The sequence below is a fragment of the Anoplophora glabripennis genome, unplaced genomic scaffold, assembly GCF_000390285.2.
Source record: "Anoplophora glabripennis isolate ALB-LARVAE unplaced genomic scaffold, Agla_2.0 scaffold473, whole genome shotgun sequence".
Taxonomy (NCBI): Eukaryota; Metazoa; Arthropoda; class Insecta; order Coleoptera; family Cerambycidae; genus Anoplophora; species Anoplophora glabripennis.
Genome location: NW_019417197.1, coordinates 362,027 through 413,434, shown reverse-complemented (window position 1 = coordinate 413,434; position 51,408 = coordinate 362,027). Strand labels below are relative to the sequence as shown.

The 51,408-nt window shown below is 32.3% G+C and overlaps 1 protein-coding gene and 1 non-coding gene across 2 annotated transcripts; both read right to left on the bottom strand.

Annotated features, from left to right (window-relative positions):
• Positions 1–7,808: 7,808 nt before the first annotated feature.
• On the bottom strand, positions 7,809–14,531 carry LOC108911425 (protein GDAP2 homolog; the record flags this gene model as incomplete). Its single annotated transcript, XM_023456036.1, has 5 exons — positions 14,523–14,531; positions 14,268–14,464; positions 8,366–8,508; positions 8,026–8,158; positions 7,809–7,960 (listed from the first exon to the last, which is right to left on the bottom strand). Coding segments are annotated over exons 1-5 (634 nt in total), but the record flags the coding sequence as incomplete, so codon positions are not given.
• Positions 14,532–49,188: 34,657 nt separating this feature from the next.
• Positions 49,189–49,261, bottom strand: Trnak-cuu. The gene has a single exon. It is a non-coding gene; the product is annotated as a tRNA-Lys (tRNA).
• Positions 49,262–51,408: the final 2,147 nt, after the last annotated feature.

The window sequence follows — 51,408 nt, the reverse complement described above, 5'->3', positions numbered from 1 at the left end:
TGTTAAGGTGTCAACAATTTTTGAAAAAAAATCATTTCATCATCTTGATTGATATCAGATGTAAGTAAAGGATTTTTATATTTTCAATTGTTTTTTGTGATGACAAATGGATTTTCGTAAAAATATTTTTTTTCAATTTTATTTTTGCCTGGATCCACCTGCATACCTATGATATATTTTTCTGTAACTTTCAGTTTTTTGTTGTAACTCGAAATTACATATTTTTTTAATTAAACATTACATGTTTTTCAATTTTTGAGACTGCTTAAAATTTAGTCTCAAGATGTATCAAAAATTATTTTTCTATAATTCTACCGATATATAAAAAAAGTAAGTAGTATAAAAAACGTGAAGAACACATGAATAACCTTGAAAGAAAATTTTGTCCAGATTTTAAGTATTGAAAAATATACAGAGCGTACCATTTACAAAAAAATACCGAAAAATTCCGAAAAACCGAAAAATTCAAAAATTAAGTTTTAGCAAATAAAAGTTATACATCATAAAAAAATTGACAAAAATGAAACGTTCACTATTAAGTCTGTTACACTTAACCATTTTTCGTTTGTTTTCTTGGGAAATACAGAAAACTCCTAAAAGTGTAGAAATGAAGGTAAAAATTGCTGATTTACTTCCCAAAAATGTTTGTGACGACATGACTAATCTCACACATACCCATGAAGTTTATGGAATCAATTATTTTTTGATATTGAAGTTTCAAATTCTCAATTTTTTATAAGACAAACATTTGTGACATCCTTTTTTGTATGATTTCTTTTTTTTAATATAGATTTTATGAAATACAACGCAGATGAGTCCTATCTATATTGATGTACCCCATTATTCAAATTAGTAGATAAAAAAGATATGGAGCATCATCGATGAGTTATTTTTAGAATTAAATCAGTTCTATACGATTGGAACAGATTTTAAAGTTCGTTTATACCATGCGTAATACTTTTATAAATATTTTCAAAGACAAAGATACCACACACTCATCTCTTGAATTACAAGTTTTATCTTTAACAAATGTAAACTACGCATCAGTAATAAACAGTCTAAATACATATTAAGGATTTTGTTTTCACTTTTATTAATTGCGTTATTTTTGCATATATTTTTCCACATTACCTAGTTTTCTGAAGAAAATATTAATTAAAAACGATTCTACAAGAAATAAAAAAAACAAATTTCCAAAAACTTAAAATATAAAAGTAGAATATTTTTATTCCAATATCAAAAAAAAAAAAATTAAACTGAATTGCCACTGGATATATTAGAAACCTATCAAAAATACGATAAAGCAAATTAGATATAGATATGCGTAATAGCTTTGTATTTTTGAAAATATATACTTTTATTACCTAGGTATTAACTCAAAATTCAATTTTTTGTCCCCTAAAAAATCCTGTCATATGAGACCAAACGCTTCTTTGATAGCAAAAGTTTCACTTAGGTTGCTTCTTTAGGTGGACTAGATTAAACTAAAATGAGCTAATTATAAAGTACATATTTTTAAAAAGAAAAAAGTAAAAAGAGCAAATATTGATTACGTAAAAAAAACAATTGATATTAATGTCCGACGCTGTCATTTCAAAATGTTATTTTTCTCCAAAAGTTTTGTGTTTTTCTTTATATAAAATGTTCTATTATTTATTAGTTCCATTTGCAAGGCCACCTTAAGAAGAAATCCTAAATAAAATGTGGAAATAGTAAGATATTTCTATAGTGGTTTTTTTACATGTTGGTCTTTAAAACATCAAAAATACAAAATATTAAACATATCATTTGTGCACTTTAATAAAATCATAATCTAAAAACAAAAAAGATGATTCATTCAATTATAAATGAAGACCACACGGCAAAAACCATGGGTCATTTTTATTTCATTTGCTAGAAAATTAATTTTAAAGTTTAAAACGGAAATCATATAATTATTTAGGTAATTATTTATCGTTGAAAAGGATTTTTTTACTTTTTATACACATTTTTTTTTTTATAATAATATCCTTATTGTACTGTAAAAATTAACTTTCAGCAATTTTGTTATGTAGTCTTCAAATATCTGACAGTATTGGTTTTCAGGCGATTCAAAATTATAGCCAAAAAAAGGGCTAATATCTGAAACAAACCAATATACAGGGTGATTCACAATTTATCCAAAAAAATTTGGGAATAGATGTGCATTAGAAACGGAGTCGATATCTTAAAAAAAATTTTGTAATTTTTAGTTTTCAAGAAAAAATTTATTGAGGTAATACATTCAACCATTACATAGCTGGACAACTGTAGTCTCTAGCGTCATTCGTAATATGTGTGGAGAGCCACGTGGCCTCAGCGACTCCGAATACTGAAAATCATTTTACAATCGTCGTTGCCATAGTGTTCACAGTAGTTTTTTAGTAGTTAGTGTCAAAAATGGCTTGCGTGTATAGCAACTCAGAGTTGATGGATATCGTTTTAATTTATGGTGAAGCAAGGCATTTTGTATTATGGTGAAGCATTTATATTATGTTGAAGCAAGACAACATTTGTGTTAGTAGAAACTGAGCAAGCATATAAATTATATTTTATTATTTAAAACCATAAATCAATTTTATTAATTAATAATAACAACAACGGCAAAAGCAGTTGAATTTGCTGATATAAAATGCCTCTTTTCATTTTTTCTTTACAAAATTGTATTTGTAAGAGTCCCCTGTACATCCAAAATTTTTTTTGGCTAAGTTCTGAATCACCTTGTATATGTAGATTACAAAAAAATAAAATTTTGATTTTTTGAAAATTGACATGCTCGTCTTTCTGTTTCAAATTTCTGTTATTTTCATCTTCGTACTCCTGATAATTGACTATAAAATTTAGTAAACAGTATTTTCTAGTACCATATGACAAATTTGCCAGGTTATGACAACATTAAATCTTTTTGTATGTTACCAGTAGGTATCAAAAAATATCTTCCATCTTTGATTTTTTCTGGCCAACAAGACCAAAATGGAATAATTTAAGAATTAACTAAAAAGGAATCTTGTAAAAATTAACCATGAAACCAAATACATTGTCCTGAGAACGAAATACATAGTAATAGTCTCGACAACAATGAAAATAACATTAAAAATAGTTAATAGCTGAGATATGTGATAATTTAACATAAGAAAAATACTTTTATGGAGAACGAAAAACAAAAATTAATATACAAATGTTACCTATTACCTGACACAAATATCTTGTATTTCTGTGGTTCTAATATCTCTTTTGATAAAAACCAACATGTAAAAGTAGCTACTATAGAACTTACTATTTCCACATTTTATTGGAACCGTTTCATCAGATAAGAAGGCTACCTGAAGAACAATCCTGGTAAAATATGGAAATACTAAGGTCTTTCTCTAGTAGCTATATTTACATGTCTTTGCCAAGGATGATATTAGAATAACAAAAATACTGTATAAATGGTCTTTCATTAATAGTGATACTTTTTAAAATTGCAATTTCCAGTTTTTAATATATTTTTTTGGTGTGCTTCCAGGGGTGAAAATATCCAGTATAATTTGCCGTTTCATCACGTGGGAACTCAAGCTTCCTAATTAACCTTAAGAAATCTTTAAAAATGTTTACCAAAGTGGCAGCTCAGTAGTGGGTTGTGCGGGTGCATATTTGTTCGCCAGAGAATTGGGTCGCCATCACCATTTCTCTATTCAGACTATATGCCGCTCCGTGGCCAAGTTTAAATGGGATTTCACTCTACACGACTAGAAGACAACGTAAAGCGCAAAGTGAGGACAATATCGCAGTAGTAGCGCAGAAGGAGCCGAATGTATCGGTTTCAAGACGTTCTCAACTGTTGCGGCTATCTGAGACGTCAACTTGGAGAATCTTGCGAAAGAATTTGGTCCTGCATCCATACAAAATTGTATTGACCCAACAGTTGAGGCCAAAGGATGATGACAGATTGCATCGTGAGTTCGTTGCTGTGTTGTGAGTTTGTTGATTGGTCCGTACAGCAGTTGGAAGCTGAACCTGATTTCAGTGCAAAAATCATCTCAGACGAGGCGTACTTTTGTCTTAGTTGCTTCGTCAATACGCAAAAGTGTTGTTAATGGAGCAAGAAGAACACCCCAAGTGGTCCATGAAGTGCCATCGCATTCAGAAAAACTCACTGTGTAGTGCGGTTTATGGCGTGGCGGCATCATTGGACCTTACTACTTTTGAGACGATGAGAGAAGAACCGCTACGGTCAATGGCAACCTCTATAGATTCATGTTACGCGAATTTCTGTGGTTCCAGCAGGATAACACTACGTGCCACAGCTGCTGCTACACTCGATTTGCTGAAGGAGAAGTTCGGCGATCACATCATCTCAAGACATGGATGTGTGAATTAGCCGCCACGGTCATGTGATTTAACACCCATGATTTTTTTTCTTTGGGGCTGCATCAAAGCCCAGGTCTATGCTGACAAGCCACAAACTTTGGAACATTTGGAGGTGACCATTCGTCGGGCTATCGCAGACATAACGACGATGATGTTGGACAGAGTGACCTAACAATTGAAGCCATCTTGTGCATCAGTGTGTTCAAAGTCATGGTGGACATTTGAACGATATTTTGTTTAGAACATAACTGCAATGTCTAAGCTTCAAAGTAAAGCACAATTTACTTTGATATGTTGTGGTTTATTTTCTTTTCAAATTTTAAAAAGTGCCACTCTTATTGAAAGATCCTTTATTTGTTTGAAATATTGCATTATTTAATAATTTCACTGTCAGAAATGTGTTTTTATATTAATATAAGTAATTTTTTACTTTTATATTGGAATAATTATTAATTACTAGATATTGCTGGTGTAATTCAATGCCAATTGGCAAGAGTAATAGTTTCCCCACTATCAACAGATAGGAATCTTACCTGAGATTAGACAATTTTTACATATCTAGATTTTTGGTATCAAAGAACACAATAGGATTTTTTTTGGGAAACCTTTTTTTGATTTTTTTTGATTTGGTTTCGGTTTAAACCCTTTTTATTGGGTTAAAAACGGAAGGTTATTTTTTTTTCTGAAATTGTTCATAGTAAAATTAATATTTACAATAATCATATGAAGGGAAATAAAAAATATATATCACTTTTGATTCTCAAGACGATTCTATTGCAAATAGGCAACCAGTAATACATGTTTATAGATTTTACTGCACAGTTTGTCTAAATATAAATTAATGCACAAATAACAGACTTTCTCCCATTTTAACGCAGATTTTCTATAAAATGGACTTACTTTGAAACTCAAATTACTTTTTAGTGTAAAGAAATTTGTAATTTACGATGCTGCTTGTTCAAAAGCGGCAAATTACAAATTTCTTTACAGCAAAAAGTAATTTGAGTTTCAAACCAAATCCATTTTATAGAAAATCTGCATTAAAATGGGAGAGTCCGTTATTTGTGCATTAATTTATATTTAGACAAACTGTGCAGTAAAATCTATAAACATGTATTACTGGTTGCCTATTTGCTATAGAGCCCTTTTAAATTATGAGCATATTTTTTAAATCCTTGTTATTGCTGGCATCAGGAATGAAAAATTGTTAACAATAATAATAATATGTACAATAATCATACATGTAAAGTAATAATTTTGCCTGTGGACGACAGTAGGAATTAATGAAAAAAATATTAGTTTTGATTATTGAATTGGGTCTATATTCTTAAAATCATTATCTATAGAAATCAGGAACTGATTTTCATTTTCTTTTCTGGATGTACAATAAACTTACTTACGAAAACGAAAGCAAAAAAGATGAAAAGAAAAAAATAACTTTGTAACTTAACTTTAATTGTGTGATTTTCATTTTTTTTATAGTAATGTTAATAGTGATTTAAGATTCAAATTTCAGTTTCAGGCAGAATGTTTGAATTAGTTACTGATTTCGTTCTCAGATATGTTGATTACGAGAACGAAAGACAAAGAAAAGACTTTTGAACATGTTTTCTCTATTTTCTAAATTAAAAAATATACAATGTTAAATCCTTTAATTTATACATTTAATTTAACTTCATTAACATTACTAACAATTTTCATCCTTTATAGTAATGTAGTGAAGTTTTTAGTGATTTTCGTTCAAATTTTGATTTCAGAAAGAATGTTAGAATAGTTACGAATTTCGTTTTTCAATTTAATTTTAATCGTTTGCATATGGAGCAACTTTATTAAAAATTTTTGTCGCCATTTTCGTTCTCTAGTGATATTTTTAGTGATTTACATTCAAATTTTGTTCTGTGTCCCACATTTAAATATATTTCGTATTTTATTCGGGAATAAAAGTAGGAACAAAAAGAAATAAAACAAAAATTCCATTTTCAAATATACAAACTATTCTTAAAAAACATATTATGAAATGAATCTCTGATTACGTTTTTTTTTTCATTTCACTCGTTTGGATGTGGAACAACTAATAACAATTTTTATCTCCATTTTCGTTCTTTAGAGGGACGTTTTTACTGATTTATATTCGAATTTATATTTCAGGTAAAATATTTGATCAGTTACCGATTTCGTTCTGAGGAGAAACATTTTAATACCTTTCGTATTTAATTTGAGAACATGGGAATGGAAATAAAATAAAAAATAAGTGTTAAATATATGACATTTGGATTTCTTAAATAGCACGCAGAAGAATGTTTTTACATAATTTTAGTTAATTTCACTCGTTTCACACTAATAATACTTTTCGTTTCCATTTTCGTTCTTCAGAGTGAAGTGACGCTTTTAGTGATTTACATTCAAATTTTGATTTCAGACGGAACGTTTGAATCGTTATGGATTTCGTTCTCTGGAGAGACGCATTTTAATGTATTTCCTATTTTATTTGAGAACAAAGTAGGAACGAAAATAAATAAAATACAAAATCCATATAAAAAAGGTGTAAAAAAAATCTGATTACATTTTTTTTAATTAATTTCAATTGTTTGAGTGCAGCAACTTTACTGATAATTTTCGTTCCCATTTTCGTTCTTCAAAATGTTATTAGCAATTTATGGTTCATATTTCGATCGCAGGTAAAACATTTTTTAGTTATGGATTTTCGTTCTCCGGAGAATCATTTTAGCATATTTCGTTCACGATTTTCAGTTTTTTGGGAACGAAAAACAGAAAAATAGCATTTATGTTCGAAAACCGCTGTTACTTTTGAGTTTTTTAAATATTTACAGTAGAAAAAAAATAACTAGTATTTGCTTTAATTTCAAAAGAATGAAATACTGAAAATAACGAATGCATTTTTAAATTCACTTAATAAAAAAATTAATTTTTCTTTCTGTAATACAAACACCGTTTCCAGTTCTATTTTTAGCTCAGACCTTTACACACAAACAAGTACATACCGTTACACTTTAATCTCACACGACCACCTCCTGTCTACACTAATTAACCGATAATTCATCAAACACCAGAATTACCGTCACCTAATGCTTTTAATTAACTAAAAATTACCGGATCGGTCAAGCAACAAACCACGCAGTACTAATTGCTCTGGAAATAGGCAAGTAATGTACTCCTTTGTGTTTACCCAATCGAACCGATATGCATACATTAGAACCGTAAGTAGAAAAGGTGACGTAAATCTACGCTAACCGGATTATAAGATAATCTCCGCTACCTTCAACGGTTTCAATTATTTACGAAACGTTCATTGAAGGTGAGACCTTTTGACTTTCAGGGAGATTAAAATGCATAAGTTTTATCTGTGAGTCGGGGGAAGGGGCGGTGTACTAGTGTTTTTTGTCTCAGTTCGCGCATTTTTAACTAGAGCAAAATACATCCCAGAACTAGCGCGAGGGATTTTTCTCTGCGAGGCTTACGTAGTGCTATGTGAGCTCCCTCGTCGGGTGGGTAGTTCCTCTTTACGGAGTTGATCACGCATAATGCTATCGTGTGCAGGCCCATCTCTTTCGCTTTCTGCAGCACGTTCCTGCAAAAAAAAAGGTAAAATCCACCTCTATCAGCAATGAATCGGCGACGTTGCCTTTGAAATACCTGTAACATGTGTGAAGAGTATTTTCCGATGCAGACTGGTACTTTATATTGTATTTGGGGCCTACGGTGTGGATGATGTATCGTGCTGGCAGTGCGTGGCCTCGGGTGATCCTTACTTCGCCCGTTTTACATTCTGGAAATCAAAAAACAATTCGGTACCACTCAAAAATCAAAATCTTGTAAAAGGGCCCTACATATGTTCCCTGCGGTACCCTATCTCAAACAATTTGAAATAAATACTTGTATTATGTCTTACCGGAAGTATAACGGGGAATTTTAAGTGGCATAAGGAAGGAATGGTGTATTATTATTATTCTTTAATGGTGTTTAAATGACTTACCTCTTATATCTAGGTTGATTTCTTCTTTTAGTTCGGACCCAGCCCTCTGGAAAATCCTGTCACTGACTGGATTGCTATCACTCATGTACTCGTTTGTAGAATTGACGATGGCATCTACTTGTAACGAAGTAATATCACCAGACCTGAAGAGTAAAAGTTGCTTTAGACTTACTTTACTAATGATTTACTTTGTTTGGCAAGAAAACATCATTTAATTTAAATTGAATAGATTTTTGATATCAGCAACACTTTTTAAAGGATTCTTTTCTATATTTTATGTCTAAAAATTGATGTATCCCTGATTTATTTTATATCGCAAACGGATAATTGATTATTGTTAAGAGAAACTAAGACTAAATACCTCCTCTAATAAACCAGAAAATTAGTCATACAAAGAAAATTGTAATTATTCGTAATAGTTAAGGAATTTTAATTAACCCATTAGCTTATTATCATAAACATGTAAAGTAATTAGTGAGATATTGTATTTCATGAAATACATTTTTGAAGATACTTGTAGAAATGTGTATAGGAAACTAAAAAAATTATGAATGAAAATTTGATTATTTGATTTCATATTTGAAACTGCAAAAGAACATTTTTTGATATTTTACACATTATTTTAGTTCTGAAAAGCAACATAAGATTTTGGGAGTATCCTAACAAGGAACAAGGAAGGTCTACTGGATTCAAATCGGGACATAAAGTTGATCAATTTTCACTTAATTTTCAGTTTGAATAAAAAAATCTAACAATTCAAACCAAGATTTAGTATTTAGAAACTACATTTGATATTAAATCATAAGAATAAGAAATATATATGAAATATTTTGAGTTAAACATTTAAAAATAGATAGGGACTCAACATAAAAATGACAAAATTAATTCAAAAACATGCTGTATCTATTAAATTCGATACGACAATCTGTAAATAAGGTTCCGATTTATAAATATACGTACCGTTAATATAAGTAAAAAAAAAAACAAATGAAGTTCCAATATTTATTATAAAATAGATAAAAACTACTATTATTTAGATTCGAATTTTTGAAATGTAATGACACATTAATTCTATACATAAAATATTTGACCTTCATTTGTTTCTTTATGTATAAAATAACATATATTTCGCTCTTCGTCATAAGATTTTTCTCGTATTTAATTCAACAAATTAACATTATTTTAAACAAGACATATTTCATGTAATGCANTTTCTCGTATTTAATTCAACAAATTAACATTATTTTAAACAAGACATATTTCATGTAATGCACATAAAACACAAGTAGAAGAATAATAAAAATTTTTGAGTTTACTATTCTTTACAATGTGATTGAAAAACTTTTTTATACCTACCCAAACAATCAAGCATTTCACAATGGAGATTAAATATTAACTTTTAAATATCGTTAACAAAAATCAATGTAGGTAGGTATATGTAAATGTTTCTTTTTCATTTTATAAAGCGTCCATTTGTTAAATAGGACTAAAATAGCAAAATGTCAGCAGTCGGCATTATCTTTAATTACTATCAACCCAAATGAGCTTTCCTAAAAAACTAAACTGAAAGCTTCCCTATTGGAGTGATTTTAAATTAACATAATAGATGTCGCACCCTTCGTTGTTCTCGCGAATAAATTACTTTAGGATATCAAATTTGGATCAAAACGCCATCAAAAGAATTTTTATTGAAGTGCCAGACTATCAAATTTTCGTCAAATCAAAATAAAACGTTATTTTGACGTCACAACGAGTTTGATCAACCGATTAAACTAATGGTTCTCTGTTTTTCAATCAAATGAGAGATGGGAGATGGGTAGAAAGCAAAATACTATTTGAAAAAATAAACTGGTAGGTTTTCAGGTAATTCTTAGAATAACTTTTATTTATTATTTCAATATCTGTAATTTGACCAAATCGGTTTGATCAAAACAATTTGATGACATGAATGTTAATTTTGATGGTGTCATCGAAATGTAAAAATTTTTGTTCAAAATTTTTTTCTGTTACATATTTACTGCTGTGGAATAATTCTTAGTTCATTTATAACCCCTTTCTTTCAAAATTTCGAATAGTTACGCCAATATGTTGAATATTGCAATAATTAATTATTGTATATTTATGCTCATTCACAGTGTAAAATTACGCTACCCCCGAGTATATTTGTGCCGTGGGAAGTCCCAAAAAAGTGAAGCTTTCCCTGGAGATCCATTGTTTGAAATTAGCTGTTATACAATTGTGACTAAAGCTGTAAAACCAGCATATTGGACGTTTTCACATCATTTATTCGGTAAAAAGAATGGAATTATGTATGCGGTTACCAGAAGTTTCACACGGAATTTGATATAGTCTGTTTGTTGATGTCACAAATTAACAACATATAGAAAATTTAGCTACTTAAGGAGGTATATCGGATTTACTCAAATGCGTAGATGTACAGTGCTCCCTCTGTGCGTCATATTTTTTTGAAATTTTTTTTGAATCTAGATTTTGAGATATTGTTGTTGAAAGTTGTTCATTTTAACATAGGTTTAAATGGCGAAGATGGACGGTGCGTCTCTTTTTTTGCCCATAACTGAAAAAAAAATGTAGAAATTGTGAAACAAAACTTTTCCATAGATAGAGTATTATCTTATTTTTGATGTAAAACTAATGTAAGGTTTGAACATAGTACAGCTGTATTAATTAGAAACAGAAACCAATAATTGCATTTCTGTCTGACTTGAGGATTAATGTGGCAACGTCGCAATCAGCTGACAGCAAGGAGGGAATACATTTGAAAGACTTGATAAAAACGAAATTGATTTCAAACATATACATTTTTCCTAAATCCCATGTACATTGTTATCAACAATAAATTATTCACAACCGATGATTTTTTGTAATGTTTTTAAAAAACTAGATTAATTAAAAAAGACTAGGAAGCTGTGATATATTTATTGGAATAAAAAATACAGTTGATAAATCCTTTTATAAAAACATCGTAGTCATTACCCAGCAATATTTAGGGTTACATAGTTTTCTTTACTTGATTAATATAATTAGTAATACCTGAGATAAAAGCATTTGCACGGAATAACAAAAGAACATAAATATTTCTCAGCAAATTTTATATCTAAAAAATTAGTTATAGTTGCAAAACTTTTGTAACATTACTAAAGTAGAGATTAAAAACACGAACAGTGCGTAATAATGTAATTTCTATCACAGAACCTTCAAAATTGCATCCAACATTTTCTTTGACTTGGACGAGAGATGGGCGCGAGTGTCATTTCATTTCTTTAGAACTAAATTAACATAATTCTCGTTGTTTTACCAGTTCACATGATTTACGGATTTTAAATAAAGGATACAAATCTTCGCGAGGATAATACGATATATTTGCTATATATAATAATTATATTGTACATAGTTTACACACAATACATTTTTGAACGCGTACGCATCTTTACCCGAATTTGACGCGCAATATCTCCTATGTCCGAGGTCTATAGGTTCGCAGTGTGTACAACTGCTAGTTAATTATTAGCGTTGTTGCCACATCTACATAGTCTTTATGCGTTCATTAAATATAATTTAAAACTACTTAAATATGATATTTTTATGTAGTTAATTAGTCAATATATATGCTATGTGCGTATAATGTTTATCGCAAATAATTTCAATAGAATTTAATTTTTTCAAATTGTCAGAGGGCTTTAGTCCCATAAGAAAAGCATCCTCACTTCCTTCGGACCCCGATATACCACCTTAAATAGGACTTAGGACGATAATGCATTTTAGCCCCGCCGAAATAGGAACGAATGTTGTAAGAAACAGTTTTTTGTTTGTGTTTGTTAGTTTTCATATTCATTTAAAACGTATTATAATGTAACAAATAATGTTCACGAATAAAATAATATTTTCCTTAGGAACACATATTGTAGACCTGAATTAGATATTTACTTTTCTCGATATGAACATATAGTAAAAACTATTTTGCTATTCCTTTAGTATTACTATTACTTGAAAAATAATATTAAAATATTCTTTATAATTAAACAAAGCCATAAAAAAGGAAATAAATATTTAAAAAACTTTGTATTTGATACTCATGTGCCAGTGACATTAAAAAACTATTGAATTTTACAACATATATATTGACTTACAAAAAAAAATGCTTTTGAGCATTTCTGCTAACTTGATCATTACCGAATAAAAAGGTAGTGATGTTAGGAAAATATATATATGTAGTGTATAGAGGAGTATAAACTTACAAAATTTAAAAAATGTTCGGTCACGACCGTTGAGTACAGGAGTGGTTCGATCGGAGTGATTTTAGTGTCGTTGTGTAGGTTGGACCCTTTCTGGTTGAATCGAATAAAAGTGCTGCGGACAGGGGTGACAATAGCTAGGAAAATGGTGAAACTTTTTGGTGATTTTTATATTCAGTTTCTAGTTTCATAAAAGAATAGAACTGTCGTGTACAATACAATAAAAGAACTAATACACAAATTTAATCAAATGTAATTAAGTTACGATATGGACCTAATAATAATAATTATTAAATTTATTAGATACAATATGACAACAAAGCAAATCGTAATGGGCTTATTCATTAATATTTAATTTATAACTTGTTTTTACCATTTTCTTCAAGTACTTAACTCCCTAAATATGTGGCGTAAAAATCGGATCGATAGCTAATATTAACCGTGATAAATAATTTCTAATTCGTAAAATATTCGGTCCAACCCATTCGCAATGTATTTGTTTGTGATATACCACCTATAGTAGGATCATATTCGATGCAAAGTAATAAATCATTGCCTGTCAAGGGAACCAATGAAGTACGCTTTTAAGGGTTTTACAAATTGAATAATTTCTTTATACATTATGAAGGGACGAGGGGATCAGTTCAGGTCTGGCACCCTTGTTCCTACAAAAATTCCTTTATTCTCATAAACTATTTATTTTAAATGTAATTTATTATAAATCCAATTTGTTTCCTAAATTCCACATATGTACTACATTTTACCTCTGTACGCGCCACTGTTGTTTACTTGTTTTTTGGAAGCGCTCTCTAATTGACGGCAAAGCTCGCCAGGTTAGTATTTGACGTATAACCGACCAGTTCGTACACTCGATGCACCTGGGCGACTACAGCTACTACCAGAACACAGTGCGTATGCAGCGGTATTTCAGATTTTACATTGAATTTCATTTTAAATTTGAAATGATTTATCTTACGCCTCCTAAAAATGATGACACGATTTTCCTTTGATAAAAGGCCGACAATTTTTTGCTCTACTTTGCATCGTATACGATCCTACTATAGTTTAAGTTTTTTCCCTTATTTGTGGCACGATTTAAGTTTTATCTGTTTAAATAAAAAATTAATTAAAAAAATCTTTGTGCCAAAGGAATCGATTACGGATTATTTTTATTAAACTATTTTTGCCTAACCAAAAGCAGCACAATAAAAATAGCAGATATTATCACACACATCAATTGAAGACCCTGGTGAGAGTTCAATTTTTTGAAAAATGATATTTGTGGAAATATAAGTTTAAAAATTGTACTTTTCTGGTGCAAATATGGAATTTATTATACGGAAAAACGTTTTGAATATTACTTATTTCTTTCACCCGAGGTAAATTTAAAAACAAAAAAAATTACACATGTAAATTGTTGAAAAAATGTTACTCTGTATAAATATATAAATACAGCAAAAAAAACAAAAATATTGGAAACAAATCTAATTTATCTACATCAAAGGCTACATTTACACTGAGCAGTAAGCTTTGGGCGCATTCTGTTGTCCACAGCTGTACTTCACTGCTATACCTCGACGCGCGTTTCGCTAATAAAACGCGCACCTTCGTGGCGTCGTAATTTATTTACAAAACGTGGGGAAACTCACCATAAGATAATTTTTTGGTTGATCTCGGGATCGTAGGGGAAGGGCGAGGTGTTGTGCTTGGTCTCGCCGATGGCACTGTAGTCAGTCAGGTAGTGGGCGGGATCCACGTCGCTCCATCTCACCAGGTCCTGTGGCAGCACGATATCGGGAGCCACCCCTAGGGGTTCCTGGTTCATTATAACCCGCATTAAGTACACCTAGAAAAAGACCATCGTCAGAAGTGTTTCAAAAATCGTTGGGAGAGTTCAGATTTGCCTTTCCCATATTTAAATTAAAAGTTCAAAACGAGTTTGTAACGGAAAGAGTTCAAATTACTTTACTGGTTTTATACCGTACGGTTTTATGTGGTGGAATAAATTCAGTAAAAATGAAACAAATTTTTTTTGGGGAAAAATCCCCGAACAGGTCGATTTTTAATTTTAAAAAAACATATTTTAGCATAAAATGCGATTTTCAACCGTCATTTGTTTTCGAGTAATGACGTCATCGAGATTTTTTTAAATAGCAACCCCCTATTTTCTTTTGATTCTGAAAGATCGTTTCATTATCGATCCAACAGTATTAAAATGTTGCCAACTTCACAATCACTTTTTATTTAATTTGTTACAAGTAAGTTTTATCAAAACATTTTTTTTTAATTTTTTTCAATAAAGTATTTAATTTTATTTATTGCCACGTTAGCACCGACAAGACTGAAAAAAATATTTTTGCGCGACTTAGAACCCTAAAAACCTCATAACAACTTGAATATATATATGTGTACCGGAAAAACTTTAACAAAAGGAATCGATTTCCCTATTTTTAGCAGGTCTTACTCTATACNCATGGTGGCGTCGTAATTTATTTACAAAACGTGGGGAAACTCACCATAAGATAATTTTTTGGTTGATCTCGGGATCGTAGGGGAAGGGCGAGGTGTTGTGCTTGGTCTCGCCGATGGCACTGTAGTCAGTCAGGTAGTGGGCGGGATCCACGTCGCTCCATCTCACCAGGTCCTGTGGCAGCACGATATCGGGAGCCACCCCTAGGGGTTCCTGGTTCATTATAACCCGCATTAAGTACACCTAGAAAAAGACCATCGTCAGAAGTGTTTCAAAAATCGTTGGGAGAGTTCAGATTTGCTATTCCCATATTTAAATTAAAAGTTCAAAACGAGTTTGTAACGGAAAGAGTTCAAATTACTTTACTGGTTTTATACCGTACGCGCCTGAAGCATGGAATAAATTCAGTAAAAATGAAACAAATTTTTTTTGGGGGAAAAATCCCCGAACAGGTCGATTTTTAATTTAAAAAAAACATATTTTAGCATAAAAGGCGACTTTCAACCGTCATTTGTTTTCGAGTAATGACGTCATCGAAATTTTTTAAAATAGCAACCCCTTATTTTTTTTCTCGATTCTGAAAGATCGTTTCATTATCGATCCAACAGTATTAAAATGTTGCCAACTTACATAGGAAAGTTTTCGAGTAAAGCAAAAACGTTATCAAATTTAGTTTTTCGAAATGCCTGAAATTTTTTACGGATCACGTAGGTGTAAATCTTTACAAAGTGACACTGTCATACCGACTTTCCAAGTATTGTAAGCGATATAAAAAAAAATATTGTTGAATTTAAAGTATTATGGCACATTTAACTGTCGCACAAAGAATTGAAATTTTAATTCTTATCGCATGCGGGGATAAGACTAGAACGCAGCAGGAAGTTTGCGATTTATTTAATGAAAAACATCCAGATTGCCGTATCAGCCAATCAACAGTCAGTAAGATAGAATCTAAATTTAGAGAAACTGGCTATGTTGTAGATATTCCAAAACCTGGACGTCCAGGTGTTAGTGAAGATCACAAACAGAACATTTTGATAAGTATGGTAGATAATCCTCATAATACTTTACGATTGGTTGCATTAAACAATGAAATTAGTCAGACCACAGTGCTACGTGTCCTGAGGTAGGAAAAATATCATCCCTACAAAATTCAACTTGTGCAGGAACTCAATGAAGACGATTCCGACCGCCGCTTACACTTTTGTGAAGTTATGATGGATTTATGTCAAGTAAATAGAGATTTACACCGGCAAATACTTTTTTCAGACGAGGCCACGTTTTGTCTCAATGGTACAGTGATCCGTCAAACTTGCAGGTATTTGAGTCGGGAAAATCCTCATTGGATGGCAGAAACAATCCATAGAAAACAGAAACATCCACAGAAATTAAATGTGTGGGCTGGAATAGTTGACAACACAATAGTAGGGCCTTTCTCCTTTGAAGGAACCCTTACAGGAGAAAGATATTTAGAGTTTTTACAAAATGACCTTGTTCCAGCGCTTGCAGTAATTTTTCCTAACGATAATGACCCTGATATTTCTGATGACACCATATGGTTTCAGCAAGACGGTGCACATCCGCACTATGCGCGCCCTGTTCGAGATTTTCTGGACAATTGTTTTCCTAGGAGGTGGATCAACAGAAGAGGACCGATAGAATGGCCCGCGAGATCCCCAGATTTTACACCCCTGAACTATTTCTTATGGGGCTACTTAAAGTCCAAAGTGTACGTTAATAGACCACATAATTTAGAAGAACTCCAAAATTGTATTATAGATGAAACACACAGAGTTACCCCAGAAATAATTCATAATGTGCAAGAAGAATTTCTACACAGACTTGCGTATTGTCAAGAAGTCGGTGGGTGGCAATTTAGGTAGAAAACTTAATTAATTGTATTTACTTGACATAGGAATTGTTATTTTTTTAATGAATAAAATTTACGTTTTCTAACATTCAATCGTCATTTACTCGAAAACTTTCTATGTAAGATGGCAACATTTTAATACTGTCGAATCCACAATGAAACGATCTTTCAGAATCAAGAAAAAAATAGGGGGTTGCTATTTAAAAAAATGTCGATGACGTCATTACTCGAAAACAAATGACGGTTGAAAATCGCCTTTCATACTAAAATATGTATTTTTAAAATTAAAAATCGACCTGTGCGAGGATTTTTCCCAAAAAAAATTTATTGCGCGTTTACTGAATTTATTCCATACTTTATGCGCGTACGGTATATAAGTACTTACATCACTTTTTATTTAATTTGTTACAAGTAAGTTTTATTAAAACATTTTTTTTAAAATTTTTTTCAATAAAGTATTTAATTTTATTTATTGCGACATTAGCACCGACAAGACTGAAAAAAATATTTTTGCGCGACTTAGAACCCTAAAAACCTCATAACAACTTGAATATATATATGTGTACCGGAAAAACTTTAACAAAAGGAATCGATTTCCCTATTTTTAGCAGGTCTTACTCTATACTCTATACATTGTGGGGACATGACTACGGGGTATTTCTAATGAATAATTTCCTTCAGAAAAAGACGCGACGATGGGGCTGGTTTTGTCCTGGAGTTCTTTGATGTGTGTGCCAAGTTCTTTGTAAGAAAAAATTGAAAGACGATCCTTCAATGAGCGACTTCAAGTTTCGACACGTTTCTAGACACTGTGGTGAAACGAACAAAAAATGATTTTATGGAAGTCTGAATACGTAAAGTAATATGTCACAGTGCTGTCAGACATAGAGTAGACAGATATATAGCATTTATTTCATACATTCATACAAACGTAGTGTCAAATTTCAGTTTGAACTGTAAAATAATTGGTAGTATTAAACAAATAAGTTAAAATATATAAATCCTATACGCAACATTAAAACAGTTCATATTTACATAAATTGAAAATAAAAGTGGTCCTAGTGCGGAGCCCTGAGGTAATCCTTACCGAACCAATTGTATATCAGACTTGATATCATCAACTAAAACAAATTGTTTACGACTTTTTAAATATGATTGCATGCAATAACAAAGCTGGTAGTCCCCTTACCCCAATTAAATAATATTCCAATTTTTTAATGAATATATCATGTGAAACACAGTCGGATGTACTCGTTAAATCACAAGCTGTAATGGCACAATATGAACCTTCCTCAAGCCTTTCAACAATAATTTGTCAATTTAGTGAGAACATGGGTATGTAGTATAAAAACCATTTCTAAAACCAAACTCACATTATGTTTATCAGAAGATTACTTAAATAAAAGAACTGGAGTTTTAACTTCAGAATAATTTCTATTTTTCCAGAAACAGGAAAGGTAGAGATAGGACAATAATTTGCCACTTTATTGCAGGCACCTTTTTTAAACAAAGATGCCACTCGTGCAATTTTAAAAATATCAAAAAAGTGCCAATACGAAAACATAAATTAAAAATATCTGTAATATTAAATAAATTATTTATGTTATATTTATACAATGTTCCAAAACGATGAAACAAAATTAATATTTTTTTTTCAGTTGAAATTAAAAAAAAATCACTGAAACAGGTCAATTAGTAAATAGAAATTGTCACTTTTCTGCAATATTTTCTATTTTTTTGAGCCATGTTTGGCAGACCTATAACATTATTGACATATTTTTTAATAGGACGCTCTATATTTTTTAGTATAAATAGAGCCCTTCTATAGAATTTAGCGATATAAGGTATCTTCTGTCTGTCTTCTGCCCATAGTTCTTGTAAGACGTTAACTTTGTAAGAATACCACTTTTGTCACTTCGGATTTCTGTGAACTGAAGTTGGCTGAGATGTGAGATAGATTTAATGGATGAGTGAGGATTTTCAGTAACGGCGAGCATCACATTATAACGGTTACTTCCTTCGTCCTCCATACCCAGATAAATCTTTTATACTTCCGTTTTTTTTTTCAAACTTTTTGGATACTTTACTTAATATACTCGACTAATACTCTGGTCTGGATATGCTGAATAAGTCACAACATACCTCCTGTTGACTACGGATTTTATCACCGCATCCAATCATAATTCAAATTTCAATTCTCTGTTTTCGCTTAAACGGGTAACCATTTTTCATAATAATTTAACAACGAATGAATTGGAACTAAAACGATTCACGTTATACCTAAGCTACCCTGGTGAATTTTATGTGTTTTTATCGATGTTTTTTTTAGACAAAAAAGCTTTCGAGGTAAGTAGAAAAAGATTAATAAAGAGTAGGTACGTTTTATTTAAAAGTACAGAAGAGACTATGATTGTTTGAAATAGTCGTCAGTACGACATAAAATACAATTTTTTACAACTATTACAAAAAGTAGGTATAACCTTATATCGCTAAATTCTATAGAAGGGCTCTATTTATACTAAAAAATATAGAGCGTCCTATTAAAAAATATGTCAGTAATATTATAGGTCTGTCAAATATGGCTCAAAAATTAGAAAATATTGCAGAAAAGTCACAATTTCTATTTACTATCTGAAAAAAAATATATGAATTTTGGGATACAATGTATATTCGGGCAGTGCCATATTTTAAACATACTAATAGCCTCATTTACTTGAAGAGGAAGATGCAAATAAAAACTATAGAAACAGAAAGAAACACGCTCTGTAAGTATGATACAGGATGTTTAAATAGGTAATCTCTCCACCACCTGGCCACTAAACAAACACAAACATGAGTGGATGTTTACTTTCCAGAATTAGATATATCAACTTTTACGTACGTTAAAATATGCAGTGAGATAGGTATGTGCAAAACTACTTTACCTTTATTTTTTATTTACACAGAGAATGGCGAAATCAAGGCCGAGTCATTAACACAACTTGGATAAGTATTGTACACTGGCGATCATTAAATTCTGTAGATCGTCTCTACTCTAATGAAAACATTCAACTATTTTAAATCGTGGTGAGGAAAAATAGAGTTCTGTTTTCCATATACGACTTGTGGGTTCGATTACGCTTTTAAACGATAACGAATTAATATAGTACACGTGTAAAAATGATTGAACACAAAACAGTTTGTTATTGTATAGTGAATTATTGATAAAATAATGTCTATATTAATACATTTACATGAGGCGGTGGGCGCAAAATGTAATTCAGTACGCCCCCCATTCTCAAGGAAAGGCACAATTATACAACGTAAGTGAACCCTTACATAATTCACTTAAATCAATCGATAGCCGCCTACGCTGACTAACACAAGACAATCCATGTGGAATGAACTAAATACATATGTGGAAAACGCCATAACGGTTAGTATTACATTTTTATGACGGCATTTTCTGTTGTATTAGTTTTAACATTGAATATAGTTGGAACTTGGGGTGTCAGAAAGTATACGGAAATTCGTAAAAACATTTAATTGTCGTTATTTAAAAAAATGGAAATTTCATCTCACTTTCCAAAATCCCGTCTTTTCGCCTAAAACCGCTCCGAGCAACCACAAAACGCCATATCCATGCTAGACGATGTTGACGAGGGGCGATGCCGTCAACCTAGATCCCGCAGGACGACGCGGCGCGAGAGAGGAAAAAATCACCTCACTTTCCAAAGTTCCCGCCGCCGCCATTGCATCCAAAAACCGCCCTAGACAGCAACAAACGCTAAGTTACAACAGCCCGCATTCCCAACAGTCTGAAGTGAGGACCGCGACGTGATTTAGGTCCGAATTTCGGATTTTCGGATATGAAAAAATTCTCCAATAACGAAATTCGGACATCACAAAACATAATAGGTACCAAATATGAAGGATGTTGTATTTTTGAGAGGCCGGAACCCGCAAGACAACCAACTGCGAGAAATCGTTTTGCGAACGAACGTCAACCCTGGCTATCAATAACCAGGAAGGGAATCCTGGCCAGTGTTTGTATACGCCCAAAATTGCTTGCGTTCTCGTAAGCAAATGTAAATATATACCACTATTCTTATATTTTGCACGAAATCATCGACAAACATTTTTTTTTTTAATTTTAAAGTCACTCCAAAAAATCACAAACCTGAATTCGGTTCTGTCCAAAATAATTACTCTTACAAACTTTACAATCCGCCTAGATCCGTTCTACCTACGGCGAAGACCCCGCAACAAAGTAAAACCAGCCCCTAAAGCTGCCAATACTAGCCCTCCTACGAGGAACAGTACAGAAGCTCCTAAAGCTTGTAGGTATTCCAAAGAGATCTAAACAATAACTTTTAGTGTCTAGCCCACACAACAAGCCTAAGATTCAAAGAACTAACAGATTGGCATACATTTGTTGCAAATAGAATATATATTTTGGAACACCTACTTAAATTTATCACAGTGATACGAGGAAAACTTTTTTGAAACCGCTGACCTCACCGATAGCTCTGCCTAAAAATGTACTTTTAACCCAAACGTTATCACCACGTCCATCATTGATAGGCTATTTTAGTATATTTATACGCATTTATTAATATACTCGTACACACAACCGCCCCATTCACGATGACAAACAAAAAAAAACTAATTAAAAGCATCTGGAAAAATAGATTACTGTTAAACATCTGCTCATTAATAGTTCTCACACGAAAATATACATTTTCGCAATGAAAACTATTGTAGAATTGACGGTTACCTAAAAAAAAATTCTGTTTACTACAAAAAACGAGTTAAAAAAGAGGACATGCCATTTATGGCCACAACTATTCACCTCTTTTTATGTAGTACGTAAATCGGGGATGATTCCAGAAGTTCTCAATAAGTTTTAACAATTCAGATTATTATTCATTTTAAGCACAATTCTTCAGTTTCAACGATTACGATTATTGAAAATGCTTATTATTAATTAAAAAAATCCTGTCAAAATTTGTAAACACCCTATATATTTCAATACGTATTTTAATTAAACCTGCTAACAATACACAATACGAATATTTTGCATTTCTATTGAACTGGTCTGTATAAGTATAATTACGTCAAGATAATATCTGCATGATCCTATGGCTAAATTTAGTGGCAAATTAGTCAAAAGTCGGCCAAACCATTTTTTAACGTCGATTGTTCTGTGTAACAAAGCTCTGGCATTACGTCAGAGCTTTCTTTCATGTAAAATACAACAACGAGGCAACTTTAATAACAGTTTTATCGAGTCCGGATCTAGGCGTATGATTTTATGAAAACGCCGAAAAAAAATATTACACGAGACCCTGTAGTTAGTGGCTTAAACAATGGGTTTGAAAATATTATAGAGAATTTAATTTCGCAACAGTACAACAGCGACCCGCGAACATCATATTTTTCCTAAAAAATAGACAGACAAGGGGAAGAACCTAAAATTTATTATTATTATTTTACAATTCTATATGTAGGGTGTTACTAGACTCGATTTTAGAAGGTACATATTAATGACGTCAAAGTTATGGTTGGCTGAAAACGATAATAACACCTGATATTTGTTCATGTTTCACATTAAAACTTCATAATAGTTCATAACATTTCATTAGGTGGGTACCTATTTAGAAATTTTCTGGGAACGTGTCATTTTTTACATAAATCCAGGGCAAAAAACTGATTTTTTATAAGAGAGTAAATTTTATTTATTACTTATTTTTAACACAAATTTCGCAGGTAACTTATAACTTGATGTAGCAGATTTATTGCTTTACTTACACTATATTTTGTTTTCAGTTCAATGTTCTTAAGAAGTGGTTATTGCTCTCGAAATGGTTCATAAAAATATATGAAGAATTTTTTTTCTTATACTTAATTATTTTAAATTAAAAGTCAATTTTAAGGAAGAAAATGTATCTCATTTGTCTTAGATAAGTCCTCATAGTTAAAGAAATCTAAGATGGTTCTCGAGAGTATGAAAACATATTAAAAAAAAAAGTTATTGGTATTTTTTATGCATAAGACTTGCCATGTACTCAAGTATTTTTAATTCTTATTATTTTTTAATATTCCACATTATCAAACAGTTTAAAAAATGTCGGGATTTTTTATTAAAAAAATTAATTTTCTCGTTCCAGCCTAATAATTACTAAAATTTTTAATATAATGTTCAGTATGTTTAACACAGGGTGTTAAAAGTTTGACTTGTTGTAATAAAATAATTCGATAAAATTCATAACAAGCAATGTGACAACGGCGCGGCGGTTTATTAACACGAAATAGTAAGGTGTCCAGCAACCACCAATACGCAATTCAGTTGGTATCTGGATTCGACCGTGTCGGAGTGTTTTTTGCGTACCACTATTCCCATTTCTTGAGGTGTTTTCCAGCAAGTGCCCGAAAATTGGATTCGAAGGAGTCATGTGTGCATCGAAAATAGTAGTGCACATTTTGAGTATATGATGTAGTTTGTTTTGTACTTGTATGTTTCAAAATTAGTGAATTTTGCTTTTTGGTAAGTGCCTAAATTATTTTTATTGATTATTACCTATTTGGACGACGTGGATCTTTGGGTACTTTAATTAGATACATAATTTGATTAAAAGTTAAGTTCCCGTTTTAAGAGATTCATAATTACTAAAATTCTAGCTAAAATTTGACCACAACAGTATCTTCGTACTACAAAATCGATACATTTTATTTCATTTATTTAAAAACTGGAAAACAACTGTCTTGAAATTTACTAAATGTTTCACAATAACAGTTGTTTATATTTTTGTTATTCATCAGCAGGTTAAGCGCTGTTCTCACGTTGTGATAAAACTCCCCAATACTCGCTGTATTTTGAAAATTGGTAATCTTACACCCTTGTAATATACAACTTTTTGTTCATTTATGATTACTCTATCTGATGGTGAAGTAATGGCAGTCAAGCTTTTTACACCCTGTATAATATTCAGTCATATCACTCGAATAATACTAGCCTTCAAAATGACGCACAAAAAAGCCACATAGTTCTCCAAATATTCATAAAAAAATAACCGTTTCACACTAAAATTTTCACGATCGATAAAGCGTAAGTCACACCTCTAAAGTTATATTTTATACTAAAAGAAACTTTTAAAAACTCTCGCTTTGCTGGTATTTTTAATAAATAATGCAATAAAGAATGACTTTTTGCACTACTTATATTTGATTTTAAAACCCTTTCCTCAAAAAAATACAACAGAGTAATTGATGCAAATGATGTATGCGTTTTTCTTTAAAACAATTGAAGGTAAAATTAACGGAAAATGTTATTAGATTTTCAGTGAAGTTCTGGCAATTTTTTTCTAAGAAAAAAATTGTTCTGATCACTAGAAGGAACTGTTACCTGCAAGACATTTTCGTATTTAGGTTGTTTTTTATACATCTATCTGTTTTCATGGTACTAACACTTAAGAACGATTTTATTAGAATATTCGACCTTTAAATAGGTACGAAAAACAGATGGAATTAGAGAAGTGTTTTTTCCCCAAAATTAACTTATCCAAAGTGATTTAACAAAATGAATCAAATTTACATAATGTGACAATATACAAACGTTGACGTTATGCAACCTTTGAGTCACTCCGTAAAAATACCTGTAAATTGTCACATAAATTTGATTTATTCTGCAAATAGTTATTTATAAGGATCATAAACAATGGTCATTATGGTACTAGTTCGTGAATATCAGCGCGGCGTTGTTTATGATCCGAATTACATAATAAAAACATCGATATTAAATTCCAAAATTTTATGCGAAACATTTCAACTTTTTTTATAAATTTCGTCTATGAAAGTGAAGAATTATTCACAAATAAACTATTCATAATAGAACAAAATGTAAAAATACATAGGAATATATTTTATGAAGCAGAATAATGCAGACAACAAAGAATAAAATTTGACAAAAATTCGCTAGAACTATTTTGTAATACTTCAATCTTATGGGAGCAACAAAGTTTCGTGTACCTTATAGTATCAGATGGGTAACCTATCAAATCTAAGATTTCTACTAAATAAAATGTCATAAAGTTTTTGACATAAGCTGAAGATAACAAATTTTTAGTTACAAAATGGATTCACTATCGTATCATAACAAGGAAAAAATCTAACATGTAAACAGTTAAACATGGTGTGCTTCAAGGATCTGTATTGGATCTAACACTCTTCCTGATCCATATAAATGAATTAATTCGTTAAATGATCACGTATATGTACTATTTGCTAATGATGATGATGATAGTTTGCGGAAACATTCTTTTTGAATTTGAATGTTTATTCGCGCTTGTAACGGGTGAGTCGAGTGAACTGTCGTGGTATTTTGGTTCAGTACTGTCTGACATTTCATCATGGAAAGACTTAGCCCGGCACAACGTTTACAAATAATTCAGCTGTACTACGAGAATCAACGTTCTGCCAGGAGTGTATTTCGTGCTCTTAGAGCAACATATGGTCTACATAATCGGCCCACCGAACGCACAATTCGCTACACCGTCGAGAAGTTTGAAACCCAATTTTCATTATTGGATAATACGCGACCAAATAGACCGCATACAGCACGAAGTGCAGAAAATATTGCGGCGGTAGCCGAGAGTGTACGTGATGACCATAATGAATCAATTCGGCGCCGATCTCAACAGCTTGGCTTGTCGTATGCAACAACTTGGCGTATTTTACGTAAGGATCTTGGTTTGAAAGCATACAAAATTCAACTCATTCAAGAATTGAAGCCGGCTGANGAACGCCGAGGCGAGCGAGCCAGCCAAGTGCAACGTTGACAAATCTAAAGGCTTACTACTTTAGTCACTAGCGAATCTACGGAATCTCTCGTTAGACTTTAGATGTACTTCCGTACCGGATAAACCTCCTTAAGGGAGCAACAAAGTTTCGTCTACCTGATATCAGACTGGTAACCTACCAAATCTGAGATTTCTATTAAATAAAATGTTTTTTGTTTTGTTTTTGACATAAGCTGAAGATAACAAATTTTTAGTTACAAAATGGATTCACTATCGTATCATAACAAGGAAAAAATCTAACATGTAAACAGTTAAACATGGTGTGCCTCAAGGATCTGTATTGGATCCAACACTCTTCCTGATCCATATAAATGAATTAATTCGTTAAATGATCACGTATATGTACTGTTTGGTAATGATGATGATGATAGTTTGCGGAAACATTCTTTTTGAATTTGAATGTTTATTCGCGCTTGTAGTTGGCTGTGAAAGACAACGCCCGACAGAGTTGAGAAAGGGAGGCTAGCCTAGTCGACAGCCACGCTGTATTTGATAAATCACTTAAATAAAAAGTTCGTACCATTTTTAACCTCAAAATGTTCGCAGAGTTCTGCTACATATTCAAAATGCCATGACTTTCCCGTGCAAAATACGCGTGAACTTCGCGCCAAGCGCTTCTAAGTACCCCCCTCGGACGGGAGGCTTATCGGACGTTATCTTTGAACTGTAGCATCGCATTAAAAAATGATTCCCGTGAAATTGCCCGCAAAGGCGTCGCCGCCGCCTTGTAAATGTCAAAGCTGGCACAGGCGGCTTTAATGTCCTACCCGGCCCCCTACCTTACCCCACCGGAAACCGTCTGACGGGACGCTTTGACATTTCGAGGGGGGTCGATCTGAGTGTTACGCCGCGGAACATAGCGGCACTAATAGGCGTCGAACGGCTGTTGTATTTGCCTCTCCGTAACTCGATTCGCCTGTTCTAGGAACGTATTATTATAACATTTTTTTTATGTCGCTTTTAATGGTACTAATTTGATGTACGTAATTTTAGACGCACGTAAATGTTATTTAATTGATGGAAAAATGTGTCGTTAAATGCGTATGTTGGTGTCGTGATGGCAATATAACGACTTACAAATATTTTATCCCTATGCTGAAGTTATTTGTAAACGTAAACACTATTAGAAAGTTTTCTCGAAATGCGTGTACTATTAGGCTATTGAATAGAGGATTTTAAAAGGACGTTCAAGATATTTTATTACATGAATCGTTTAAATGGTCATTTTAGATGAAAAAACCGCGGAGTGATATTAAATTAGAGGGTAGAAATTGGAGATAGGGGTGAAAATGCACTTTTGCAGTTTTTTAAATATAGCACGAACACGAAGCAAAATTTCGGTATAGTTCATAGGAAAAATTTTGTAGAGAATTGAATTTCTCATCGAAATGGCTTGTTTAAAAAATATAAAAGGAAAATATTTTATGCAAAAAATCGTTAATAAACAATTTTAATGAAAGCAAAAAATAAGATTTTTTGATTTTTTTACTTTTTTAATAAAATAATTTAGTAAAACCTTGAGAATTTAAGTACAATAAAGTTTATTAATAATGTATATACAGTGAGGAGAAACTCTTTTGTTTTGAGTTTTTCGAAAAATGTTATTCTTTATACAAAATTCTGCTCCTCGAAAAAATGAGACTGCCATCTTAGATTAGATATACAAGGTGCTCATAAATTAAAAAAACACGAAAATACTCGAGAGAGAAGTACCATTATTTATTATTTTACACATTTTTATCCTCCTCCTTTGTTTATAACCTCAAATAATGTCCTAATGTAAATTTTAAAATCAAAACTTCAATTCTGACTTTTACTCTTATGTATAGCTACTTCCCATCTCAAAAATTGAATTTTCTTAAAGTAAAAAAGTTAAGACGCCCCTAAACTTTCGCTACTTTTCCCGTTTTTTTTATGATGACTCATGAAGTAGGCCATGGATCTCAAATTTGTTTTTGCCAGCATCAAGGCCTCAAAAAATGCAACAAAAAAACATATAAAGATTTTTGACATGCATCCTGTATTACTAACACGCCACCTGCAAAATAAGGGTTGTCTGGATCTGGACTTAAAACCGAGGTGTGAATATACAATGTGGTGTGAATACGCTTATATAGTGACGTCATTTGAGAGAAAAACTAACGAAATCATGGCATATATTGGCATGAAAATGCAACTTTCGGTTGTTTTACTAAAAATCTGGAGCTGTTATGACTTGAACATCTTCACTTCATTCATTTTCGTATGCAAAGAAGGTACGTTTCTTTGAACATGACAAAATATTGAAGGTAAGTACACACTTCAACTGACTGGGGGGGGGGGGGTATCCTCGTATAAATCTATCAAAAAATCGATTTTTTTTATTACACAAATCAAAAGTATAACATTTCAGGAATACACTGTTAATATTTTAAAGCGAAATTCGAAACGATTTAGCTGCTAGAGCTACTTTCATAAACGTCCTTCGGAGCACAATAGAAAATTTTAGCGATTTGCGAAAAAAACTGAGAGCTGCGGCCGAATCACAACAATTTGGACAGGAAGAAGATCTCCTTTATGGTGCAGGCATTGCTGATTAGGCGAACAATGGATAAATAGCCGTATCAAAAAAAACGCAATTTCCGTTGACCGCAAAATCGACTCATTTTTCTCGAAATGAATATTTTTCAATTTTCCGAGTTTATGCCGACGATTACTCAACGAATTTTTAACTTATCGAAAAAAAATACCATTTTAAAGGAAATTTAATTAGCTAATCTACTAACAGAACGGATTTTGTTAAAAATAAAAAAACTTTTTTAAATTTTGTTTCAAATGTCCGCTATTTTGTACATAATTTTTTTTTATACTTTTAAATTAGGTTCGTGGACGAGGTATAAGTGTTATAATAACAAAAAACTTCGATTGGTATGTTTCAGAATGATAAAGCGGTTGTGAAACTTTTTTAGGGGCGCCTATGAAAGTCACATTTTATTGCCAGCCGTTGTTTTACATGTTCAACTGACTTCGGAAAGACTATACGTCTTGAATATCAGGATTCACTTAATTTGTTCGTTTATAAATTGCCGTGACAATATAAAAAATATTTGCATGAAATAATCAAAACAAAGACTTGTAAAGGACTGAAATGAAAACTGGGAGAATTCTTATTCTTGGCAACCAGCAGCGTGCAGGATTTTAGTTACCTTCCACGTGGACAGGGGTTCTCAAAATGTACATGTTAATGAAGCATATCTCCATAAATATTGTACTTTTAAAAAATGACTTCCAATTGACATTGCGAATGTACTCTCAATTAAAGTATCTGTTCACATTTAAAAATTATTATTTAATTAAAAACAAACAACAAAATGAACGTTTTGATAACATAATATTCACAGCATCAAAGTAATCTATATTCAAAGATTTCAAAGACCAGGTGTTAATAAATGACGTGCTCGTACATTTTATGGGTTCATAAAATTAAATGATGAGACGCAAAATTAACATAGATTAGACAAAATAAGTAGACAAATATACATGTATTAGCTATAATCTTTCCCAGACCAAAAATGTACGAACATCACTAAGTGTGTTGTATTTATAACTCATTGTTCTTATTATTTCAAGGGATACCGAAAGCATATGAAAGTCACAGTTAAATTTAGTAATTTATATTCGTGCGATGTAGAACTACATAAAGTTACCGTGAGATAAGAACAGGCCCACTTAAGGGTTTTTTCAACGAGCTGAATAATAGTTCATTCACCTGCGTAACACAAAAACTCAATAAATCTCAGTACAATGGCCACCGCACCGGTCCAAAACAGTAAAGCGGCGCGTCGTTACAGAAATAATAAATCAGGGCAGGGATTTTTTTGTTTTCTACAACACTTGCAAGTCAGTCAACAGTTACGAACCGTATACATTGCAAATGCACTTGATATGAAGTTGAAAAATTAGAAGGGAACCCTTTGTTTATTTTGGGAGAGCCAAACTATCAATGAAAATACTGGATAATGAGTTTAGAAGAAACCTCAGGACTGAAACCACCAATTTTCTTGAAAAGGTAAGCGTCCCAAATTTCCAGATATTATATAAAGTTAGCCGTGACAATATTAAAAAAAAAAAAATAGGAGTGACTCGCTAATTGTATGTAATGTTAGCGAGCCACCTCGTCCAAAAACAAACTTTTTGCAATTGAGACTGTATAAGATTTTGTCGCAAAGAAATGGTGAAAATAACTTGACGCGCTAATATACAACAGGTTATATACAAATTAATGGATATATGGTTTTTAATATACAAGGTGATGAAGTAAAAAAAAAGTTATTTAGTTCTTCATATATCGGAAATTTATATTCTGGCTAAAAAAAAAATATTTCCAGAACCCTCAGACATTTTACTGCTAAAAATGTTCTCTTATTTCATATTCATAAAATACATCTTTTAGAGGAGGAAACTTATTAAAGTTTATGTCACTGTAATCCCGAAAAAGGGAAGCAATCGTTCCCAAAATTTCCACACAAGTTCGCAAAGAAGCTCCCGGCCGCCAGCCAACTGAAAAAATCACCCCAGTTTCGGATTTGGGAAAATAAAAATGCGAAATTTCAACTAGACAATTCAAAATTATATTACCACTCTACAGACTACAAGTCCATCACCCATTCTAGGCGATTACAATCCAAAGATTGGCAAAATTCAAAGACGCCAATTGTCCAAATCTAAGGAGGACTTGGTTACAGGACCCCTACGGACCTATAAAGGCATAGGATCGAACGTCGACCCTGGTACATAGAAATTTAGTAAACAGGGATGAATAACTGGTCAGTATGTGTAATAGGTACGACTTAAAATTTCTTAACTGCACTATATACAATCAATTACTCGTTTGTTGCAAATAAATATTTTTAATAAATCCCAAATTCTTAAAGATTAAAAGTTTTTGCAAGCGGATTGCTCCCGGCCTAGACCTTAGTTCTAGAGCTCCAACCACCCAGGCGTTGTCCAATCCTACGGTGAAGGTCCCAAGGGAGAAAATGAGCTCCTAAAAGCTTCCAAATCCATAGGTACTCACAGGAAGCCTACACAAGCTCCTAGAAGCTTTCAATTTTTCTAACACAGGAAACCTCAAAACCAGTGCCTAGGCAAAGCAAAAACAGTGATACAGACACTAAAGTACCCTTATTTGAACTGCCCAAAAACGTATCTAATGCATCTAGCCTCAGTTTAAAACTTCCAAATCCGTACCATACCTAGGGTGTAACAGAGTGTAAAAATGTAAACAAATAAATAAAATAGTATATTTTCAAGAACTTCTCTTTCGCCTTTGATGGAGGATAAAGGGTCAGTGCGAAATCCACACCCTAAGCATCCTTTGAAAGGAAACGTTAAAAAATCCCCGTACAATGTATGGGCAACTTGGTAAAAATGCCTGTTTTCCCCATATTAGAGGTAATGCCAGAAAGAAAGGAACTAAAAATAAAAGACGACATGGCACCCAATGTGGGGCCCGAATACCCAAAAAGGCCAAGGGTATGTTATGAAAGGCGACAAAATAATATATTTTGAGTTTTTAGGTTAAAAACTAATAACACGTATTTAAGACTCTCAAAAACTTACCTGTACCAAATTTCAATTCATTATTTTGTCTTTTTTTTATGAATGACACCTTGTATCTCAAAAACAGACGGTAGGAAAAAATTGTCTTTATTTTTTCCATTTTCTCTTTTCCAAAACAACCTGTACAAGTGTACAAGACATTAGTAAGTCTTATACAGGGTGGCCAAATGAAAACGAAACAGAGCCATTTTCAGGAACTGCGTCAAGATTGGAGAAAAACGCTCAGACTCGTCGATTGTCACCGTCACTCACCCCCAAGCAAGGGTAAGCATCACCCCAAAATATTTAAATAGCTTTGAGGGTTGAGTAATATTTCCTTTGAAAGCTCTCGCAATTCTGTTTACAACAGACTTTAAATTTTATAATTTCGCCCAATACTTATTATGAATTTTGATTTTAAAGTTGAAACTTATGTACAAATAATTAGTAACGGTAAAAATGTCAGTCATTCGAGTTAAGTACGCCAATGGTATAAATTTAGTATTTCTTGCGTTACATTGGTTTTTGGCGATTTGTTATCACTTTCGTAAAAAAAACACAATTGTAAAAAACAGAAATGAATGCTATACACACACAATGAACGTAAAATTAGTGGATTCCAAATTATTTTCTAGTATTATTTGGAAGCGTTGGTTGGTAGTTTATTTAATTGTGTTTTTGAAAATTAAACACTATGGTTTATTCCATTGCGGAAAGGGTAGATATCATTTCGCTTTACTTTATGAACAATAAATGTGCGAATAGAACAGCTCAGCTATTTAATGAACAACATCAAGATCGACATGTCAGGAGGAAGTATGTTCTAGAGTTAGTAAAAAAATTTCAAGAGACAGGGAACGTAGCCAATAAAAAACGAGAAATTGAAAAACCTATAGTTAATGAAGCTAGTGAAGTTGCAGTTTTGGGACAAGTTCATCTTGATCCTACATTAAGTACGAGGCAGCTGGCATCTGTGTCTGGGATCAATCGAACTAGCATACAAACCATTTTGAAGAAGAATAAATTCCATCCATACAAAATACATTTAGTCCAGGAACTTCATGAGGATGATTATGACCGCCGTTTGCAATTTTGCGAAATAATGAGTGAGCGAGCAGGGAACGATCCACAGTTCCTTTTTAACATCTGTTTTTCTGATGAATGCAGTTTTTTCTTGAACGGGACGGTAAATCGTCACAATTGCCGCTATTGGTCCGATTCAAACCCAAGAGTTTTTCACGAGGTGCATACACAGCAACCGGAAAAATTAAATGTATGGGCTGGAATTTTCGGTGACCGGCTGGTGGGTCCTTTTTTTCTACCTGGTAATTTGACTGGCCAAATGTATTTGCAATTACTGGAAGACGCTATTGACCCTGCCTTGACTGATATTATTGAAAATGTTCCAGAGTATGATGAAGATCATTTGATTTTTCAACAGGACGGTGCTCCTCCGCATTATGCGTTAATTGTCCGTCAGTATTTGGACCAACGTTTTCTACGGAATTGGATTGGGAGAAGAGGCAGCATTGAGTGGCCTCCACGATCACCGGATTTATCGCCCCTTGATTTCTTTTTGTGGGGATACCTAAAAAGTAAAATCTATAAAACACAGCCAGCGTCGCTGGAAGATTTGCGTCAAAGAATCGTCGACGAATGCCGTCGAATCACTCCGGAAATGCTTCGGAATGTGCGCGAACGTTTCGAACAAAATCTTTATTCTTGTATGGAAGCGGGCGGTCATCAGTTTGAACATTTAATCAACTAAGTAGTAAGTAAGCAACTAAACATAATTTAAATTTTAAAATGTAAATTTTTTTCAAAGTATTGGGCGGAATTATAAAATTTAAAGTCTGTTGTAAAGAGAATTGTAAGAGCTTTCAAAAGAAATATTACTCAACCACCAATGCCATTTAAATATTTTGGGGTGATGCTTACTCTTGCTTGGGGGTGAAAGTGGCGGAGTCGATTTAATCTAAAATCGACGGGTCTGAGCGTTTTTCTACCATCTTGACGCAGTTCCTGAAAATGGCTCTGTTTCCTTTTCATTTGGCCACCCTGTATATTTCACCAAGTTTTAGTACAAGAGTAAGTTTGGACGTGGAATATTTTTATAAACACACACGCGTTGGCATGACAAAATGATTTAACTGAGGCATATGCTCTATTTTATCATTATCTCACCAATTTCCAATGCAGGTAAAGCACACTCATTGATAAATAATCACCTTGACAATAACGAATCGATGACACAAATTCAGGTGGAATATGGGACATGCATTCATTAGGAAATAAATATGAGGGCGACTATGTACGTAGGTAGTCTCGCAAACAAAGCTTCGTACCATTTCTAAGCTAAGTTCGACGAAATTGATTTTAGCTTATTAAATTCATAATTGGAGTGAATTAGTGAAGAGGTACGCGACGATTCGTGTTCTAAATTAGAGGTTTCGTTTGAGAAGAGGAATTTATCTCTAGTGGATACAAATGCATGGGTACAAACGTTTGGTGATAAGCATTAAAAGTTGGGTTTGTCATGGAGTAGAATAGTAAAATGCGATGCATTTCAAAGTACTTTGGTATGTAAAAACAGCATTGCCCTTGAAAGGCCCCAACATATCTAATGTTTTAGGCACAACCAGACGTGGCATAGCATAGCGTTCAATTTAGCAGGCACATCGAGGACAACACATTTAAATATTAATTTTTCCGGACTGCCGAGAGTAGTGTGTTCCGTTTCACGTTGAAAAATTTTCAGCTCGTAAAGTGATAGAAAATTCCAAATGGACTTCCTATAGAGGGGGTGTAATTTTATTAATAAATATCCAGTGGGCCAATTTTGTATTTCAAAAAAATACTTATGACTTTCATGCCCAAACTTTTTTTAAGATAACCGACTTCTTTACCATCTTTTGTGTAGCTGGGTGGCTCGTTTAACGTGATTTTGTGTTGACTTGTATATTTTGTAAATTACATTTTGTTTGTATCATGTTGGAGCGTTGTTATTTATTTTTTGTTTGTAATTTTTTTATCTATTAGCTGTACATTTATTTATACAGGGCGTTTCTAAAATAGGGTTCCAAACTTCTGCTGCGTTTATAACTCATTAAAATAAGCCAAAAAGTTCCTATTAACATGTGCCCCAAAACGCATCCTTAGGAAGTTATATGCCCTTAAAAGAGCTCAAACAAAACTGTTTTTTTTTCTGTTATTGACAAAACGGTCGCAAATAAATAGAAAAAAGTGTATGTGTCTTACATAACTTTTTACGTTAAATAACATGGGCTACTCCGTTTTTCGACATGCAAATCATATGCGTCCCATTTAAGTTGGTGAAGGGGGTTTTCGGCCCGTAATTTTTTTTATTTCAGTTTTTTTACAATTTTCTCTACAGATTTATAAACTCTTAACAATTTTACGTAAACAATATTATCTTTGTCCAAATCGATATTTCCAATGGTTTTCGAGTAAATTGAGTTTGAAAATTACTCTGCTCTCTAAGTTATTAGGCCAAAAATAACAAAAATCTGTTTACCATGGCAAATAAAAGACTGACGTTGTCACAACGCTTAACAATTTAAGTTATTGATAAACTGTCAATTGAGCTTTGCAGTGTTTAATTAGTAAAAGTGGTGAGCGGAAAATTTAAGTAGGTATGTATACAACATTATTGTAACCCATAGCATACTAATCATTTTTCAAAACAATTAAATTTCGAGCAAATTATTTTCATCGTTCAATTTCTTAAAAAGTTCTTCAAAAAGTATATCAGGAATACCACGTACGATTCGTATACAATTTGTTGACGTTTATATCCGCCAAAACCACAATTTACTTAAAATTTCTTTTGTGGTTGGACGATATTCGATAGCTTCCCATAAATAAACGCACTGAAGTGTTCGAATTATATTTAAAAGGCAAATATTAAAATCGTCATTGAAAATAAACCGTTAAAGGTAAGACATTCGTTATTTTAAAGGCCATCTTTATCTGCGAAGAAAATAAATACGAGGAGATAATTAAATTTATATTACAGAAACCGAGAATTGCGCGTTAAAAAAAATGACCTCAAACTGTCAGCAGTATGATTTACTGTTTCGGTAGGTTAATTATAAAGCAATTGGGAGGTAAGGAAAATTATACAAACCTAGGAATAAGAAGCAGGATTAGCTCGTTATAATTTTAACTGTAACTTTACTAATCATCAAATATTTTCACCACACTGTCTACCTATAAAGAGCGAACCTTAAATGTGTACCTACATGTAATTTAAACAGTGCTACAACTTAATGTACGCCACACCACTAATGTCATTCTACTTCGGGTGTCGAATGCGGTTAATACCAAGAAAGTAGCGCAGAGGTCTTCTTGGAATTCTGTCTCAACATATCGTACGGACTGTATATACGTATACATTTAAGATTTACCCTGTATACCTAAACGATATAAGAGTAAATATATATTGGCTTACATTACCAAACGTTAACGCAACTATAACATTTTTGACGTTAAGGGTCGTTAAACTGTCCATCGCTCAGATTTTACGACAAATCTATAAAACTAATCAGTGTTTCCTAATTTTTATGGGTCATAAAAGCCTCATTTCCCACTAAAAATACAAACGCGTTTATTATTACAAGATGTTTTCGGAATACTCAAACTGTCACGATTTGCCAACAAAAGATATGTATGTAATTTCACAATTTTTTAATATTTTTGCATGTAGAAAGGTTTAGTCAATATATACTTTATCAATTGTTTATAAATAATTATGCGCGGTTTCTTCATTTCCATACTACATGCTTGTAGCCGTTTTTTTTTGTTTACTCATTAAAAAAATAAATATCTTACCAAAGCACATAACTTATCTTGTTTTCAAAATGTTTTTAATACATCACTGACGAAATTTGTCAAACAAGCTGTTTTGAATATTTTTATTTAGATACGGGTCATTAAATTTATAATATATCTCAGACTTATACTATTAAAAAAAAAACATCCCAACAAATTATACACATTGTTACATATTCAACATTTTAGAGTGTAAAGTTAAAGTAAATTTCTAAAATGAGTCCTTGTACAGTGTCGTAGTGTATTTACATTTATTATTGGGCGCATTGTTGGACAATTAATTTTTTAATGCCCTGTATATTGATAACGCAACTTCTCCTTAACACGAAGTAGAAACGATTCATTTAAAAGTATCTATAAAGAAAATAACTGCACCGTAAGTTAGTTATTATTAACTATTATTATATTCTACAAATAAATGTCAGTTCAAATGTTCTTTGTACGACTTTGCCGCACGAATATCCTCGACACGCTACAGTCATGATACACTAGTTCCTGGTGTATCCTTACCCCATCTGCATTTCCCTCAAGATTTATAGAACTTCTTTTCTATTATAACATAATGCCTATTTATATGTATTTCGTTAACTGTAGGACAAAATATAGACAGTCCTTACGATATTTGTTGAGATAGAATTCCAAGACGTCACTTTCTTGGAATTAACCACATACGACACCAGAGGTGCAAAAAATCTACTTTTTACATATTTACCTTATATACAGAGTGGTCCAACGAAAAGTATGCACCGGGCGTTACGTCTTTTTGTGAAATTGGAAGCAAAAATGCTCTGACACGTCGATTTTGGTTTTGGGGTGGACACATTTTAAGCACATTTTTCAACCCGCCCCTTCATCCCTCTAGCTGGGGACAATTAAACCCTATAAATTTTCAAATGGAAAGTGGGGTCGATACGAATCATTAAGAGTTTTTGAAAAAGTCGTGTGCTATGTTACACTATCACTTTACAAATTACCCTATCACCAAGTTAGTGAAAATTAGAAAAAAAAAATCAAAATACCAAACAAAAAATTGTTTTGGATACCCTGTATCTCAAGAACAAAGACGTTGCTGACCCATGTTCATATGAAATTTTAGTCAAAGATTCACCCTTTAAAGTTTGTACAAGTACTTAATAAACACCCTGTACAATAACTTTCAGATCGTTGGTAGTAAACTCGTAAAACCGTCTACAGTATTCCTTTTGACACCTGTTAGAAATTCTACGAAAATTTTGCGTGATATCTGGAATATAACTCGGAAGTAGAAATTTGATATTTTTCTTGAACTGTAATCGCTTATCAAAAAATTTTTGACCCGCAAAACATATGATCGATACTAAAACGCCTGATCTTCGATGTTATCACGGAGAGGTCGCCGAACTTAGCCGGAGCAAACCAGAAAGTACAGTATAGCGGCTTAATTGTATTCTGCATATCAATTTCCACTGTTAAAGTGATAATTATTGTGTTTATCAATGAATTATATGCCTCTCTTCAATTTTGACATGTTCCACTGTACTAAGTACCTCAATACTTGAGTAATATGACAATTGATATATTTATTTTTCTTAATGTTAAAAATATATCGTTTAATTTAATAGCACTGGGAAAATACGTCTCAATTAAATTTTCTCATATTCCACATATCGTATTTACTTATTTCAGTAATATAGTATATAGTAATATAGCAATGTCATACATATTTTTGGACATTTCTTGATAAGAACAAGTACCTAAGCCTCTTGACAAATTGTATATATCGTAAGACAATATACCTTGAATTTTGTCCTATTTCACGTCATATTATGTTGCCCCCCTGCACTTGAGTAATATGGCAACTTGATATATCTTTGACCCATTGTTTAATTGTTAGAGAACTTAAATTTCGTCATATTCCTCAAGTCATATTAAATATCTCTAGATCTGAGTAACTTGAAAATTTGATACATATTTTTGAGCGTATTTAAGTACCCTTACACTTGAATAATATGGCAACTTGATACATTTTCTTCCTTAATGTTAAAGACAGACATCTTTTAATTGTAACTGGGAAAAATACCCTCATTTAAATTTTATCATATTCCACAAATCGTATGAAGTTCTTGAGTAATATAGCAATTTGATACATATTTTTGGCCATATCATTGACAAATTGGGTAATATGTCACTCTTCCAGTTCACTCTATTCCATATCATATTAAGTACCCTTATATTTGAGTAATATGGCAATTTTATATATTTTGAGCATATATTCTCGCTTCAATTTTGTCATATTCAACAAACCATATTAAGTAATTCTATACTTGAGTAATAAATATGACAACTTAATACATATTTTTGGGCATATCTCCCTTAGTATTAAAAACAGGTATGCCCAGTTATATGGCATTTTAACACATACTTTTGGGCATTTCATTCTTAATATTGAAGATAAGGACCTATATCCGCTGATTAATCATACTTTATTCAAATTTTGCCTTAGCCCATACTCCATCTCGTATTAAGTAATTTGAGTAATATGACAATTTGACCATTTTTAGGCATATACCTATACATTGGTCAAGTGTATAAAAGTCTATCATCACTTTTGCCATATTAAGTACTTCTACACTTAAGTAATATGGCAATTTAACACATTTATTTATATCTCTCTTAGTATTAAACATGTGTACACCTATTGACCAATCCTATTTCTCATTACTCTTCAGTTCTGTCATAATTCCACGTCATCGTATATCAATGTTACCAACGTTGTATAACCAGAGATTATAAAATTATAACCATATTTAAATCAATTGCCATATTCCTCCAGCTTTGTCGAACTGTTTACCTAATTTTGGGAACATTTTTCAAAAAAACTATTCACTAGCCAGGACTATTACAAAATGCAGAAGTGACAGAACTTGCCCTTGGTTTATTAAATTCGAAAGCGACGCGAAATTTAAATTCGGCCCCGTTTGGGCCATAAAACTCTACCTTGCGGCGCTCATATCGCATCCATAAAATTCCAGTTGTGGTGAATGGCCCCGGCGGTCGTGTAATATCAACTTAAAAGGGGGCCGATGCGGATTAGAATGAGATTTCCTTATTCATCCCGTGTCGTTACGTCACACGCGGCGGTCGAGGGCGGGCGGGCGGGTCGACGTCGGGTGACCTATTTCGAATTAAACCTGCATCGGTTACTCTGTAACGCGGAAGCCGGAGGGATTATCGAACTGGAAGAAAATGCTGCTCGAAACATACCGGGTGAACACGAAAAGTAATCATTCTGTAGATTCAAATCATTTTCATATATTTTTTTACGCTAGATTAAAAAGAACTATTTTATACAAAACAAAGGGACTTACAGTGATACTATATGACTAAATTTTAAAGAAAAGATTGCAAATAAAAGAAAGTTCCTTAAATACAAGGGTGTTTATGATATACTCTACCGAACTTTAATAGTGAACTCACGTCACAAATCAATAAAAAAATCTTATAAACATATGACGGAGAACGTTTAGTTTTAGAGATAAGTACAAGATGTTGAATTTAGAAAATAAAAACATATTTATTTAAATATCTTTTAAGATGCTTGGCGTAGATTGATGCAATTGGACTAATGTCATAGGTAGATATGTAGTATAAAATGATCAAAAATTTGGCGAGTTGGTACACAAATCTGCCAACCAGTGGCCAAAGATACTGGAAAACGTTGTCACTGCAATCCTTGAAATTTCGGCATTACTGGAGATTTTGGAAATCGAATAAGTACCTACATTTAATTCCGGTTGGTTGGTATTTGCGACAAAAAAATATATTCCATTTTATGCGAAATACGGGCCATTTTTAGTTATTTTTTTAAATTTAAAGTAAGCCTCCGACATAATTTAATAAATTGAAAATAATTTTTACTCTATTATCAAGGGATTAGGGGGTCTTCTACTTTGTCAGGTCAAAAAAGTCATTTTTTTCTTTCATAAATCAGCTCTAAGTCATGTACAATACGTGGCGAAAAGGATTTTTTGAAATTTGCTGTAATTCCGCATATACCTTATTAACTTTTTTGTTTTTAGGGTTATAACAAAAATGTGAAATACAAAAGTTGCACGATTTTTTATTAATTTTTCGAAAGTGATAGTAGAAAAACAAATGAAGTCCAAACAAAATGACCGCGGATGTTAACTTTGTTACTTTAAATGGAACACCCTGTATATTTTTACATATTTGGATAGAACGTTCTCTGCCGAGCATAGTCATAGAGGGTTTGTTGGGTCATCTCTAACAATAACCGAGATACTATTTAAAAAAAGAAGGTTTTTTATTAAGAAAATAAGATACTTATCTTGTAATTGTTAGACCTCTTACAGGCATGTCTGCCTTTTTCCCAATTACCATATAACATTGTCCATGAGTAATTTGGCCTCTCACGGCCTAATTAGTGACATTTAGTTAGAATACCTATCCGCATTTTGGACCATATCAATGTCCGATATGACAAAATATATTACAACTAAATTTGTTAATCCTTACGTAATTGGAAAAAGGCAGAAGTGCTTGAAAGAGGTCTAATAATTACGAGTACAAGATAATAATATCTTATTTTCTTAATAAAAAACTCGCTCGCTATCTCGCTTATTGTTACAGATGGACCCAACAAACCCTATATGACTATGTTCGGTAGAGAACGTTCTATCCAAATCGAGGGACGATCCGCTAAGGAAAAAACGTACGAAGATTACAAAATTTCTAAAATATCTTGTAATGTATCTGCAGATTTCAATATCGATTAAAAAAAATTACAAATTTCATATTTAATCAAGATTACAATATCATTCAACCGATTACAAAACATTTCAGGAAATTTCAGAGTTATTTTAGTAGATTTCAATGATTATTTAAGATTTCAATAGGATTATTCGAAATTAAAAGAAGATTTCAAAATTTCTTAATAATATTTCAAGGAATACGGGAAGATTACAATAAGTTTTGAATGTCCATTTGAACAAAAATAATTGAATTAACTTCAACTGTTATTCATTTCATTCATTAACAGTAGTGCTTTGATTAAGAATTTCCAGTATCATTTTTACGCAAAAATTGTAACATTCTGATTAAGTTTTTGTTCGAATGAACGTTAAAAACTTTTTGTCATGACAAAAATGATAACGCCATTTTGAAAGTAGGTAAGTATATATTTTTATTGAAAGATAAAAATATAATAATCCAATAAACTAATAAAAATAAAAAAANCATAAAATTCCAGTTGTGGTGAATGGCCCCGGCGGTCGTGTAATATCAACTTAAAAGGGGGCCGATGCGGATTAGAATGAGATTTCCTTATTCATCCCGTGTCGTTACGTCACACGCGGCGGTCGAGGGCGGGCGGGCGGGTCGACGTCGGGTGACCTATTTCGAATTAAACCTGCATCGGTTACTCTGTAACGCGGAAGCCGGAGGGATTATCGAACTGGAAGAAAATGCTGCTCGAAACATACCGGGTGAACACGAAAAGTAATCATTCTGTAGATTCAAATCATGTTCATATATTTTTTTATGCTAGATTAAAAAGAACTATTTTATACAAAACAAAGGGACTTACAGTGATACTATATGACTAAATTTTAAAGAAAAGATTGCAAATAAAAGAAAGTTCCTTAAATACAAGGGTGTTTATGATATACTCTACCGAACTTTAATAGTGAACTCACGTCACAAATCAATAAAAAAATCTTATAAACATATGACGGAGAACGTTTAGTTTTAGAGATAAGTACAAGATGTTGAATTTAGAAAATAAAAACATATTTATTTAAATATCTTTTAAGATGCTTGGCGTAGATTGATGCAATTGGACTAATGTCATAGGTAGATATGTAGTATAAAATGATCAAAAATTTGGCGAGTTGGTACACAAATCTGCCAACCAGTGGCCAAAGATACTGGAAAACGTAGTCACTGCAATCCTTGAAATTTCGCATTACTGGAGATTTTGGAAATCGAATAAGTACCTACATTTAATTCCGGTTGGTTGGTATTTGCGACAAAAAATATATTCCATTTTATGCGAAATACGGGCCATTTTTAGTTATTTTTTTAAATTTAAAGTAAGCCTCCGACATAATTTAATAAATTGAAAATAATTTTTACTCTATTATCAAGGGATTAGGGGGTCTTCTACTTTGTCAGGTCAAAAAAGTCATTTTTTTCTTTCATAAATCAGCTCTAAGTCATGTACAATACGTGGCGAAAAGGATTTTTTGAAATTTGCTGTAATTCCGCATATACCTTATTAACTTTTTTGTTTTTAGGGTTATAACAAAAATGTGAAATACAAAAGTTGCACGATTTTTTATTAATTTTTCGAAAGTGATAGTAGAAAAACAAATGAAGTCCAAACAAAATGACCGCGGATGTTAACTTTGTTACTTTAAATGGAACACCCTGTATATTTTTACATATTTGGATAGAACGTTCTCTGCCGAGCATAGTCATAGAGGGTTTGTTGGGTCATCTCTAACAATAACCGAGATACTATTTAAAAAAAGAAGGTTTTTTATTAAGAAAATAAGATACTTATCTTGTAATTGTTAGACCTCTTACAGGCATGTCTGCCTTTTTCCCAATTACCATATAACATTGTCCATGAGTAATTTGGCCTCTCACGGCCTAATTAGTGACATTTAGTTAGAATACCTATCCGCATTTTGGACCATATCAATGTCCGATATGTCAAAATATATTACAACTAAATTTGTTAATCCTTACGTAATTGGAAAAAGGCAGAAGTGCTTGAAAGAGGTCTAATAATTACGAGTACAAGATAATAATATCTTATTTTCTTAATAAAAAATTCGCTCGCTATCTCGCTTATTGTTACAGATGGACCCAACAAACCCTATATGACTATGTTCGGTAGAGAACGTTCTATCCAAATATGTAAAAATATACAGGGTGTTCCATTTAAATTAACAAAGTTAACATCCGCGGACATTTTGTTTGGACTTCATTTGTTTTTCAAATATCATGAATTATTAAGACATCTTAATAATTTTTATCTGTGTCGAAAAATGACGAAAATTTAAAATTTTTTTCAAAACTTCGGCAAAATTGCAAATTCCAATATTTTCATTAGATTCTAGTTTCCACGATAGCCACATATCCACAGATAAAAATGCCATTTCCCTTTTTTATTCCAGATGAACTGGAAATTTGGAATCGTGGGTACCGTCCGACAACTTTTTTTACATGCGTCCGACAACTTTTTTTTACATGGATGTTATCGGAGCGCTATACAGCGGATTCTTGGATTTGGATTTTACCTTAAAAACATTTTTAAACCACCTCTCAATAGTAATAAATACAATATTAAAGTTTCAACAGTGTGCTTTTCAAAAAAATCATAAAAAAACATCCAAAAAAACAGCCTTCAAAGCTAATTCAAATAAATTCAAAACAATTTTTCTCTATCAAATGAAATTCTTTCATGAAATATTTTGTATTTATTTTTATTATTCTAATATCACCCTTAACCAAATATCAATAAGTTTTTTTAAGTTTATTTGCTCAGCCACTTTCTTTCGTGTTTTCCATATAAATATATCTTGAAAACGGTTGGCGTTAACTACTATTAATGATAATACGTGTACAAAATTTGAGTTCTGTATCTCAAAAAATAATTTTTTTTTGGCATCCTATATCTCGAAAATGGTGCGTTTGGGGACCCATAATAACCCGTAACCCGTAAGAAGAACTGTTTTTCTTAGAATGACCCAAAAAATCACACCCTACAACTGAAATATGTCATTTAAGGTAATTCAAAGCCTTCTATATTTAACCACGTTTAAGTACAACGAAGTAAACACAATAAATATTGTAATAACATTTTTCTATTCTATTTAATTCCAAGAAAGTGACGTATATGCACTTATCTAATTTCCAAAAGGCTCAGTGACATCGAGGGTTTTTAATAAAGGTGTTTCCCGTATTTCTGCCACTGGTGGTCAGCGAAGTTATTTTGTGAAAAAAAATAAACGTAGGTCGAAATATGCTTCGTTTCAGTGTTTAATATTTTTATTAATTATTTCAGTTTGAAAGATACCGACTCAAAATTTGAAAAACACTTTGGAGGGATAAATGTGCATTTTTTGGGGTGATCCGAATATTTCTACTTGCACCAGTGGCGTTCGTGCGAGAATGCTACAACCTTTAAAAAAAATGGTACGCTACTCACTTTTCCCGTTTTGATATTTTTTAGAAATCTACCATCATTTCTGAATGAAATTGGCCTCTTCAATTTTTTTCGTAGGATACACCGTTTTTGAGGAAAAAATAAAATATTTTATTGTAGGTTTTGTTAATTTTTTATTTAAAGGTGCAAGTAGAAATACATTCGGATCACCCCAAAAATTGCGCATTTATCCCCCCAAAAGCGTTTTTCAATTTTCGAGTCAATATCTTTAAAACTCTTTGAAATATGTAATTAATAAAAATTAAAATTTAAACACTGTATCTTGGAAACGAAGCGTATTTCGACATACGTTTATATGAACTCCTTTTTCATAAAACAACTTCGGCAAACACCCCCTAAAATATTTCGCACTTATTTACAAACACCCTGTGTAGTATTCTTTTTATTGATTACTGAGGTAGAATTCAGAATTAAAATTTGGCAGTACATATATTATTAAGTATAGGTAAATATTTTGCATTAAACTTTTTTTAGTTTACATTTTTTCGAGGTATTATAATTTTAGAAAGGAATATTAACATTTTTTTGTCAAATATTTCTGTATTTTTTTTAATTTTTAAGTAACAGTAAATAAATATGAAATTTGACTAGTAATGGTATGGTATTTATGGGAAAACAAAACCATTATTAAATTTTAAATGTTCTTTTACGGATTTTCGAATTCCATATGTTGAAACAGCGAAATCCCCCAAACAGGATCGTGACGCTGTTGAAGTTGTTTCAAGATGACGCATTGGAAAGTGAAATTTCTACTTAAAATAAGGAAATGTGAAAGTGGAACTGGAGTCTGCCACAGCCATCTCCAGGGAAGCAAAATTCATAATTGATGTATACCCCGAAACCTAGTTATTTGAAGAAAAATTAAGTCCTTCTGACTAATTTATTAAAACTTTTGACAGCGGAGATGTGACAAAGATGTACAGCAGGTCATCTAATAAGAATCGAGACAAAATTGTGGAAATTTGACAATCTTTTTGATCTATGATATTGCTGTAACAGAAGACGTTTACAAAGACGTATAAATATGACATATTGATATTTTTCGTGTCAAATCTATAAATTAAGTTGCTTCTGTTTAGTTTATCAAAAAAATTGTCCAATGAAATAAAAAAAAGCATATGTACTAATTTTAACATTACCTATTTTCTGCATGTAACATATAACATGCTTTCATCAAATAAAAAGCAGTAGGTAAATAGTTTTGTTGAATCATATAAATTTACTAAAAATAGCAGTTTTTAGAAGTATGTATTTCTACATCATCGAGCTTACTTCAAACAAATTTAGAAACATTTGATTACTTATTTGATTTAATGTTTTTAGCAAGCTACGAGCTTTCAAAATTATTTTTCATTAAGCCTGTATCAACAATGCAATTTAGTTGCGGCGACAAAATTGCGGGGATTTTGTTGCGTGGATAAAATTGCATGTTTATTATCACAAAATGGAACAGAATTGTTGCAATTTGTTTAGTTTGCAGTAGTGTTACCAACTGTGCATTGTTTAACATGTTACATTTCTTGTATCTTGTAAACAATTATTTTTTATTCAAGCAAAACTTTGCAGTGAATGAAAATTTGAAAGTAAATTGTTGTATAGCTTTAATAATGGCTTCAACGGCATTGAACAGCCATGACCAACAGCCAACAACAGCTAGATTGGTAATAAACAAATCTCCATAAAAGTAACTAGAATCCCTGCAATTTTGTTGCACGGAATAGAGAATGTTCTTGTTCTAATTCATGCAATTCAGTTGCCGCGACTGAATTGCATGATCTGATAAGAAAAATTTCGTAGATTCTATCGCAGCAACGAAATCCCTGCAAGAAAATTGCATTGTCTGATACATTAGGAAGAATATTTCTCTGATTTCTACTATCGATACCTAGGTATTTCCAACAAATTGGAAAATAGACAACCGGTGAACCGGTTATGATAATTTCTACACCAACCACACTATGGTGTTTTTGTACAATTTTCAACCAAGGAATGCTCTCTCTGGGAGCAAAACAACTTCATGCTGTCTACATGCTCCATTAAATTCAGCAGGAAATGCTTTGTCTCCGCTAAACAATAACAATCAAATAGGTGCTTAATACGGGTAATAAGAAAAGAATAACTAAGTAAGAATATAATTAACAAAGTACCGTTAGAACAAAGTTCTCTTACGAATCAGTTTTTCCACATCACTGGATGGTTTAATGTTTATTTCGTTTTAAAAATCTGTGGTAAACAAGTCTTGTTAGCCCACTCAATATTCTGTGAAGGCTTACGACGATAATAACAATGTTTACGCTAATTGCGTTGATCACTTAGTTATTCGGTCTATAATAAAGAGCTTTGTACAAGGATAAATTAGATCTTAACTATCGCATAAACACTATTGTACTCGGAACAGACAAGCCTACGTAAACATTTACATGTATTAAAAAAAACTTGACACACTTACCTGACGTCGAAAACTACAGCGACGCAAAAGAATTACTACACCTAGGTTGTTTTTAAGGCTCTTCAGCAGCAGTCAGGGCTTCGCAAAGGCCCTGACTGCCGTCTTACATTTTTAATAAAAGCGAAAACTGAATCAGCAAGGGCAAGGTCAGTAGAAATTGAATTTAAACCCGACCGGAGGGGGCCGCCGGCAGATCGATTTTGGGCCGTGTAAAATGACAAAACTTACCCAATTCTGAGGTCCTAGTTCTGATTGCCGTCGTTTTCCACACGTTTCATGACCACTTTCCCAACGCGAACAAATTGAAACAAACGCCTACACGGAACTGTCAAACGCGGTAGCGAAGAAGAGCGATTAGTTTCTGTTCCGCGCATCGGCGCGTCTGTCGCAGCCAACTTGGACGGTTGCATGGCAGCGATCCACGGAATTCGGTTCGGGCGCGTGGTGGACCGTCCGATGCTGCCGCTGCGAGATCGAATGTAAGTTTACGTTGCAGACGGCATTTCATAGAGGGCGCCACTTTGTCAATTACTTCAGCGACTGTAATAGTGTAAAGTTTATTTCTGTTATCTTATTCTAAAAGCAATGAAGGTAGGTATGGTATGTATCCCAGATTTTTGCGCAATATTCGATAACATACTTCAAAGGGTAGACTTTTTGTATGTAAATAAATCGATTTATCTTAACAGTGTTGTCAAATATGCATAATTATATGTAATATATATTGTTTTTTGTTGGTAGATATTTTGAAAAACGCAAATATTTAGTAATTTTAGCGACATAAAGTAACTACAGGGTGCTATTTAAGTATGTGGTCAAACCTCAAGGGGTGATTCTTTGAGTGATTTTAAGAAGAAAAGTTTATACAGGGTCGGAAAGTCCCTATGGTTCATCGGCCGTTACGTGAGAGCGATAAAATAAGTCATAGAAATCCGTGCGATAGAGAAAGATGGCTATAATGAAGGCGTCTAATAGTCCCCGCCCATTTCGCTCTTCCACAAATAAAATCCACTTCTTATTTGTGGAAGGGCGAAATGGGCGGTGACTATTAGACGCCTTCATTATAGCCATCTTTCTCTATCGCACGGATTTCTATGACTTACTTTATCATTCTCATGTAACGGCCGATGAACCATGGGGACTTTCCGACCCTGTATAAACATAGATCATTTTCAAGGAACTTTTTTTAAAAATCGTTTTATCGTAAAAATCTTAATAATCCTTTAGCCGATATTAATAAAATTTAACAGTGTTATTTATGGTAGAAAGGAGCTAATTTAGCCCTAACTAGATTAAAATTATTAAATCCAGTGCATCCAACCAATATTTTAGACAAAAAAAATGCATTGCGTAAAGCAACTAAAAATACAACCTTTTTGTCTCTTGAATTTTTTTCGTGGCTACCTTCCTTTTTGGAAAAAAAATATATAAACCACTTTAATACATGTTTATGGACAACAAAAAACAATTTTTTAATAATTAATAAAACAAAAAATTTTTTTTAACTAGCATTATTTTTTTTTAACAATTTGTAAGACTAGAATAGACTATTGATATAGAAAAATATTACAGGTACATCCTCAGTTTTTGATAGTTTGGTAGTTTTATTTTTTTATTATGTTGGCCCAGGCACATGCAATAATGTGTTTTTTTTCTCAAAAAAGGAAGCAAGCTACAAAAAGAATTCACGCGACAAAAAAGTTGTATATTTAGTTGCTTAATGCGAAAAAAAGTTTAAGTTTAAAAAAGTCAGAGCGAGATTTTATTAAAGTAGTTTGAGCTATGTCGCTTAATTTTCACCCAAGGAAATTATCCTTGAGATATAGCCCCTTCTTCCGAATACCCTGTATATAAAATTTATTGTTTTCGTAAGGAATACACCATTTGATTTTCTACAAGTTTATCTGATTTGTAATGGTATTTTAAATTTTATTACAAATTATTTTCGAGTCATATTTTTTTTTGTAATCACACTGTTGATTGTGAGTAAATCGAAAATAACTCTAAAACTGTTTGCTTCTCAAAAAAATGTATAGACATTTTTTATTACAAACACAATTTTAAGTACAATGTAATCAGTAAAAGTCCGGAAAATCCAGTGGCGCAAAAATTTGCTACTTTTTATTCGACCGTCTGTCCATCAAGATATACGAATTTGTAGAGTATATTTTGCGATCAAGATTATGAAAGTAAGTATGATTTGTGTTCCTTCATTTAAATATACATTTTTCCTTATTCAGTTTTAAAATTGAAAACAATTTAATATTAAAAAAAAAAATTCGCCCAACGTGGGGCTCGAACCCACGACCCTGAGATTAAGAGTCTCATGCTCTACCGACTGAGCTAGCCGGGCTTCTACGTTCAATTGACTTGTACTTAAAAAAATGGAATGACTTAGTTAATTTTGTTCCACTAAATAGGCATCCTAGAAATGTTTAAAAAATATTTAAGCAAATGCACTGGGTAAATAAAAACACCAGTTGGCGACAAAATTCCAATAAAAAGCGCACATTAGTTATATAGCCCAAGGTCTTGGTCATAATTGGTATAGGATGTTTGGGTATGTCGTTCTCGGTGACTAAATTGTTTACTATTTCCTGAACCTTCTCGAGTACCACGCAGTAAGCGTTCTCTTGCCGACATACAGGCGTTTACTTCCTGTCATAACATAACAGTCGCGTTAAACGATCAAAACAAGTCCTTTTGTCGGACTGGAAAGACTTCATTTAGCGAAGGTGACGACAAGAGACAAGAGAGGATTTGTTTGACAACGAATGTGAACTTAGGGAGCATCGCCTATGGTGGTGGCGGCCCAACACAGTGTTGCCAGTTTGCCACATGTTAATTTCTGAATATATCCAGGAAATTAAAAATCTAATGCTAAAAAATACGAAATGGCGCAATCAATTGCCATTTTAAGGTAAAATCTTGAGATTCAAATTTGAATTTTTACGCAATTAATTAGTTTTTCCATACATATTTTGAAAAAATTATGATGCAATACCTCCACTTCAATCTAAAATATAACAATTATAGTCCATTGAATAGTTACATTTGGGGTTGCAAAAGTCAGAGCACGCAATTTTAATTTTTGGATGTCAAGACGGGGTTAGTGTAAAGTTAAATCCATGTTTGTGGGGTCGCAACCCTTATGCATCGGCCGCCATCTTGTAAAAAGGGCTGCGAATGGTTTTTATACTACTACTTACTATATCGAGCAAACTATTCGTCGCACAGAAAATTTGTAAACACATCTTTTGTTGCAAATTAAATTCTCTACAAATTTGCTTCCATAACTTTTAGTCGTAGAACTAAAAATAACAAAGTTATTAACGAAAATAGATAAAAATTTGGGAACGAATTTTCTTTTGTTCGTTATAACTTTTTTTCTGGTCATTTTACAAAAAAATTACATCAGAGCATTTTGATAGAGGGGTTTTCAAGGAATAATTTCCATTACAAACTTTTTTCAAATTTTCATTTTTATATAGGAAGAAATGGTGAAGACGAAAATTTTAAGAGATTTTCCTGCCATTTTAAAGTATGTATATGAAATAATCATTGCTGGATATCGAAGATAAAAACCAAAATTTTGTTTTTTTTATGGAATTCTATATATATTATGTATTCATAATTTTTGGATTCCTCACTTTTTTGTAATTACAAAGATGTATATGTTATGGACCAAGTGATAAATCATTATGAAAAATGCCCAATATGAGTGTGCAATTTGATAATAATTATTCAATTAATCAAATTGAACGGGCATTATACATATTGTCCATTACCTTTTGGGCAGAGTAATACAAACATATTTAATTACTATTTTTTATTATTGTCATTTAACTTAAAATAAACTAAGTGTTAAGCAATTTAAATAATTAGACTCATTATTTGGATTAATTAGCAAGGACTTCTACATTAAGAATCCACTAGGCTCTGCATTTAAAACTTAAGGAAAGTCATATTAAAAATATAGGTAACACAAAACATATAAAATTTAAAACAAACATTTCACAACATATCTTTATTTTATAGAAGTTTTGACATATTATTATAAAACATAAAATAAACTAAAGTTTAAGCAATCAGACTCATTATTTGGCATAATTAGCATCTAATAGTTTTCAACACTTTAAACTTAATAAAAGTCAAATGAAAATATAAGTAAAATAGAACATAAAATTGAAAATAATAATTATACAATATGTAGTAAGTAACAGAGTTATTTAAACTAAACAAAAACAATAGCGTTTGAAGTCCGCCGCACGCTGATTGGTCAAAGCGTGTCACGCGTGCTTCCCTCCCCGCACCGTGTCAAATTTAGCATTATTATCAAACTGCCCAATTGTCACGTAGCAATATAATAATGACCGTGCAATGTGATAAATAATGAAGTTTAGATAGTAATTAATCACTTAGCCCGATAGACCTAGACATTATTCATAATGCTCGCACATTTTTAATAATGCCCGCATTAATCACCTGGTCCATAACATA